The sequence below is a fragment of the Camellia sinensis genome, chromosome 4 (genome assembly GCF_055761805.1).
Source record: "Camellia sinensis isolate YWXY chromosome 4, ASM5576180v1, whole genome shotgun sequence".
NCBI lineage: Eukaryota > Viridiplantae > Streptophyta > Magnoliopsida > Ericales > Theaceae > Camellia > Camellia sinensis.
This window is the reverse complement of record NC_138964.1, coordinates 52180177-52233613: the sequence shown is the minus strand read 5'-3', so window position 1 is coordinate 52233613 and position 53437 is coordinate 52180177. Positions and strand designations below refer to the sequence as shown.

At 35.6% G+C, this 53437-nt stretch overlaps 2 protein-coding genes and 2 pseudogenes across 3 annotated transcripts; 1 reads left to right on the top strand and 3 right to left on the bottom strand.

Moving 5' to 3' along the window:
* Positions 1–2042: 2042 nt before the first annotated feature.
* LOC114311183 (kinesin-like protein KIN-7G) lies at positions 2043–9452 on the bottom strand (annotated as a pseudogene).
* Positions 9453–12654: 3202 nt separating this feature from the next.
* On the bottom strand, positions 12655–25783 carry LOC114287778 (uncharacterized). 2 transcript variants are annotated; one of them, XR_014366463.1, is made up of 10 exons: positions 25236–25783; positions 16331–16581; positions 16006–16209; positions 15837–15926; positions 15527–15631; positions 15052–15453; positions 14891–14971; positions 14757–14811; positions 13821–13875; positions 12655–12953 (listed from the first exon to the last, which is right to left on the bottom strand). XR_014366463.1 is itself a non-coding variant. In XM_082924878.1 (9 exons), the coding sequence occupies exons 3-8, from the start codon at positions 16183–16185 to the stop codon at positions 14761–14763; spliced, it is 909 nt and encodes a 302-aa protein (XP_082781004.1). In that variant the 5' UTR covers positions 16186–16209; positions 16331–16581; positions 25236–25783; the 3' UTR covers positions 12655–12953; positions 14757–14760. The 2 variants fall into 2 exon arrangements, 1 of the variants encoding a protein (XP_082781004.1); XM_082924878.1 differs by lacking the exon at positions 13821–13875.
* LOC145824632 (uncharacterized) lies at positions 19263–22363 on the bottom strand. Its single transcript, XM_082924877.1, has 2 exons — positions 19947–22363; positions 19263–19862 (listed from the first exon to the last, which is right to left on the bottom strand). The coding sequence occupies exons 1-2, from the start codon at positions 22223–22225 to the stop codon at positions 19571–19573; spliced, it is 2571 nt and encodes an 856-aa protein (XP_082781003.1). The 5' UTR covers positions 22226–22363; the 3' UTR covers positions 19263–19570.
* Positions 25784–33990: 8207 nt separating the features above from the next.
* LOC145823753 (BTB/POZ domain-containing protein At2g24240 pseudogene) lies at positions 33991–37047 on the top strand (annotated as a pseudogene).
* Positions 37048–53437: the final 16390 nt, after the last annotated feature.

Here is a 53437-nt window from a genome sequence, read left to right as displayed (position 1 = left end):
AGGAGAGTTGGAATCCTACTAGGATTGTGCCAAGCAGAATCTATAAAAGCTCATAGTAGGACCTACGTACAGGTATCATAATTTCTGCTCTCAAAAACACAGAGCTTTTTGTTTATTGTCTATTTGCTGACTTAGGCATCGGAGAGTTATCTGGCACACACCCGCCGGCTAGCTCACGTTTGTGTTTTTAGGTAGCAAAGTGACGACATTTAGAGGAGTGCAAACTTGATCAACAGGATTACACGAGAAGATTATTTTCGTGCTCATACACTACTAGATGAATATAATTTTTATCTCGAAGCAGGCAAGAGAGTCTAACCCTCCTGCTACCTTGAGAAAACATATCCTTGATGAAGGATAGCCTCCTGAGCTCCACTTCCTCATAAATGGAGTCGGTTCGGTCGCCTTTAAATAGCATGATGAAATAGGTTCTGTGGACCAATGACACACCGCAAACATCCCAAAGTTCAATAATTTCCTTTTGGAGACTCTTGAATTCGGAGGGCCAATTCGAAAGACTCTTTGAAGTATCCAAAAATTTAAATATAAAATTGTAAACACATTGCATTTGCATCCGCTGCTAGTATATATATACACACCCATATATATGCAGGTCCTAAAGGGGGAAAAGATAGGAACACACCCATTTACACTTTCAAACACACCCATAGAGAGAGTCATGGGTGTGTGTTTGGAAGTGTAAATGAGTGTGATTGTTACAAAGTTGGGTCCTAAATGACAATTGTCAATTTTAACTAGGGTATGCCACGCATGGCAATTGTCAAAATGTTACCTTGTCCATGGGCCTTTGGGTCAGGCCTATGGTCTAGGTTTTAGGTAGTCCATCGGGCTGGACTTATGGGCCAATCCATGGGCCTTACCCTTTTGTCCAAGCCCAGCTCATATTTTAGGACTAGGCCAAGGACCAGCTCGGGCTGGACTGTGGGCTATGAACTTTTTGATGAGCATTGTATGCACAAACCAATAAAAAGAGTACATTTTTTATATGAAAATATTCAAAATTACCTTTCCATGTACCGTTGTGTCCATGCCCTACACTTTGCCATGTTGGCATTTTCATTTTGTCTCTTACTCAAGTTGTTGATACAAGAAGAAGAACAAAGCCATGAATCTCAGCCACTCGGGCTTAGCTAAATGACTGTCGTAAATCATAAAGTGCATTTATTAAGAATCCCCATAGCATAATAGGTGTTGACTATTCTCACTATGCTTAATTAATAATGATGTCATATATAACTGATAAATGAAAAGAACACATAAAAGTTTCTCTAGCACTTGTTAACAAATTCTTGCTTTGGCATCAGCATAAACTCTATTGAGCCATAGTTTTTCACAGAAATATTTAAAATAAAAGCCGGAAATAGAAATAAAACTCACTGGATTATTAGCAACTTGCTTCTCTTGCTGAAGCTCAGCCTTTTCCTCCATTCATACATTGCATGTATTAACACTAGTAATATTATCATCAGTTGAAGTTTTGTCTCTGTGTGCTTCAAGATCAATAGCAGTAACACTCCTGATAGAAGATTGAGAACCTTTTCTTGATAGCCTTTCAATGTTGGCAGCATAGTTCAATTCATAAACCATTCTTCGGATATCCTCAAGTCTTCCAGTGAATTCTTTCTAGAACCCAGTTGGTGGTGTGTGCTCATTATCATTATTTTCCACCTTCTCAAACCATGGTGAATATGGGCTAGTCATCAGGCTTGCTTTGCAGCTTCTACTTTTAGTTAACTTCAAGCTTTGAGAGCCAGACATGTACTCTGTTAATGGCCATGGAGATGGTTTTTCATGAGAATGAGCAATGAAATGGGGGATATAACTTAACATACTATCTTCCTTTAGTGGCGGTGACACGAACTCCTGATCTATTGTGTCTCCGTTCCCAGCCACCATCGATTTAGAGATTTCAGTGCTTTGTTCAGGAGATGATGATCTATTCGATTCTTCTGCCTCTATGCATTAAACTTCCTTGCATAAATCCTCCGAAGTCCCATGTCCCAACTCCGTCTAGAATTGCTTCAGATGAACATAGAAAGACCAACCAACAGCTGTGGAGAAGTATCATTCGGCACAAAGTTCTCTTCAAATTCAGGAAGAATTTGTATGCAGTGATCATCAGAGCTTCTCCCACTATGTCCATAAGAATAAAGAGATCTCTTGACTGATCTAACACCAATGTCCAAGGAGTGAGGACTTGCCAAAGAGGATGTCTCTGGTACTGGATTTTCAAATTCCGGTGACTTCCGAACTAGCAAGCGTGGGTAGTTATTGAAACCTATCTGGAGAAGTACAAAAGGAAAAAATAAATAAACTCAACTAAACAAGGCACACCTAGATGATATGGATGCTTCGGTACAACAATTTAACTACAGTTACCCGTGTCATTGAATGTCCCTCATCCCCAACCAGTTGTAGCAAATCCTGAACCTGAAATTGAGTTAAGTCTCGTTGAATAGTCAAATCTATCATCTCCTTCTCCGGCTGCACAAGTAGAAAAAGTAAATAAATAAACAGATAACGGCATTCAACGCATGAGCCCATAAGACAAATGCTGCTTCTTGCATAGATGGAAAAATTTGCAGCATGTTTGTGAATCATACTTCAACTGTTAGTAGCTCAAGGTGCACTCTTAACTTTCCCCAAATATGTCATTTGAAATTGAACTTTTTAAGCCTACAGCTATCAAAAAGTCAAATAAGCAGACATTAGAAGGATTTCCATATATGATGCCATGGTTCTTCAGATTTTTAAGCCTACTTCTTCCTTCTGCAATGATCTTGTGTTTTTTTTATCAAATCAAGGCACATTAGCAAAGTACATAATTTAACAATTGAGTTAAAACTGAAGTAAAATGACATTAAAACCATAGATCCTAAAATGACATAGTTTTGCTTAACTTTAAACATAGGCCATTGGATTACTACAAGAAGTCTAGAATTCGTTGTAGAGAATCTTGACCCGGTCAATGATGGTCCACCAAATTAATTACCATTTTCTTTTAGGTTAAGTTGTTAAAGATATCCCTTACGGTGAAGTAAAAGTCAAATGAAGTATCTAAACCGCATCCTTGCAATGTTATTAAACTAAATGGTTCATGAACAGATCTCATATTTTCAAATTGGTATTGTTCTTGAGGTGGGATTTTGTTGACATTTCAACTGGTCCTCTCTTGTAATAATCTAAGAGTTACAAAATTATTCTGCTTTTAGAACACAAAAGTCCTAAAAATCCAACCAAAATTAAAATGAGATTGTCAAAGGATTAGAAGCAAGACAAGGAATAAAGATTAGAAATGAGTAAATAGACCAAGAAAATTCTTTTTGCATGTTTCGTGCAGAACAAGAAATATACAAAAGGCTTAATATGAAAAACAGACAGTGAAAAGGAATGAAAGTCACGCAACCTAAAAGAAAAAATGGGATTAATTATAAATGATGGCGAAGGATGCACACAGAAATAAGGGTTTAACAGCAAAGATTACACTTACGTTTGCCAAACTAACTCACTCTAGTGGATGTGATCATGTGACATAATTTAGGGAAAATTTCACTCTACCCTCCAATGTGGTTTAATCTATGTGTGGATTACTCCCTATCATTTGGAATAATCACATAATCCCCTTGTAGTTTGTGGACTGAAGTGCACCATCAGCATTATGTCCAAGTTAACAAGTGCGAAACACATGCCAAGACATAGAGGGGTTATGCACTCATTTTCAAATGTCAGAGGGATAAATTGCACATGGAGTAAAACAAAGACGGTTAAAGTAAATTTTGTCTCCCAAAAAAATGAAAAAAATGTTTGTGGTTTGCATAATCAAGTTACTTATGTACAAGGGTTTCTTAGTCCACAAACTAGAGGGGGTTATGTGCTTATTTCCAAATGACAAGGGGTTATGTGCACATAGGCCAAACCACAAGGGGGTGAAGTGAAATTTTCCCTATAATTTTTAATTTAAGATTCAGTAGTACCACATTGTGGTTTTAAAGAATCTTGAAATTTATATTCCTCATGCAACAATTACACAGAAATTTATGAACTGTTTGATATTGAAGAGGTATTGCAATTTGATAATGAAAGCCCAATCATTACCTTTTCAATCTGAAGGCCTTTCTCTCTCAGTAATGCCAAATAATGTGATGCAACAAAGGTGGGCCCTTGACTTCTCACTTCACTCTCCAACCTAGCTAATTGTCTCTGCAGATGCTTTACTAATGCTTTATCTTATATGACTACATTAACTTGAGTGTTAGTTGTTACTTCTTTCGCACAACTTGCAAACAATAGCGTATTTCTTGATTGCTCAACATTACTTCTTGCGGGGCTCATGGTACGGATGATGGTAGTTCTAGCATTGCCTCCCAACGAGGATTGCAATATGCGAGTTAGCTTAGAATCTCTGAAAGGAACATGCTCATTTATTCCCTTGCTGCACCCAATGATAGGACAACACAAAGGATAACAAAACTTGCAATTAACAAATGGTAATGTTTAGGATGAAACATCATACAATCAAACCAAACAAAACACAGACAAGAAAAAGAAAAGGCAGGTAAAAGGATTAAAGGCACAAAATTCTTGAGAATTTAATCATTTTGGTTGATTTAAAAAGACCACAACAACAAATCTTTGACGTAATAAGATCATCATTATTACCCAAAGGAGTGTACTAGCCAAAAGTGATGATAGTAATCTGAGAGAATGTAGAGTAAAGCAGCACGACCAAGTGATTAGTCGTATGATCCTGACAACTGCATTGTCTTAATAAAATAAACAACTAACCATTACCAGCACCTGGTTGATATAAGTGATTACCAATCAACGAATTTGAAAATCATGGGCTAAATGATGATGGTCAGAATCAAGTTTGAGTTAATCTGATGAAGATAATTCAAGTAGTCCTTGGTTTTTTGCTTTAAAACAATTGATTTGGCTCTTGCTCCTATTAAGACCATCAACAGGAAAAAAAAGAGCAAAAAGTCCATGGTTCAGTGAAAGGAGTGTTTAGCTTTGCGTCAGTTCTCTTTGTTGTTCAAGCCAAGCAATAAGGCAACTCACAGTTTTCACGACATAGATGAATGCAATCCTTGACAACTAGATAATGATTTTTCCTAAGTATCATTGGATTGAATTATCGTCTCTTTACCCCTTATTGTTATAGAGGGAGGTTTGAACTTTCACAATCCTTCCATGTGCTAGCTTTGAGCATCAAGTTGTGGAGACAACATCAATGTAATATGTGACTGGGGGCAAATTTCTTAATAGCTAAATATTGTCATGGAATTCATCCTCATTCTTGCGCTCTCCATTCATTTTCATTATCATATTTGGAGGAGGCTTTTTAGAAGCTAAACCTTTCATAGAAGAAATACCACGTACCTTCTTAATATATGTTGTGTATACTTCTTCAGGGTAGTTGGCTCGGAGATGGTGCTAGTATTGACAACAAAAGTACATAATTTACCAGGTGCTGAACCATAGTAAACGATCATGAATGATGGAACTTAAATTTAGTGGAAAATCTCCTATCTTCTGAGGATCTGATTATTTTGAGTTGGTCCAAATAATGGGCATTCTTAATTGACTCTGCTCATGAGGGTGTTTATTCTCAAGGTTCCACCACATAGTACATTTGTAACTAATTGTAGAAGGAAATTCCTATTAAAATATATTCATGTGGAAATTATTTCATTACATCATTGCATTTAACTTAGTGGTTGCCAAATGTTGGAGTGTCAACCTTTACATGTAAATGTGGATTAGACAGGACATTGGAGTTTATGAAGCATTGGTATTCTATTGACAATCTTGTTTCACAGATTGTGATGCACTCAGTGAACTTACTTGGTCTTAATTTTTCCCATCATATTGATATTATTCATCAAATTAGTTTCTGCTCGTCCAAATGCTCTGAATCTGATCATTAGCCCATTGAGCTCATCAAGGTGTCACTAACTTTTTCCCATTTGGTGGGGAAATTTGAAAAGGACGAAATAAATAAATAACTCAGAACTGGATTGCAAATACTTTATTGGTTTTTATTATTTGCAGGCCTTCTACAGATTTTGATAATATTGCTTTTGTTTAGGGGTGCAACTTGGGTGGGTTCAGTCAGGTTGAGAGGTTATTTAGGCCAAACCCAAATTGTGTTGAGAGTTGCCCAAACCCAACCTCCAACCCGATCTTGTCTGCCCAAGCCTGTCCCGAGCTTAATAAATTGAACTTGGCTAAGCCCAAATTGCCCACAAATTTATAATAGAATAGCATGGATGTAATTTTTATCGAAAAAGCCATATGGTCAAAGTGTAGAATAAAATACCGTTGTGTTATTTCTTGTGCTGTGTTTTGGACAGGAAATGGCATTATGCTATTTTAGCATTATGGTCAAAGTGAGTGTTTTTGCTGAACTGTGCTAGTTCAACAATGCCACACCTTAAAACTTCACCGCTGGAGCTCTAAAGCTCTTCACAGCTTTCTAAATTTGTGTAGAATTTAGTTCTCATATATATAGGCTATAGCACTAGTAACTTTTCAAGCAATGACTTCAAGTTAGTTTCATTATCAAAATGATTAAAAAAATTGAAAAACAAAGCTTGCAGATAACAGTTCCCAGGGTCAGTAAACTACGATTTATGTGGCAACCCTCCTTTAGCATGGTGCCAGCTAATAATGACTGAGATGCACGCTCACTTCCTGGAAGATCAACCAAATTCTACACAGAATGTATCAAAAAAAATATTAATATAGCGCAACATGGCATATATTAACATCTTAATAACCATTCAAATTAATCTAACAAAAACTTGACGATCCATACCACAGCAGCTGTAAGGGTGCTTAAGTAATCCTTGACTAAAAATTGCCGAGCAGAACTTTCAATTGTCTGCAAAAACCCATTCGTCAATTGAATGGAAAGAACAATAAGTTATGTTTAGAACAATCATTCAAGAAAACAACATTCTTACCAATCTGATTATTTGATGAGATTTGGAGCTTGTTTCATTCAGGGCAGTTTCCCCTATTTGTCTTTGAGCTTCATGAATGCACCAAGACATTTAGAATATGCAGTCACGATCATCTAGTAAAAGTCAGATGACTAGAGAATATCTTACCTTCGCAGATGGAGAGGAGTTCCATTACATTATTCAAATCCCTGAGAGGTTCCTCTGTGAGTTTCTCAGTAACTGTCCCTCTCTGTGAAATAGCTAAGAATTAAGCATAATGGAAAAATATCAAATACTAATTATTTAGTCGACCAAGAAAGTAATTGACCTTGGGATCATCTAGGAGTCTAAGTGGAGAACTATCTGTGTTGAGGAGGTCCCTGACAGATTCATTGTAAATCTCCATAGCAGAGAACTTCAAAAGAAATTCTCTTTCATTGTGCTGCAAATAAAACAAACATGTAAACAACGAACAGTTGAAGCCTAAGAAGCATAGGCACAAACATGCAACATGACACAGATACACGCCGACGCTGAAAATTTTCAAAAAAGCAAGACAACACTTGTGTGACACATGCAAAATATATAGTTTTATATGTTTGTATATGTCATTTATTATATATATGAATATTTTATCAAAAATAATAATTAAGAAAATGAAGCATAATATTAATTCCTAAAGTTTCACTAATAGGCATAAAACTATATTGTTTTTCTTTTAAACTTATAATGTGTTTCATGTGTGTCTAAGAGGTGGATATGTGTGTCCTTCAAGTATCCAAGGCATGTCAGGTCCAACACGCATTGGGAAGTGTCAAATGAGTGTCAGTGTCCGACATAGACACGCCATCTTCTTAGAAGTGTTGGTGCTTCTTAGGTGAAAGCCCAAGGAACATAGTACTATAATAGAATGCAAGAACATCTAGTAGTGAGAAACAGTGAATATTAGTAGTTTCTTAATTACCTTCTCTATATAATCATAAATATCTGCTATGGCATACTCAGTAATTCCCGTCATCGTGAATGTCTTCCCACTGCATGTTTGTTCGTATGCAAAACAGTAGCTGAAATTTATGCCCATTATTTGACATAAAGAAAATTGTCATTGGAATTCAAGTGAAATTCAATATTAGGAAAATGGAGAAGCAAAGAGAGATTATACTCACAGTTAATACCACTGACAACTGAAAGAGCAACGCCCTTGGCTCCTTTCTCATACACCTCCGTTGTGGAGCAGTCACTCCTAAATACTCTGTCTAATGGGGGGGGGGGGAACAAAAAAAAAAAGAAAAAGGAAGATCAAGTGGAGTATCCAAGCCATGACAACAATGCTGATATGAAATTGTAACAACAATTCTTCGTAAGTTGCATTCAAACTTCTTTCTCAAATCTAACATACTGAACCACATGCAAAGGGAACTTCACAACTTGACTGTGGCAATAGATTATGTAAAATTGATACCCAGACAGACCTGAATTTGAAGGCCTTCAGCACTTTTACAGTTCTTTTATTCAAAATTAAACAAATAGTGTATGGACAAACTATATTCTCAAACTACAGTAAAACATGATTAGAAATCATACTTTTTTAAAAATGTGATTGTTGATTACGTTTTTTACTTGACACATACCACTATCTGAACTACCTTTTCACATTATATAAAAAATGTGGTAAGCAATATTTAGTTTTTGGGTGCAAGTTGCTAACCATGTTCTAACATAATTTGGGAATAAAGTCTGTTCTACACTATTAATTTAATTTTAAATAAATAAATACTAATGTAAAAGAATTAAAGAGCCTAAATTTGAACCCTCCTGGAAGGAACAATTTTACAAGGAAAACTCCAATAGAATCGGCTAAATGAAGAAAGAACAAAAATGGTTTCCTATTTTCAAACATTTCAGGTTTGAATCATCAACCACAGCAAATGTTGCAGATTTTAGCTCAAATAATGGCTCAAATTCTCTCCCACAAAAAAAAAAAAAAAAAAAAAAACGCACAGAGTTTAACACAAACTTCTAGTCTTGGATCTTAATTTGGATAGAGAATTATGAAGCAAAGAGAAAATAGAATGAAAATGTAAAAAATAAAATAAATTAATTTATACTTCATTCATTCACATTTCACCATCATTTCCTTCTCACTCCACACATTACTACCCAAATCAAATCAAACCAAAGATTCCAACACTGTCTTAAATTTAAACACTCAAAAACAACACAAACACATAAAAAATTCACGCAAAAAATGAAGAGAAAAGTAAATTAGCATACCAAAAGTTAGGCAGTTGGATACATGGAGCAATCTGGAAGTGGAAGATTACAGTTCTTGAAAATGATGGTATCTTCATTGATGCATTCCCAATCACGCACATCGTTCCTTGCAATCTCCTTCTCATTCAAAGGCCTCAACCTCACCGACACAAATATCTTCTCCTCACAGCCTCCATGAGTAGTCCCCATTCCTCCACCACCACCACACATCGACTCTGTTCTCACCAAAAACCCATCTCCAAACAAAATGCAAATGCAATCATAATAAGTAGGACTAAAAAAGATCAAAGAATGGAAGATTTTACCCAAAAAGCTACACACATTCACTCACTCATCTTCGAATTGAGACCATAATAATAATAATTGATGAGGACAATGTCTCACATCGCCTGGAAGGGACTCCTACTTCCACCTTATAAGCACACTGGCCCTCTCCACCTATTACGAGGCCTTTTTCCCCAGAGGAAAAACAAAGCCGTGAGGGCTGACCCCTAGAGGGCTGCCCAAAGCGAACAATATCGTGGCAGGACGCAAGAGGACAGACATCGCGACGGTCTTCTCCCCAAGGAGGAACAAAACCATAAAGGGGGGTGGGACGACAAGATCTGTCCCTCAACCCCAAATTCGCAACGTTTGTCCTCTCATGCCCTGCCACAATATTATCCACTTTGGGCAGCCCTCTGGGGATCGGCCCTCACGGCTTTGTTTTTCCTCAGGAGAAAAGGCCTCGTCATAGGTGGAGGGGGCCAGTGAGCTTATGAGGTGGAAGTGGGAGTCCCTCCCAGGCGATGTGGGACATTGTCCTCATCATAACCCCCTAGCGTACTGGACTACAATAGCGGGAGAGTTTGCAGGACGGCCCTCCTTCTAGTGCCAAATTCGCGACGTTTGTCCTCTCGCATCGTGCCACGATATTGTTTGCTTGGGTAGCCCTCTGGGGGTCGGCCCTCACGACTTTGTTTTTCCTCTGGGGAAAAGGCCTCGTAAAAGGTAGAGGGAGCCAGTGTGCTTATAAGGTGGAAGTGCGAGTCCCTTCCAGGCGATGTGGAACATTATTCTCAAAAGGGTTCTAAGAAAACCTAGAGCTTGGACTCAATCTTGATCAATTACCTCTCCCTCAGAGGGGTAGCTTTTGAGTTTCCATATAAAGCACTCACCCATAGCTTTCAAAAGAGAATGAGAATTCACTTAGATAACTCTTCATAATTCTTAGTTCTTGAGAGAGTGAAAGTGGGAGATTATATGGGAGCTATGCCATTATTCTCTCTCTAATCTCTGTCTTCTTCTTCACCCAACCTCTTATCCTCCGTTATCTTCTTCTATTGAGTTCTTATATGGCTACCATTGAATAATCTAAGACTCTCGTTCTATTTCTAGAGAGTTGTAAGTAGCGTTTGGTTTAGTTTTAGAATCATGATTTGAGAATGGAGCTGTATTTTGAGTTTATGAGTTGTTGAATCATGATTTGAAAAGAGAAAATTTATTTAGTTATGAGTTTTGAATTAAGTTTTGAAATTAGAAAAGTTGTTTGGTTATGTTTTCAAAACTCAATTCAAAAGCTTATAACTTATAACCAAAAACACAACTCAAATTCTATTCAAAACTCATAACCAAACTCTTTTTAAAATTCAATTTTTAAAAATAATTATTGAAAAAAATAAATTTTTTATTTAAAAAATTCCAAAAATTGAAAAAATATTTTTTATTTAAAATATTTAAAATATATATTATTTTTTGTTAAAAAAAATATTCAGCTAGTGTTTTAAAATTACTTTTGATTGTATATTTGATTGAATATTTTTTTTAATTTGTTTAAAAATGTTATTTTATTTTTTAAAAATTACTGTGACAAATTAATTTTTATTTTAAACTTTTTTTGTTAATTTTAAATAAATGGCCAAATAATTTGTCATTTTGGTCTAAAAAAAATAATTTCTATATTTAAAAAATATCAAAAACAAGTATAATTTTTTTTTTTTCCAAATAACAGGTGGCAATTGCCACCAAAAAAAAAAACCGTTCCAGTCAACTGGCTGGACGTTCGAGTGGACGACCAGGTAGACCCAAAAATTCAAAAACTCTCTAGTTACCAAACATGTTTTCAAATATATTTTGAAATGTGATTTGGAATTATATTTTGAAAACTATAATCAAACAAAGGGTTGGAATATGAGAGTGGAATCGTGATTCCAGAACGGAACCAAACAGAGCCGTAGAGTTTTCCGGTGACCTTCAAGTTTTCCGGTGAGTCTTCAAAGTTTCCAGCGAGCCTTCATGTTTTCTAGCGACTTTTCCTAACCCCCACGTACAGATACAAAAGTGACGATTTTAGGTATCATACTATGGGATGTTGTGCGGCCATTTGAGCCCAATTCAGATCTTATTTTGATAATTCAAATAATTTACTTTTTACGATACATCGAGTGTAGTATATTTGTAAATTATCAAACTGATCAGATATCGATAACTCTTCCATCAAATCACATTTGTATCTGAAAGAATGAATGGTAAATATAATTTTAAAAATAAAACTAAATATAAATGTTATTTGATGAAAGGGCTACTCATATTTGATCAACTTGAATTTTTATAAGGATGTTATACTTAATATACCTTAAAAACTTCTTAAAATATATCAAAATAGAACCCAAATTGAACTCAAGCAACTACACAACAATGACTATTGTACAAACTGCACAACAACCACCCGACACTGCTGGAAATTGGACTTTTAGTGGCGTTTAAAAAACGCCGCTATATCTATCAAAAACGCCGCTAATTCCTTTAGTGGCGTTTAGTACCAAACGTCGAAGCTGCGGCCGTCGCTGTATCTTTGCGACGTTTTAAAAACGCCGTGATATTAGTATAGGAGGCGTTTTAATAAACGCCGCCAAATGTCCCACTATACACTTGCTGATGTCACCAACAATATTTAGCGACGTTGTTGAAACGCCGTGGTATCTGTTTTCAAAAAATATTGGCAGTTTAGAAGGCGTTTGTAGAAACGCCGTCATATCCCCTTTTTTTTTTTTTGTTGAAAATTGTACTAATTTTTATTTGATTGAATTAAAAAAATACCTGTAGTAATACTGACATATAAAATATTAACTCTCATTCAAATAACAAAAATGAAACATTAATTCAGTTTCTTATTCAATTAATATCCAACTTCCATTCAAATACCTGTAATAAATATAAAATAACTAACATATAAAATAATAACTCCCATTAAAATAATAAATGAAGCATAAAATAATCCCTTGACAAAAAAGAAAAAGCTCAAAAACGGTTTTAGCATTATAAACCAAACAATGAGTTTGGTCCATTTACATCCGAACTTCCAATACAATGCTATCATGGATACAATAGTAGGTAACACCAAGTATAGAAGAGTTTTCAGATAAACACCCAGTTTCTTAAGACTTGGCTTTCATTTCTTGGAAGATGGTTTAATAAACTTCAGAATAATAATCCAAGCATCTGCAATGTATAGTCTATAATGGAAAGTACACGGATATTACTCCAGATTTGAACTACATATATAGTAAATGATAACAGGAAAAAAGTAACATGTTGACAAATTGTGTCTAGTGGGCAAAATAACCTCTGGCAGCTGTATTCAATTCTGTTATACAGAGATTTCCCATCTAAATTGTCAATCAATGGTTTTGCAAGTAATCAAAACTCAGGCTGCTGACAGTAGTAAGGGGCCTGCATGACAGTCAAATTAATTGGAATTCATTAGATTTAGATACAGAAGTTGCACGAGGAAACAACGAGGAAACAGGTGGAATAGAATTTAACTTCCATATACAAGATATGAAATTACTGATATAGAATTTAAAATTTGAACTCATAATACACCATTTGAATATATCAATCCTCTATTTATTTTCTGGATCAATTTCTTGGTATCCAGTTCTAATACTTAGACTTTCCCTAACTGGGATGTAGAGTTTGATTTATTAAAATAAAAGTAAAACATAATAGAATGGTTATTCTTTGTTCTTTTATAAAATAATTATTCTCTTAAAAAGGTAAATAATTATTTTAAATTCTAGGTTTGTAGTGTGATTGCTCCAGTAAACAAAACTAGCTTGGGGCAACTCATCCCAGACAAGATCACTAATGTGTCAGTAATACAATATAGTAAGAGAACCTATGTCAACATTAGTGTGTCCTTTGGCATAGACCCCCACAAACTTCCACTTGGCCATATGATAAGCATTTATACCATTTGGTTCATGCTCTGCCCCTGACTTGACTTCATTCAATCCTAATTCTCACACATTCCACCTTCCCCAAATTAGAGCTGTCAAACTGAGTTAAATAGTGGATTCTTTAAACTCAATTTAAAAACCTAACAAACATTTTGAACCAATCTCAAATAAGTACAACTGAACATGATTCCAACACAGAGGAAGTTGGTTTGTTTGCATGCCTGCCCCAAATAAATAAAAATCAACATTAAAAATTATTCAACATTCTATCCAAACCAGGCCTTTTCTGTTACAGCAGGGCAGGTAGAGCAGGGGCAGGTGGGGAAGGCAAAAGGCAAAAAAGAGAAAAGATGCTGACCAAAAAGTATGTGGAGGCAAAAAGTGACATCACGCAAGCTGGCTCTTGTCCAAATCTGACAAGTGAACATCAACCTAATTTTCAGATTGCAAAGTTAATCCAGTAATTGCAAAAACACCACACAAGCTAACAATAGTCATCTCATTAAAATTGTTCAATAACATTTCACAAAAATGGCTGTTTGACTTTTGTGGTTCCCATTTTACCCATCAACCACACATTGGGTTTTATTAGTAGTTAGGGGCTGTTTAGGATTGGAGCTTCTGCTCAAGCACTAAGAGAATCTTTGCACCCGATATTGAGGCAAAAACTGGTATACTGTTCGATGGTTTGGTGTCATTTTTTGTTTTGTCGCCACAACCTCTTCTTTTTTCCTACAAATAGGATGGGGAAAAAAAATGGAGAAAGAAAAATAAAGGGCAAGATAAAAGAAAAGAAAATAGAAAACTTGGCTTCTTCTAGACTTTATTATTAGTCAGTGTTTTCTAGTTACTCTTGGTGTCTAATAACTGTTACATGAACTACAGGAACTTTGGGAAGAAAACTTGAGTATGTTTCTCAACTAATTGTACCCACATAATTTATCTAGTTCTTTATAGCATTGAGTATGTTTTCCACCTAGGAAAATTTAGTATATAATTATCTAGCAAATTGAGGACTACATAGATAAACTAAGATGCAATAAGTACCATGTTTGCTAATGTGTGTTGGACATTCTCACAACACCGTTTCTTTTTCTTAGACACTTTCCAAACACAATGTAGGAGAAGAAGAATAAACCATACTTGTGAAAACCACTTGATACTTAAAAACAATGTATATGATTTATGAATAACATCATTCTCAACTCAAAAAAGCATTTGCCTAACATGGCTTTAACACTATTGATTTATGAATATTATTATCAGCTTAAACTAGTGATGTTAGTACTTTTACCTTGTTAGTTCTTCTTCTTCTTCTTCTTCTTCTTCTCTTTCTTTGAAAGGTGAACCTATATTTAATCATAACAAGTATTTTAATTAATAAGATATTGTATTGTCAAAAAAAACTTTGATTAAATGATTGCTCACCTCTTGGGATGAAAATGCATGAGATTGTTGTTGATGTGACATTGGCCGTACAGCGGGATGACTACTAAGTGAATCAACAACCTATCATTCAATAAGAGGCTTAAGTTGTATAGTAGCTCTGGGCAATTTAAACTAATAACTAGTAAAAATAATGAAAATACCTGCTGCCTATGTAATGGGTTCGAGGGTGCAACAGCTGGTGCAACGGGCACGCCCGCAGCTTGCAATTGAGATTCCAAAATCTCAATTCGTGACTGAAAATCTGCGCGTATAGCTTGAATTTGTTTCTCCATTACGTCATTCATCTTCGACTCTAACTGCATTTGATACCGTTGAAGTTGCTCTTCAACTTGTTCTTGAACTCGAGTTTGGAAGATATGATTCTGCTCTTGTGACTGCCTATATCTACCTCCAAAAACATCGGTGGGGGATGGTCCCAATCCAAACGTCCGAACACGACCAGGTCGCTCCGGCCCCATAACTTGTGTGAAAATCTGTTCATTTAATGCAGCAGGGTCCGAAGAAGATCCCTCCATGTGCTCCGTTAGCTCATTCATTTGAGTCTGCAATTTTGAATTCAATAATTAGCATCCAATATAAATCATATTAAAAGTCTAATAAAGTAGTATCACATACCATAACTTCATTAACTGAATCACTATTGGAAGTACCATCTTTCATGTATGCGGCCATCCACACCTGTGGCCGACTAGCAGGAACCCCATTGTTTTTCTTTGTCTCCTGTAAATAAAAGATAGATAAAACAAAACATGTAAGACAAAGATGAGAAGATGAATTTTAAAGATAATAAATTTCAATCTTCAATCTTATACATACTAAACTTAATTTAGTTTAGTTATAAGTTGAGCTAGCTAAGTTATAAGTTGTTTAACTTAAAAACTTAACAAATTTCAAAATATGTCCAAGATGTAATGTCTAATTATACCTCCACTCGAACTATTGAGAAAGGCTTTCGGCCTGTTCGATGATGCAGTGTCTTCTTCTTCCGAATTTTTCTATTCTTCTTACTTGATTTCTGTTAAATATGAAATTCATTTGAGATATTATCAAAAATTATCATATATAAACATTTTTTCACATAAATAAAATTGTACCGATGCACTCTGAGTGCCCCAGTGGTAGACCAAGGCCCGCCACTGATCCTCATGTACTCTATCCGGTCGATGAGCCAACCTTTCTGCATCATTCTTGAAGGGTGTGTATCCCATATTTTTCACACGACTTTTCCAATCTCTCCATTTCTTCCCAAATGAAGTCATTATTGTTCTCTTCATGGAATCATCTGCATTCGTATGAGCCTGCATTACAATTATACACACTTGTAATATGCAATGTCAACTACACTTGTAATATGCATTTCATATGGAATCCAATTGTAATATGCATTTCAACTTATTTCATATTAAATATCTGGATTACCTTTATCTCCCTCCATATGTTATCTTTATTTTGCTGTGGGACATAATGCCAAGTCGTAAAAGTGAGTGGTGCAAGACTCCCATCTCGTGCCAGAACGCCCAAATGTGAAGCAAGGGGTGTGTATCCTTCAACTACTTGATTCAACTCATTTGAAACAAGTTTTAAAATGCCATCATCTGAAGTACCCCATTGACCATGTACATATGTGGGACCCCTTGTCTGCTTTTGTGTGGCTTGACTTGAGCTAGGACCTATAAAAAAACAGCAAGAAAATGTAAATTATCAATCTGATAAATATCATTGTAAATTATCAATCTGATAAATTATCAATCTGATAAATATCATTGAGCTACCCAGCATTGTTGATTGTCAAGCATCCTCATGGGAGAATGAGAAAATATTGTGGGGCTATTCTGAGGACTAGAATTTGGGAGCAAAATCAACCCCCCAAGAAGCAACCCCCAAATGAGGCCCTTAGAGTAAGTGGGTATTTGCTGTTGAAATCATAAAAGGGGTGAAAGTTATAAAAACACAAAGGACAACAGTCATGTATTTCCACTTCAGATATAGCTGCTCTCCATGTGTGTGACATTTATGCCAAGTGAGAGACCCACCCCCCATCAGCCCATCAAATGCCTACGCCAATTGTCATGTGTGTATGTATGTTGTAAGAAACGCAGTCCCTAAAACTTGATTTCATGAGAATCTAACAAACATATATAGATCCTCATTCTGCCATCTGAGAGTGGCGTGAGGTAGCTAGGTTAATTTTATAACCTTAAGAATGGGGGAGTATAATGGGGCATGAAGAGTAAAACCAGTTCCCACCCCAATTCCTTATCAAGGCAAGAAAAACCGGTCTGGGGCAGAGAGAAATTGCCATCCCTTTCTTTGAGAAAAAATAGAACCCCAACCAAAGGAAACACCAACTTTTGCTCTTTAAGCCATCCAATCTCCTACTTCATTCGCATGGCTATAAAACTAAAATGGAGAGTTGATAGCTTAAATCTTTAAATTTCTGTTGGATACTTGTACTAGAACACTGCAGAATATGCAACAAGGTAATAAAGAAAACAAACCCTTTTCCACTCCCATCTCAAGATTCTCTACTGTTACCTGACGAGCAATCAAATGGTCCCTCCAATGGGCACAAAAACATGTCTGTCAGTATCATCATATTAAATCTTTGGATCATACAGCACACAGACCGATATCAAAATTGTAATGATGATGCATGTTCCAGACCAACAATGACAAAGAAAGCGGAGCCTACGTGTCACACAGTAATCTTATTCTATCAAGCAATGGTTGATAACAGTAAGTAGGCATTGAAAAGGCAATCAGTTGTAAGATCCTGCAATCAGTTGTAAGATCCTTCAATCTTCAAGAGAATTCTGTCTTTAGAATTTCTCATTAACCATTTGTGACATAATCAAAATTGCAGTTTCTTCAATTCTCATTACTTGTTTTGAACCACAGAATGATGCCTGAAAGTGATTGTTGAAGCTGAGAAACAAACAAGTTGTCCAGTGGAAAGAGTTCACTATATTTGCGCATCCCCACTCCAGGAGAATGATGGAAGGTGCTGTAAGGTAATGGAGACAAAGCTGATTAACTAAGATTGGTGTTGCAAGGTAATGGAGACAGCTGATTAACTAAGATTGCACACTTCATTCTCACTGAGAGAGAGAGAGAGAAAATAGAGCAAGCCTTATAGTTTTGTAAATTGAAGAATATCCATACAGCATTATTTCAAATTAGCAAACATTATTTTTAGATCTTTAGAGAAAACAAGCACAATTAAAAATATCTATACATACCAGCTGAAATTGAGCCATGTGATGTACTACCGCTACGTGATGTGGTAGGAAGACTGCCTGGTGGATGCCATGATGCCGGTGGATCGGGTATGACTCTCATCTTAAGTGTGGCATGAGTCTCATCTGAACTAGAACTATTAGAGCTTGATTGCTCACTCTCACTAGAAGAACTCTCGGAGCTAGAACTCATAAATAATCTATAAAGAAACTTCAAACATAAAAGTAAGGACATGATAATCTATAAAGAAACTGCATTCAAAACAGAATAAGAGTACATGAAAGGTAAAAATGGCCATTTAAAGAAAACTACAAAGGTATAAAAGCAAAGATTTTATTAACATGAATATCCGTACAGAAAACACAAATGTAAAAGTGAATATGCAACCAATTACAATATCATATCATTTCTTCGTCATCTTCAAATGGTGCCTCTGTCGATGCATCAAGAGATCCAATAGTTTCATCAACAGTTGTTCCATCAAAACCTTGCCTAACCCAATCCATGTCCTCCTCACAAGTGAAGGAAGCTACATCTAACTCTTGATCACCAAATCCTTCCACTTCGTTGTGATGTAGTCCTTCATCAATAGTTGGTTGTTCTCCACACACCTCATACAAGTCTCTAGGTTTCATCTTGAGTACAACATTCCAATCTTCATCAACAGAATCATTAACATAAAAGACTTGTTGTGCTTGAGATGCTAGGATGAATGGCTCATCACTGTCCTGTTTCTTCGCATATAACAAGTGATTGAAATTAACAAGTGTAAAACCAAAATCATCCCGCTTGAGTCCCTTATTGTTGTCAATCCAGTTGCACATGAATAACATGTATCTATGGTCATGTGAGTAATACAATTCAATAATATCTGTCACATATCCATAGTACACTACATCACCTTCCACTGGATTAATGTCTTTCGCACTTGCATAGCTAGAAGTCTTTGCCTTCACCATAACCCCACTATTCTGAGTTTTTCTTCTCAACTCACGACTCCTAGTATGATACCTAGTACCATTAATTATATACCCATTAAATCTAGTGGCCTTTTGGCTAGGTCCCAAAGCCAAAATTTTGATCTCATCTGACAACGCTACATTTTCAGTAGCTAACAGCTCCGCAACCTATTTTTAAAAGAAAGTTATCGATATTAAACATCAATTAACAACTTCAAAAATATAGAAACACGTGTATACAAACATATAAAAGACTTGTTGTGCTTGACATGCACTTACATGAGAATTGAACCATTTGGGAAACTCATCATTGTGACGACGATCCACATCATAATCTCTGAGACGACGATGTGACCGCTTAATAAATTCACGATGTTCCCTACACAATTAAACTACTTGTAAAATGCAAGATAATTATAGTTGGTATAAATACATTCACGATGAGACAAAGGTTGTGTCTATCTTACTCTCGATATGGGACAACCGCAGCAATGTTAAATAACACATACCGATGAGCCTGTACCCATGTTGTGTTATCAAGCACAAACCCTTTTCCTTTTCCTAAAGCCCGCCCCATTAATATCTCAGGATTGTCGCTAACATCACAATTCCTTAACGGTCGATGCAATTTCGACTCAACATCATGCAAGTACCTTGAGCAAAATATCATACATTCTTCGACTAAGTATCCCTGTGCAATTGAACCTTCAGGATGACTTCGATTACGCATGTATGATTTAAGCGTCATAAGGTACCTATAATCAAAAAGATGCATACATGACTTCCAAGTATTAACAAACAAATATATACAAAATGGACATTAGAGTAGAATTACACACCTTTCTACAAAGTACATCCATCGATATTGCACCGGACCGGCAATCTTTGCTTCCTCAGCTAGGTGAATGGGTAAGTGCTCCATTATATCGAAAAATGATGGAGGAAAAATTCTCTCAAGATGGCAAAGTGTAACAGCAATTTGGGATTGAAGACGATTTAGACCATCCACCTCTAGGGTTTTGAAACACAACTGCCTGAAGAAATTGCTTAACTCAATTAATGGTTCAACCACTTTCTTCGGTAACAAATTTCTCACTGCTATTGGAAGTATTTGTTGCATGAGTATATGATTATCATGACTTTTCAGTCCAGATATGCTACGCTGTTTGAGGTTAACCCGACGAGAGATATTAGATGCGTAACCATCTGGAACTTTGATATTCTTTAGAAGTGTGCAGAATAGACTTTTCTCTCTATTGTTCATGGCAAAACATGCAGGAGGCAAATAATACTTGTTCCCAACCCTTTTCTGAGGATGTAGTGCCTTTCGAATTCCCATATCTTGCAAATCTCGGCGAGTATTTAAATTGTCCTTCCCTTTCCCATCAACATTTAATATCGTCCACAATACATTATCACACACGTTCTTTTCAATGTGCATCACATCAAGATTGTGGCGAATCAAATTATGCTTCCAATATGGCAACTCGAAGAAAATACTCTTCTTCTTCCAATTATGACCTGAGTCCTCATTTTCCTCCTTTTCTTTCCCCTTTCGATTCCGTTTGCTAGATTGTTGACGCTTAGAATTCAATTTGAACTTAGGGCCTAGTTGTTGTAGCACATTAGCCCCTGATAACCGAGTTGGACATGGTTCGAATTCACGAGTGCCATCAAAAGACGCACTAGCTTTCCGAAATTTGTGACCCTCATTCAACCAGCGACGATGCCCCATGTAACATAATTTCCTTCCGTTCTTCAAATATCGAGAACGAGTATGTGTATTACAACAAGGACAAGCTAAAGCGCCTTTCGTGCTCCATCCAGACAAAATTGCATAGGCAGGAAAATCATTTATAGTCCACAATAACACAGCATGCATTCGGAACATCTGATTAGTTTCCGCATCATACGTGTCAACACCGTTTTCCCACAATTCTTTCAATTCATCCACTACAAGGCGTAAGTAGACGTCAATGTTATTTCCAGGTGAAGAAGGACCATCGATGAGCAATGTCATCATCATATGAGGCTGCTTCATGCACAACCATGGTGGCAAATTGTATGGCATCATAATAACTGGCCAACTGCTATGAGAGACATTCATTGCCTTGAATGGATTGAATCCATCCGCTGCTAAACCCAGTCTGACATTGCGAGGCTCACTCGCAAACTTGGGATACAAATTATCAAAATTTTTCCAGACTGGAGAGTCAGCGGGATGTCTCATTTTGCCGTCATCAATTCGGCCCTCTGCATGCCATCTCATTAAAGAAGATGTTTTGGATGACATAAACAATCTTTGCAGCCTTGGAATCAATGGAAAGTATCTAACAATCTTCTGTGGAATTCTTTGTTGCTTCTTCTTAACATCATTCTCCTCCCCCTCAAACTGTTTGTATCTAGGCATATGACACACTATGCAATCATCCATACTAGCTGTTTCCTTCCAATATAGTGAACAATCCCTTGGGCATGCATGTACCTTATGATAATCGAGGCCCAAGTCCCTAAGGAGTTTCCTAGTTGCATAAAATGACTTTGGCAAAGTTTCACCCTTTGGGAACGAATCCTTCAAAAGCTCAAGCAACATCGTGAAAGACTTGTCACTCCATCCACTAAGGCACTTGATGTGCAATAACCGAACAATAAATGAGAGCGTTGAAAACTTCTGACACTCAGGATACAACTCTCTTTCGGCCTCTTTCAATAAATTGAAGAATTTTTCGGTTTTCTCATCTGGACCTTGTTGAATACCAGAACTTGCTGCCTCATGAATAAAGCTTGGTGGAGGAAGTCCAAATCCTTCATATAGCATTTCATAAGTTTCATCACCATCGTTCAACTCAGTTTGCCCGACATTCACATTGTGTGGCACAGGCGACGACAAATTCTCCCCATGAAAAATCCAACTGATGTAACTTGGAAGAAACCCATTGATCATTAAATGTTCCCCTAACTGGCCTTTCTCCACCAATTTGACATTACGACACCGTTTACATGGGCATGTGACTTCATTCAACAATGGCTTATTTTCGCATGCAAATTTAATAAATTCCTTAACCCCTTGTATATATTCCGGGTGCAACCTATGCTGATTTATCCAACTTTTATCCATCTGACTCTGTCTTACACTACAAATGTCACTGCCAAATCAACAAAGTTCAAAATTACCGTTCCATTTTAATTAATCTTAACCTCAATTCAGTACCTTATAATGCATGCGACATGACATTATTCACCTCTAACTGGTCTCTAATATGTTGGTTCATCTTACTTTCCCATTCAGGAATGCACGGTCTATATTGTAAAAAGCAGTTCATACCGCTCTGTTCATCTCTAACGAAATTTCGGCAGCATCTCCCCATGGTTCTCCAAATACACGACATAGACTAGGTGTACTGCTACACCTTGTCTAGTATGCACTCGGAGAACACGAGGAGTTGCTACACGAAATCTCTACGAGATGGACTATAAGCAGTAGAACTACTAATTACAATACAGACTTGTGCTCCTGAACTGTCCAAACTGGACAATCCAAGAAGAGCTTCATCAAAGATGACTAGGTATCTCTAATGAAGATTCTTGGACGGGTCTAAGGCTATTTATGCATGCATGCACCATTAATGATTGCATCCCGGTGGTGCAATCTAAATTAGTACTATCAAGCATACTAGAAGCATATCTAGTATGAAGCATATTAATGAAGAAACCAAAAGTTTCTACAATGCTCTTGATCGATTATGATAGATTCAAGAAATACATTGCTCTCTCAAATCCATCAATAATATAATAATTTTGGCAGGAACTCATGGATGTGGGAAGTTCAAACCCACTACCCAAACCAATAAGTGTACCAAAGCTCGAATACTTCTGATGATGATGATGATTCAAAAAATACCAAAGAGCAGCCACCATATGAGGAATCACATTCACAATCACAATCATATTAGTTGAGGAATCAGAATCACAATCACAATCACAATCACAATCATAGTTATCCACGTTAATAACTAGAATCACAAAAATATAAGACTCATGTGAGAAGATTGTCTAGCTCTCTGATTAATATAAGACTCATGTGAGAAGATTGTCTAGCACTCGAGTCAAAAGGGTTTATAATTAGTAGAAATAAAACTGAATATATGGAATGTAAAGAAATAATGGAGCTGCACCTTATGGGGACTTGCACTCGAGCTTGCATCACCTTCTTTGTTTGCTTGTCTACTAAAAACATATAAGGTTAAAAGGAAAAAGTTCCCTAAATTGACAATGAGGTGTAATTCTTCTACGTAGTTCATTTAATTAAACTTTGAATTGAGTCAAATAAAATGAAACATGAATATTGAATAGATGTATATACAATTGCCTGGTTTTCATGCTATTGATGTGTGTTTAAAAAGGAACATTAAAAATCTATTATAGTCACAGCTCAGTGCAGCTATCAAATAATTTAGTTGTTAGACTCCAATGTGATTTTTTTATCTATTTGGACTATTATCAGTATACATGCACATATTAGCTATATGGTTGTTAACTTTTGAACAACCTTTGGATATATTATTTTCTGCATCACTTTTTTTTTTTAAAACTTATTTAGGATGCTTTACTTTCCAGCCTACCTCGCCTATCAGATCTGAAATTGAAGTTAAGCTTGGGGGTACTCAGTGCAACATCATAATGAGCAGACTAAAGCCATGGATGCACCTGCAGTCCTCAAAAAAGAAGAAAATGGTGCTTCAAGATGGAAATTCTAACCCTGAAAGGCTGCGGTCAACCGAATCCAAAGCCATCATGTGGACTTGTACAGTTTCAGCGCCAGAGATGACTATTGTGCTTTATAGTCTTAGCGGTTCAGATGGAAATTCTAACCCTGAAAGGCTGCGGTCAACCTTTAACTAGTACGTATGTGGAAGGCTCTATTTCAGATCCCATATCTCAGAGATTGAAAATAAGTAATTAATAGTTCTCTAGCTAATGGTAGCTCAATTTTTCACTGCCAAAATGTAAACTTCCGTGCAGGCAGCAGTAGCTCCTGCCTCCAATATTCCAATGTACTGATTTTTTGTTGCATGCTGATGGATTCAGACTTGCTGCTATCAGAAAATGAAAATTCTGATTGATTATCGCTTATAATGAATACTCTGGGATCAAGATAAACTTTTTCTCATCCTACTTACTCACAGACATTGGGCCTGTTCAGTAAGCTGTAAATTAAAAAGCATAAGTTAAAAACACATCTCTCCCTCCCAATAATCATATTTTTTCAACTTATTTAAGTTATTTTTACTTCTTGTAAGCAAAAATTGTGCCAAACATTTTGACACATAATTTCAAAAAAAAAAATAAAAAATTGCTATAAGTAGCTCCATAACCTGAACAAAATAGCCTTGTCTGTGAGAATTATAAAAATTGATCATTAAACTGTAGCAATGTTTAATATATAGCAAAAGTTGATCATATTGAATCCATAATTCAAGATAACTACAACAAACAGTGCATGGCAATGCCACTGGACAGAAGCCATGTACAGTTTACAGTGTCAAATATCGACAACTCTGCCAACAGATGCTGCTCTGATTCACAATATTTTATGTACAACAACAATGGGGGGAACAAGAGAATGAAAACAGGAAGAACATAAAACAAAGTTTTAAGCTTTTATGGAAATTAATTAAGTCGAGCCAAGACACAACTTGACAGGCGGAAATACATCCTAATTTTGTTTCACTGATAATTTATTTAGTAACATGATCACCTCAATGTACTGATTTTTTGTTGCATGCTGATGGATTCAGACTTGCTGCTATCAGAAAATGAAAATTCTGATTGATTATCGCTTATAATGAATACTCTGAGATTTCTTATTATAAATTTTCTTATAAATTCTGATTGATTATCCCTTTCCAGAAGTTTTATATCATCATTTCCCCGACTCTGCTTATTACAAAATTGTCATTGCTACTGGTATTATTTAACATTGCTATTCATATATTTGGTAGTATTATATCATCACAATAGAATTGACTAAAAAAAGTAATGAAATAACTAGTGCCTGATGCCAATACAGTAATTCTTCATTTTTCCCAAAGATCACAAATAGAGCGAGACAGAGAGAGAGAGAGTACCGATTGCAGTTCAGAAACAAAGTAGACTATTCAATGGAGGTTGAAATGCGAGTAATCGAGGGGACGACAGAGTTCAGATCTGAATCTTCGAAATCGCAGGCATGGAGCTTCGAAATCGCGTCGATGGAGCTTCGATCCGAATCTTCAATGGAGCTTCGAAATCGCTTCGATGGAGCTTCGCTCTGAATCTTTGATGGAGCTTAGCGAGGGTTGAGAGAGAGGCTCTGATTCAAAATAAGGGTTGAGAAAGAGAGAGAGAGAGAGAGGCTCTGATTCAAAATAAGGGTTGAGAAATGCTCTGATTCAAAATAAGGGTTGAGAGGCCCGTGTTCTTTTTCAACCAAAAAAAAAAAGAAAAAAAAGAAAAACAGTGGCGCGTGTGGCTACCGCATTCGGAGGCGTTTTTAAACGCCTCCCATTCTAAAACGGTGTCGTTTTGTGTAATAGAATACGTGGCGTTTTATAAAACGCCGTTAAATAATAAAAACAGTGACGTTCACAGAACCGTCGTTAAAAAAACGCCACCAAATCCACTTTTTCCTGTAGTGCGAGTGGCAAATAAATGTTGATAGATTCAACGAAAATGATGTAAAGTTGAGGAGAAAATGCCTTTTCACAATCCCAAACAACAAGAAGCACATAACCAACAACCACGACAACAACCGAATAATATTGCAGAAACACACAGCACCCACGGCCACTACCACTACAACAATCTAAAAGGAAACCCACTCACAAACAATAATAAAAAAGAACAGATCAGAACTCAACCTCTCTCGCAACAAATCTGTTTCGATCGTCGATCAACCTCATCAAAATATAAAACTATTGCTAATGCCTTGCTAGATGAGGTGCAAAAGGTCTAGATCGAACTAGAGGAGGAAGTGAGAGAAAGAAATACCTGCTCAACAAATGTAAGAAAGATCAAAAACAGGGGTGAGAGGAAAAAAATTGAGGGAGGTTGAATTGACACCCCCTCTACCCTTGGAAGACAATAGTCGAAAAGGGATGATGAAAATAACAGATTATAAATCTGGCCAGAGTCTCACCACACATATGTCGTAACATTGGCCGGTAGAGGTCACTTATGATAACATACAAACACTACTAAAAAAATAATATTCATTTAGTACATATTAATGTGTGATTGGAAGAAAAAAAATAAGGTAAGTATTTAACTTTTGGTATAGTGTATAAAATGGTTGTCCAAATATTTGAATCCACTAACACTATGTTTGGAAATTTAGAATTTTAGTAAAAAAAATTAATATAAAAACAATTTTATTTGTTTTGTTTTTTTTTTACATATTTTTATATATATAATTATTAAAAAATCATTCTCAATTGGAACAATATATTAAATGGTTGTATTGTTGTACATTTTAACCTTTGGGAGTATAGTCTATTTCCTTTTGATAGGTCTCTTACACTCCAAATATTAGAAGGAATTTTTACGGGCCAGTCCTATTTTCAAGGGTTATTACCCAACAGGTCCTTAATGAAGAATCTTTTGCTTATAGGTCCTGAACATTTTTTGTTTACTTCATTTTTGCCCTCATGTTTTATATCCAGATCTGTGAAATGAAAGATGAAAAAAAAAAGAAGCTATGTCTCTACACATTCCTCCATCAATGACCGTTACCATCTTTACCATTGCCGACCACCGCCGCCTCCACTGTCGTCATTGTCGGCGACCTCAACCGGTATCTTCTTTCACTTTCACCGTTGCTTCCACCTCCACCGACGTCTTTGCCTTCACCTCCACCGTCGTTGCCGACCACTGCCGCCTCCACCTCCATAGTCGTCGCCTCCACCTCTAGATCTAGGATCTAGCCTCTTTGCCGCCGGGTCTTCTCTCTCTCTCTCTCTCTCTCTCTCTCTTTGTGTGTATATTGAGGGAAGATCCTAGTAATAAATCTATTTAAACCAGTGATAAATTTGTTTAAACTAGTGATAAATCAGTGACAAATTTGTTTAAACCAGTGATAAGTTTATTTTTGTGAATTTATCAGTGTTTAAACCAGTGATAAGTTTGTTTTTGTGAATTTATCACTGTTTAAATAAGTTTGTTTTTGTGAATTTATCACTATTTCAATAAGTTTGTTTTTATGAATTTATCACTAAAATTTTTGAGTTACAGTGTTGAGTGTAGGAGTAAAAGTAGAAAACACTGTTTGAACCAGTGATAAATTTATCACTATTGATTTTTTTGTAAATTAGTGAGTGTGTATGTATATGTGTATGAAATTTATCATTGATAAGATTTTTTCAGTGATAAATTTATCACTCCTAAATTATTGTGAATTAGTAAGTGTGTGGATGTGGTTTTGTGAATTAATGAGTGAGTGTGTATGTATGTGAGTATGAGAGAACAAAAAGAACAATATATAAGAAACAAAAGAAAGACAACATACAGGGGAGAGCTCATAATCACACCACATGGGTAAAATTGAAAACGGAAATAAGACAGGACTTGGCTGGTATTAATTTACTTTTATGGGACTGGCTGGTAACTCCCCCATATTAAAATTACTTGATGACAAAATACATTGTCTTATTCCTTTTGACCCAATAGTACATATGATTGATAGAACGAATCTTTCAAACTTAAGTGAATTGTACCCAGTGTCAAAAATGTAGATTTAAATACTTGTGTGAGTATGCAACTTACCGTTATATGATTGAATAGTCCTACTATATAGCACCACTTAAGGGTGACATCTGGGGTCTCGGCTCTTGAGGCTTCGTTTGATTAGAAAGAAAATTTGATAGAAAGTGAAAGTAAAAGAAAATAAATAGAAAAGAAAATATATTTTCTTGCAAACATTTGACTAAGATTGAAAATTTTGTAAGAAAAAGATAGAAAATTTTAAAAGTTTAGATATAGATAACTCACACATTCGCTGATTTGGCATCACTTACAAAAGTAAAAAAGTCACTAAAAAAGAAAAAAAGTTCATACGGTTTACCTTGTTTGAGCGGAAAAAATAAAAAATAAAAAAATAAGACAAGTTGACTTAGATGCACGGAAAGCAGCAATGTGGCTCAGTGGGGTGCAAAAAGAAATTAAAAAAAAAAAAAATAGTGCAGCTCAGTGCAATGACGTGGCACAATGTAAGCCACGACTTCAGAAATAAGTACAAGTTGACTGACATGCATGGAAAGCAACTCTCAAATAAGAAGGGTAGCAATGCAATTTTGCTATTTGGTACAATATTTTAATATATATTTTTCGTAAAAAGTCAAAAAATTATCTCAAACATACATATTTTTTTCCTCTATTTTTTTAGTAAAAAAGTCAAAAAGTGCATTTATATAGATCATCCCAAACAACCTCAATTTTATTGTGTTGTGTTTTTTTTTTAAGAAATAAAAATTAGTTGCAATGCTAATATGGGTTGTACAAAAAAATTAATTTTCTTATACTTTCCCCTATTTTCAAGCTAAACAAACTTGTAAAAGTTAATTTTTTTCTCTTTCTTTTACTTTTTACCAATTTCTTTGGGTGAATATTTTTTACCAATTTTATTCTAAACAAACCGAGCTTTAGGGTCTAACCCAAAGATCACCTCTATGTGGTTAGGCGTTTTATTCCTTTTGTACTGACCTATTCCTTGCTAGTATGTAGCACTCTGTGAATTAAAAACAAAAAAAAATTTAAAAAAATTACTCGTTAAATTCTTTTATACGGAGTTTAAAAAAAGAAATTTGAAATTCATTGAAAGACAACTTTGTCAAATGGTATGTAAATCATGTTAGAAAAAATTTTAAAAAAAAAAAATCCATTGTTAAATAGGGAGTGTTTTTTCATTGGGTTTTTTTTTGGTTCTTTATTGAACTTTTTATGAAAAAATTCAAAAACAATTTACACTTTTAAATTGTACTCAACTAGATGAACTAAAAAAGTAATAAATAAATAATTTAAGAAAATTCTTCAAAGATAAAAAAAAAAAAACAAAATCCAAGGCACATTCGATTTTTGTTGTTGTTGTAGTTGTTGTTTTTTTTTTTTTTTTTTTGGTATTTGGTAAACTTTTTAAAAGAAATTTAAGTCCATGTCTGGTTTGTGTTTCAAAAAAAAAAAAAAATTAAGAAATTTGTTTGAAAAAGTATAAACTAATTTGATAAAAAAATATTAAAAATATAATTTCAAATTTTTTAAATTATTTTTGACCTCTCAAAAGATAAAATTATATAAAAAAGTTACATATTTTTTATTTTTTTGTTTCTTTCAACAAATTCATTTTTTGTTTTTTAGCAAAAAAATTTTTTTAATAAAATTTAAAAAATCAAACCAAACATGGCATACTTTTTCTTACCTTTTTAAAATTATTCTTCACTAGACCAACTAGAAAAGTTATAAAAAAAATAAAAATAAATAAATAATTAAAACAAATTTAAAAATATCACTAAAAAGAAAAAAAAAATTAAAATACGTATATAACTTTTTTAACTAATGCCAAACGAAACCTAAATAAATTGCAACCAAATGGCTAGAATGTTTGGTAAAACATTTAATGAATTCATATAAAACATTTGGTAAAACATTTGATAGATTATTAAAATAAGTATATTTAATGAATAAATGTTTAAAATAAGTATATTTACCAAACATTCTAACCATTTGCTTTACCAAAATAAATGTTTTACCAAAATCCTTTAATAAAATAAGTATATTTAATGAATTCTTAACAAGTGCCTACGACGCTTGATAACAAAAACCAATTTTAAAAGTCGGGGCTAATTGTATTTTCTAATTTATCCTTTTATTTTTATTTAATTCTACCGAAATTAAGAAGATCCCCCAATAATTGTGAACGCTTTTTGGTGAGAAACCGTATAAGGAAACACAGATGAAGTGTTTGAAACAGGAATTCAAAAAGATAGTAAAATTTAGAAGGAATTAGCTTCTCTATCATACTTGAGGACATTGTTTGATTGTTGTGGGTTTTGATTCAGGCCCATCTTAATAATCTAAACCATTCAATCTGTAAAACTCATCGAGTATATCATCTTTGCAAAAAAATCAAGTTGATTGGATATCGATAAACATTTTATTAGATCACATTTCCGGCAATGGCATAATTTTCAAAATAAATTGTGATAGAAATGTGATCTGATCAAGTAGCTATCAATATCCGATCACCATAATTTTTTGCATGGGTGATGTACTCGATGGGATCTACACATTCAACGGTTTGGATGATCGAGATTGGCCTGAATTAGAGCCCAAAATAGCCCAACACTATCCTTCAGTCCAATAACGGATTGAAGAGGAGCCAACTAACCTAATCAAATGAAGTGTTTAGGCTTGATACAAGAATTCGAAAGGACAAACTAAAATATATCAATTCAATGCCTAGCCTATTTTCAATCCCATATGGGTCTACCCAATTTTTTTCTTATGTCAACAATGGCAATTCACATTCCCATCTGGGTCTACCCAATTTTTTTCTTGTTTCAACAATGGTAATTCACAAAAAGACTAAAATTCAATGTTGGTGGCAAAATATTCGAGACCACAACCACCACCCTCACCAACGGTGGCTGTAATTCCTTCTTCGCAGCCATGTTTGACAACATTTGGAACATCCAAACCCATAATTATGTTGCTAATGATGATGGTGATTACTTCATTGATTGAAACCCATATTGTTTCGTAGTACTCCTCGACCTCCTCAGAACAAGGGAGCTCTATATCCCTTCCAACATCCTTGAAAATCTCTTTCACAGAGAAGCCCTGTTCTACGGCCTCCTCGACAACATTTGTGTTGGGGATCCGAGATCCCACCCAAGTTCCAAAAATCATACAAAGCAGAAAAACAACACACACACCCAAAGGAGAAACAATATTTAACATGATTCGACTCAACGCCTATGTCCACAGCAAAGTAACCGGAGATTCATTATAAATAGAGATTATAAAGAGATTACAATGGAGGATGAGGGAATCCACATCTTCACTCTACTCTCACTAGGCTCCCCTCTCACATACTCTCTTTGCCTCACTCTCTCATGATAGTCACACGCCTCCCTCTCTCACATAGAAGGAGACTCAACTCACTCACACAGAACTCTCTCAACAGTTTTCCATCCTCAAACTGAGTTCATTCCTCAACTTCTCTATTTATACACCAAAGAAAAAGAAGGCTGGCCGACATTATCCCGTAAATCACTCCAAATTTGTTGTACCAAATCCAACACCTCTAACAACTGTCTGTGTCATTCCTAACTTCTTCATCCAAACTCGAACTTGGTTTTACATGAGTAGAAAAGAAAGAAGACCACCCCTCACATGGGGTGATATCCAACGAATCACTCTCTCAACCTATGTGAGGTGAGCCGCAGCAAAAACTACTGCTAATCCTGTCACGCCCAAAATCCAACATAGTTTGCGTCTCCTCACTGAGACGCCTGCAACCCCTACAAGTAGCAATAATACACTGGGGAAAATACATAGATATAAGAGGATGAGGGAATCTTACATCCTCAACTCAAGTCACACCACTCATTGATTCTCTTTTAGAGAGCCTTTGCTCATATCTCCTACAAATCTCTTCCACGCTTCTTTGTCTCGGATGTTTTCACCTGCAATGCTTGAACTTGCGTAACCAAGATATCTGGCACTCCCTAATTGGATGCCCTGCACCCCCTGCTTGGGATGTCCATTGCCATGCGTCGCCTTGCATAGCCAACACTGGAGCAAAATAAAACACCCTTCATGTTCCAAACAACGCACTTTACCCGGTCAATTTCCTCTGTCTTCTTTGCTCGGAGTTTTTACCAGTGAACTTTCAACAACTTGTTGCTGCATACTCTTCTCGCAGCTCTATACGATACTCTAACGTACTATTACACCGTTGCACGTCTGCATTTATGCTCTTGCATTTAGTAAGCTTCTTTACAACTATTGTTTTACACGTCTACATACTACTAGTAGTACTCGTATTCTGTTTGACAATAGCTCCAATTGTCACAACATTCCCTTGAGCCTGTACTGGTTGCCAAATCATCTGTCCGTCGATGAAGTGGACTTCCTCTCTAATTAAACCAGATCTTCCGATCGATTCTGAGATAATCATCTACAATCCTCTAACCGCCCACGACCAATCATGATATCCCTTGATCCGCCACTTGATCAAGCCTGATCTCCTTTGATCTATCTCTCGATCTGCATATGGTTGTCCAATCCGATCATAATCTACCTATTCTAACATCTTCAATGAATTTGCAACGTTCCACAACATCAGATAACTTTCCTCCGACTATTACAAATGACAAACTCCCATGTTTTGGAAATCTTCAAAAAACCCTTCAGAATCTCACAATTTTGACCTAGCGGTTGCGTCTGGAACGGTTGGTTCAGCTAGAACCAACCTTCGCTGGACTTTCGGGGCCCTCACTGAAAAACTTCTCGAAAGTTGGGTCACACCACAAATTTCTAAAAATTTGGAACTCTCTGCAATTTCCAGAAACTCAGGGAATATTCCATTTATACAAAGGAATATTTCGTTCACCCGTCAGCCACCATCTACCTACGTCAACGCTAATGCCACCACTACGTCATCCTCCACTCAAAAATATTAATTTTTAGGGCGCAACAGGGGGGCTTTGAACCCCTGACCAAATACAAACTACAGCACCTTATCCACTCAGCCAAACACATACCTTGTATTTATTATCCCTCAAATAATATTTAAACACTTCGGCTTTGATGAAAGTTGCTCATCTTCACTCTTTAGATGATCGTGTGGTACGTGTCCAAGAGTGGTCCTCACTCGCTAATTTCAGAGGGCGCGTAAGCTCCACCCCAGTCTTCGTTTGGGCTCATTTTTCTGGGTCTGGACTCCTCTTTTCAAGACCTTCCTCCTGGTATGCATAAAACTCAATTTCGAGCAACTTGATTTCTAGGCCATTTCTAAAAAACACTATGTTTTCATCCACATCGCTAATCAATTTGTTTGGTTTTGGTTTCTAGAAAACACTTTTCAGAAAATTCAATTTTTTTTTTTATTTTCCGTATTTTTTTTTTTGTTTTCAATGAATTTTTTAAAATATTTTAAGCAATTTTTTTTAAAAAAAAAAAATTTGACACATTTAATATAAATACACTTAAAAAAGTATAATATTTGTGAAAAAAATAATCTTTAAAAAATTCACTAAACATGAAAAAAAAAAACGAAAATTAGTACATTTTTCATATTTTTGTGTATTTATTAATTTTTTAAAATATTTTTTTACAAATATTTTACTATTTAAATATATCTAAGTAAGGTGTATCTAAAAAAGTAAAAAAAAAAATACTTAAAATTTTAAAAATATTCATTAAAAAAATAAAAAATAAAAAATGAAAAATAAAAAATAAAAAACTCAATTTTCAGAAAACTGAATTCAGAAAATTGAAACCAAACACACTTAATTGTATTTTCTAATTTATCCTTTTATTTTTATTTTATTTTATTTTACTGAAATCAAGAAGAAGTTCAATTTGTGCCATAACTTGTCAATGTATAGTATGGGGTAATGATCCCTCAATAATTGTAAAGGCTTTTGGTGGAAACTGTATAAGGAAACGCAGATGAAGTATTTGAAACAGGTATTCAAAAAGACAGTAAAATTTAGAATCCCATATGGGGAAGCTAAGTGTTGAAGCTTGATACAAGAATTCGCAAGGATAAACTAAAATATATATTTAATGCCGAGCCTGTTTTCAAATTCCCATCTGGGTCTGCCCAATTTTTTTCTTGTTTTAACAATGGCAATTCACAATAACATACTAGTAAAATTCAACGTTGGTGGCAAAATATTCGAAACCACCACCTCCACCCTCGCCAACGCTGGCCATAATTCCTTCGTCGGGAAAATGTTCGACAAGAATTGGAACCTCCAAACATATAATTCTGCTGATGGTGATGGTAATTACTTCATCGATTGGAACCCAGATTGTTTCGCAGTACTCCTCGACCTCCTCAGAACAGGGGAGCTCTATATCCCCTCCAACATTCCCGAAAAAATCCTTCACAGAGAAGCCCTGTTCTACGGCCTCCTTGACAACGTCCGCTCTGCCAAATGGGGCCAATTCGATGGCAACAGACTCCCATTTTCACACTCCGTGACGGACCAAGCACCCGGCGATGGCACCGCCATTCGCGGTAGCCCTGACGGTGGCTGTTGTGTAGTGCATGATAGTATGGTACACGTCTATGATTGGATGCTTGAAGAACACCCACCAATCAATCTCGATTACCAGAGAGTTTACGACGTCGGTTGGGTCGATTTAGAGGACATCGTTGTCAGCGCTGGCGGTGGTGGGATGGGTCTATTCAGTGTAGCATCAGGGGAGCTCAGGCACATGTTCCAGGTCACTAATGAGGATCATCAAGTGAAGAGCTACACTGCTGGTGCTTTAAGTTTTAACTCAAGACTACAAGTTTTTTTCTAGTTGTAAAGGTAAGAACAACAATGAGTATGGGATTGGTGTTTGGGATCAATTAACTGGCAAGCAGATTGAGTTTTACTATGACCAATATGGGTGGTCACTTGGTGACGCAAACAGGCTGCAATGGTTACATGGTACCAATTGTTTGATGGTTGCTACTCTGTCACTTAGGAAGCAGAGCTCCTCTTTCAATAATTTGTTGGATTTTAGAGTTAAAAACATGATCGAGCTCTGGTCTCATTGGCCGAAAAATGAAGACGATGAAGATGATTATCCGACAACCCAGTGGCAGTTTAGAGATGCCATAGCTATGGAGGAGACTAATTCTATATGCCTAGTGAATGAATGTGGGGATTTTGGGTTCTTGGATTTGAGGAGTATTGACATGAGTGTGAGGTGGTGCTTAAACAACTCCACAGTGAAGTTCAAGATGAAGGAACCATGTTACCCAAAATTGGTATTTCATAACGGGCAGCTCTTCTTGTCTATGAATCATAGTATTTGAGTGTATTGTGGTCGAGGTTGGGTGCTGACATCCAGGCTTGGCAGAAGCAATGGATGTAAAATCCAAGTTTTGTGCATAATTATTTTTGGATAGATTAGTAATTAAATCAATTTATATGGGTCATTTATTAATATCAAATAATTAGTTATGAGATGGCATTATATTTTCTATTACTTAGATGGGTAATTTTGTAACTTTGAGAAATTAGGTTAATAAGCCCACTTGTTGTGGCTTTAGGTCTTGGGAAACAAACACAATAGAGGTTGGGAATTGCTCCATAGGCGGCAAGGGTTTGAGAAGGTAAAAGAAAAAAGAAGAAAAGAAAAAGAGAAGAGAGGTTCAAGTGAGGCTGCAATAGGGATTGGAGGCAGCACTTTGGGTGATTTTGGGACACCCATTGGTTGAGGTAAAATCTGTCTTTACTATTGATTATTACGTTTATGCTGAAGAATTAAACAATCAATGCATTAAGGGGATTTGGAAGATCTATAGGTGCCTACTTAGGTTTTGAGAATTGGGTGCAATGTGTAAGTGTAACTTTGGGTGGAAAATAAAAACAATGGAGTTTTGTATCATGGGCAAGGGTGTGTTTGGCTTTAAGTTGGGTTGAATGGTTTGATCACTTGGTTATTAAAGCAATGCATTAATCTAATATGGAGGGGTTTTTGTGGGTGTATGTAATACGTAAAAATATTAATTTATTTGAGGTTTTATTTATTAGGTTTGTGTGATTGAAGTGGTGGAGCTGGGTGTTTGGAGTTTGTGTTGGAATATTATTTCCAAGCGTTTGAGGTAAGTAACCCTCTATCACTGTTGGTTCATTTTTATTCCTTCTGAATCGTTTAAAATTATAAGTATTTATTTATAGCCTTCATGTTCTCTTAAAATAAAATATGGGTCACGTATAAAATAACATCGAATATTATTATGAAAATTATTTGAATCTTTTGTGAAACTATTCTAAAAATTGTACCAAATGTTTATTATGAAAATATCGAATTTTTATTTAAAAGTTATGTATTGTTTGAATTCTGAACATCACTCTAGTCTGACTATGATTTGGACCCTAGCCAATGGGGGTTATTTATTGGCACAGAAACTAGTTTCTTTTAGGGCTTTACTACCGGCCTATGTGTAGTTCTGGGCCTTGTCACGGGCTAAGTGACCGTAGTCACCAAGACTTGGGTTTTGTGAATCAAACCATTGAACCATCTGAATATCGAACCATCGATTTGAACAACGAATTACTTTGAATTATCTTGTTGGCTTTTCATTTAAAATGTATTGTACATTGTTTATTTTTTGCTATGAAACCATCTTACAAATAATTGTTCATTTATTGAACTGTAGAAAAAATTATATTTATTGGTTATCGATTTATTTATTTATTTTTTGTATACTTGATCCAGCTAGCAGTGATGGTTGGTTATTTACTGTATTGTCTAGCTTACCCTTATTTTATTTTATTTTTTTTTAGATTTTGACGAGTAGAGCTACGCGGGGTTTTTACTTGTGGGGGTGCTGAGAGTAGGACTATGATTTAAGTACTTGGATTATTATTTTGTTAGTGGATTATATTAGTGGACTTGGTGGACAATTTCATATGATAAGAATTATTTATTTTTATGGATTTTAGTATTATGATAATTAAGGATTTAATTTGAGTATTATACATTGTGGGTTATGTGATTGGACTCTTAGCCCTGCTTGCTCACTTAAATGAGTGTGCGGCGTTGTCACGAAACTTGAGGCGTGACAATGGAGGTTCAATCTGTGATTTTTCAGTTGGTGGTGATAGGCTTTTTGCTCTTCACTATGAGCAGAATATGTTTGATATATGGGAAAAGCCACAAAAGTCAATCTGCTAGTTGTTTGCTTAGGCTTTGTTTGGGAAGTGATGCTTTTAGTTTTCTCGCTATAATATGAGGTGAAAAAAAATTGAAATGTTTAGGAATGATTTTTGATTTTTTTTACCAAAAGAGAATGGGAAGGAACCTTTATGTTTTTTTTTTTTTTTTTTTTTGTAAACTTTTGTTAGTAACTTATTTTGACTAATTTAAGTAGGTTCTCAAACATACCTCAGTGGTGTTCTAGTTTGCAACTGGGTGTCTTTCATTTTGATCTAACTCGTTTTCAGTTTGTTTTTTAAAATTTGTAGAAGCTGAAGTTGCATATGATGCGTGCAACAGGTTAAAAGGTGTTTTTGTGTAGAATTATTATTTATTTATTTATTTTTTGACTCATTTGTGTGTTTGAATATTAAAAACAGTGCATAATTAATATAAAGAAATTCTCAAAAAAAGAAGCCCAACAAACATGGATCATGCTCAACATGTTGAAATGGAAATCTGGCTGATGGCGGGGGCAGGGCGGAGGCAAGTTAATTTTAGGAATATTTACACATGTTCTATAGCGATCCCGGGTTTACCCTTGTTGTACAGTGATCTGGACATGTGTCCGTGGATGTTGGTAGTTGTTTATTATCTTGTTTGCATCCTCTTTGCTTCATATTTGAGTTATAGGATGTGTTGGGCAGGTTTGTTACAGGTTGGTTGTGTTTGGGAGCCTAGTGTTGCTGCCCAGATTTTTGGACCTTCGCTCGAGCTAGGAGTTGGTCGCTCGAGCGAGCGTTGAGTTCGTGTCTGATGGATCGAGCCAGAGTGGATTCGCTCGAGCGAGCGATTGCGTCTGGTTCTGGACCTGAGAGTTGCATTTCTTGGCTCGAGCGGTCTGGTTTGTTCTTCGCTCGAGCGAGAAGTCCGTCGCTCGAGCGTGCTGGTTGCAGACCTGAGGGTTTGAATTGTTGGCTCGAGCGAGCATTATTTCGCTCAAGCGCACTTTTGAGTTTTTGGCTCGAGCGAGAACTTCTTTGCTCGAGCGAGAGTTTTCTGTGTCTGGTCGCTCGAGCGACAAAGGCTTCGCTCGAGCGAGAGTGTTTTATATCAGCGGACAGTAGCGTTTTTGAACATCACTTTTTCACTTTTTTTTTTTCTTTCAAACCCTTGATCCGAGACACTCTCTCTCTAAACTTACATTCTCTCTAAGAATTGATCTCCCTAGAGTGTGAATCTAGCCTAGAGCCTTTGTTAAAAAGATAGAGGGCGTTGAGAGCGTTGATTTAATCTGAAAAAGTTTGGATTTGGAGCACGTTGATCTTCGAGTCTTCATCTCCTTTTTGGCTCAAACTTCGAGGTAGGGATATCCTACTCCTCTTTATGGGTTTTGTCTTTAAATTTTGGCATTTTGAGATGTTGGGGTTGGTTGGGTAATTTTGTGAAAGTTTGGGGCTTTTGTGCAATTTTACAAAAGTTGAAGGTTTTATTCATAATAAACCTAGATGCATGTTTGACATAGAGAAATGGAATAGAAGTTGAATCATTGGTGAAAATGGAACCTAAGGGTTGAAATGTTAATTATGGGAAGTGACCTAATTACATTGTTTGATTAATTGAGATAATTAATTGCGAGAAATGAGAACATGTAATGGAATTGTTGAGATTGGGAATATATGGGGTTAAAGGGTGTAGGTGAACTATTTGTCACTCACCGAAATGAAATGTGATTGAATATCCATTGTGCATTTATTTTCTGTTTAGAAATAACTGCTTTGGGCTATCGGTGGAGGATAGTCGTGATTGTTGTAGACAATACATGATGATTAGGCAAACGGAAACTAATCAATGGAATGTGTCATGGAATTGACGGTTGATAGAATACATTAATTGTATGTATTGAGATTGTATATAGAACCAATGTGTTTGTATACGTTATGTGTAGAGGAGGAGATGGGGGATGTACTCCGCGGTTTAGGGGAAGATGGGGGATGTACCTCTAAACCGGATAGTGTTGGGAGAAGATAGGGGATGAACTCCGTAGATACAGCTCATATTCTTGTCTAGTAAAGTGAAGATAGAGCTCATATGCTTATCTTTGTGAAGTGTGGATATAGCTTATATGCTTATCTGTGGATATTGTGGTTATACATATCTGTTGTAGAATGTGGATATAGCTTATATGCTTATCTGTGAATGTGGATATTGTTGTTATACATATCTGTTGAGAATGTGGATAGAGTTTATATGCCTATCTGTTGAAAAAGGGAAAATGAAAGGTAACTTGGACTCATAAGTCGTATGACATAAATATGTGATTTATGTGAATGTATCAGTGTTGGCCATCTATCAATTGCTAATCTTTTAGTCATTGTTCATGGTTGGTTTAGTATATTTCTACTGGGCTGTGGCTCACCCTTTATGGGAATATCATTTTCAGGTACAGGTAGCATGCCACCTCCAAGGACATAGCTTGGGAGGCTAGAGGCGGACATACATTTGTCGTTTTACTTTTTGATGTATTACATGTAAATTCAGGCCAATGGCTTAATGTGTATGAGTTAGTACTCTTTTGTTGTAACCAAGTGTTAACTTGGAAAGCTGTAAGCCCTTAGGGCATTTGCTTTTGTTGTTAACATGTAATACTTATGTAATGGAATTCTGTTAAATGGAAGAATGTGGAACCTTTACATATCAATGCATGTCTTTTTTGTTGGGATTAATGTTATTATTTTGAGGGTGTTACATGTTCTAATTTATGGACTTATACTTTATTGAGTCCTAACTAAGATTTTTTGGATCATCAAATCCCATTCAATTTTTAAATTTTTATGATTATCTATAAAGGAATATGAAGATTTAACATTTATTTTGATTTTCAAAACTTTAAAACATCAACTTTCAAACAAAAAAAACTAAAAAAAAAAAAAAATATTGTGTGTAAAAAAAAAAAAAAAAACTAATGTTTTTTAAAAAAAAAAATTTAAAAAAATAGATTTTATTTTTGTGCAAAATTTGAAATTTGTTGTCTATAAAGGAGCACGATGATGGAACATTGATGTGCAAAACTTTTAAAAAAAAATGATAATGTTCTCTGTTTTAAAACTGAAAAAAAACTATTAATGTTGTCAGTTTTATTAGATTGTTGAATCAAACCAATAAATAGAAGGGCAAAAACGTTTAATATCATACTCTGTTTTTTTCATCAATTAGTGAAACAATTATCTAGAACATTACTATGCAAAATTGATAATGTTTTTAGTTTTAAAATTTTATTCTCAATTTTATTAAAAATGACTTATTGGTTCAGAAAATCTTAAATAGGACTTGAATTACCATAACATTTGTAAATAGGACTTTTAGGTATTAACTCTTAATTTTATAATTTAAAAATTAAAATATTAATAAAAATGATAGATAATATAATATGTTATGGATAGTGATTTATAAATAATAAAACTTAATATGTAAGATGAAAAATAAATGAGTAAAATTGAATACTAGGTAAAATATTTTAAGTTTTGATTTTATCATATTATAAAAAATTAAGTAATATATATATAGGGAAAATTACAAAAAAAAAAAAAAATCTCAAGATTTTACATGTTTTTCAATTTAAATTTGAGGATTTCAATTGTAACAATTAAAACCCTGATGTTATTTCTATGTCACAATTTAGCCCCTCCTCCGTCCATCTCCGTCTGATTGAACTAACGGAAATCTAAACAAAATTTTAGATTCAAGCCCACATGTTCAAGCCTTTGTATCTCCCTCATTAAAACTTTGTTTCACCTCATTTTCGCATCATTGGACCCCTCATACGCCTTATTCCACCTCTTTTTGCGTGTCGTCAGAGCTCAAAAAGTTGGCAAAAAAAAAGATTTTCTCTCCATTTTTTTTCCCATTCAAACCCACATGTTCAAATTCTTGTATCTCCCTTGTTGTAGCTCTGTTTCGTCTCATTTTTGCATCGTTGGACTCATCTCCTGGCCTAGTTTTCATTCCATCATTCATACCCTTGTTCTATCTCTTTTTGTATGCCATCGGAGCTCCGAAATTTGGCGACAAAAAAAAAGAAGAGAAAAATCTTATTTTTGGCCAATTTTCAAAGCTAAGACGACACGTAAAAAGAGGTAGGATAAGGCGTATGAGGGGTGAAACGAAAACTAGGTCATGAGGTAAATCCAATGACTTGAAAATGAGGCAAAACGGAGTTACAACGAGGAAGATATAAGGGCATGAACATGTAAGTTTGAAATCGGAAAAAAGAAAGAAAAATCTTATTTTTGGCTAACTTTCGGAGCTTCAATGACACGTAAAAAGAGATGGAACAAGGCGTATGAGGGGTGGAATAAAAACTAGACCATAAGGTGAATCTAACGAAGTGACAATAAGGCAAAACAGAGTTTTGACGAGGGGGATATAAGGGCTTGAACATGTGAGTTTGAATCTAAAAAAAAAAAATTAGAAAAATCATATTTGTGGCCAACTTTTGGAGCTCCAACGACTTGCAAAAAGAGGTGGAACAATTGGAATGAAAACTAGGCCATGAGGTGAATCCGACAACGCAAAAATGAGACGAAATGGAGTTATGACGAGGAAGATACAAAGGTGTGAATATTAAAAAAAAGAAGAGAAAAATCTTATTTTTGGCCAACTTTCGGAGCTCCGATGACATGCAAAAAGAGATGGAACAAGTGGAATCAAAACTAGGCCATGAGGTAAATCTAACGACGCAAAAATGAAGTGAAATGGAGTTATGACGAGAGAGATACAAGGGTTTGAACATGTGGGTTTGAATTTAAAAATTTTGCCCAGATTTTTGTTAGTTCAATCAAACGGAAATGGATCGAGAGGCTAAATTGTGACATAGAAGTAAAATCTATAGCGACCCCGGTCTTTTCCCTTTAGATTATTGTATCCGGACTTAGGTTTCGTGGATCCTGTCATTATATATTGGTTGTTGTTGTCCTTTAATCTCTTTGTATTTTGAGTTATAGGATGTGTTGGGCGGGTCTGTTACAGGTCGGTTGAGTTTAGATGCCAAAACTAGTTGCCCAGATTTTGACCTGTCCGCTCGAGCGGGGAGTTTGACGCTCGAGCGGGGATTCTTTTGTTGCTTGTCCGCTCGAGCGAGGGTTTTGGTGCTCGAGCGGGATTATCACCCATCCAGTATTTCCTGTGCAGTATTGGACGCTCGAGCGTGGGATTGGACACTCGAGCGGAATTGTGTGAGTGCCGCTCGAACGGGGAGTTAGACGCTCGAGTGAGGACCTGGTTCTGCAAAAGTACTGGGAGTGCGTATTCGACGCTCGAGCGGGAGTTTGGACGCTCGAGCGAGGAGTCGACTACATCAGTCCGAGATTTCACTTTTTGGATCACTTTTTAACCTACTTTTTCTTTCTTAACTTTTAAAAACCGCCCCTTGAGAGTTTTTTTTTCTCTCTCTCTCTCTCTAAACTTGTCTTCTCTCTAAGAATTGATCTACCTAGGGTGAGTATCTAAACTTGGTCCTTTATTAAAAAGTTAGAGTGGGTTGAGGGCTTCGTTTTAATCTGAGAAACTTGGGATTTGGAGCACGTTGGTCTTTGGTCATCATCTCCATTTGAGTTCCTCACTTCGAGGTAGGGATTTCCTACTCCATATTATAGGTTTTGTTCTAAGTTTTGGTATTTTGATATGTTGGGGGTTGTTTGGTAATTTTGGGAAAAACCCTAGTTGTTGTAATAAATTAATTTATATAATTAATTTAGGGAAAATTGGGGAATTTAGTTGAATTCATGGAATTGATGAATTTATTGATTAAGTGGTGTAGTTGGTAGTTTAATCACTCACCTATGAAAATGTTGGAATTATGTTAGTTGATACATTTATTTCCTGTTTAGAAATAACTGTTTTGGGCTATCGGTGGAGGATAGTCGTGATTGTTGTAGACATTGCATGTGGATTAGGGAAAACTGAAACTAATCGCATTGGTTAAGTCAGTGATTTAGACTGTTGAATTAATACAGAAAATACATGTATTGATTGTGTGTTGTATATGACAAGTGTTTAATACATTGTATAAGCATTTTTGTTTGGGAGGAGATAGGGGATGTACTCCACGGTTTAGGGGAAGATAGGGGATGGACCTCTAAACCGGATTTTGTTTGGGAGGAGATAGGGGATGGACTCCATTAGCATCACTATTATGTGTGCTTATTGATATTGAAGTGTTTTTACATGTTATTGATACAGCACTAAAATGTGTATCAAACGAGAAGTATGAAGTGTTTTGATATGAGCCTGGGTCTCATTTATTTTGTTGATATTGAAAGTAATGTGAATATGATATATAGTTCACTGTTGTAAGTTTGGCCAGGTTCTGAGCCATGTTGATAATAATGGAAAGTGAAATGTGTCTTAGACATTAGTGTCATGAGACTGTATAATGATAAAATTGATTATCTTGGTTAACCATCTATTGAATGCTATTGCTTTATTCAATGCTTATATTTGGTTTAGTATATTTCTACTGGGCTGTGGCTCACCCTATATGGGAACATCATTTTCAGGTTCAGGTGATAAGCTACCTCCAAGGACTTAGCTTGGAAGGATTTGACTTTTGGATTTTGAAGACTATCTTCAGTTAGTTGTTTTTATTTGATAGTACATGTAAACATTCAAGCCTAGGGCTTTACTTGTATTTGAGTTAGAACTCATATTTTTGTGTCCAAGTGTTGGCTTGGAAAGATGTAAGCCCGTAGGGCATTTAATTTGATGTTACATGTAATGCTTTTATTTAGTAATACTCTGATAAATGAGATAATGAATTGTTTTCTTTAAATGTTGCATGTCAATGATAAATATATAATGGGCTTATTTTGAGGACGTGACAACATCAGTGGGGTTTAAATATGTATATATATATATATATATTTGTAATTTGCCCATTTATATATATATATATTAGATACATATAAATATATTTATTTAGTAAATATAAACAAGGCAAGGATGGGTTAGAACAAGGTGGGGAAGCAAAACTTGTCCCCTGCCCTACTTCTTCATTGGGGCAAGGTAGGCAAGGGATGTGGGGGTGGGGGGAAATAGCCATCCTTACATGGAATAAGACCTATATGCAAGTGGGAGAAATTTGAACTATTTTTGCTCAAACAAATTACTCAAGTTGCTTTTGTATTCAATTAGTTAGCATGTATCAGATTGTTTTTAAATTTGAAGAAAAAAAGTAGTTATGTTATGGTATCAGTTGTTTCAAATTGGTTGTACTACAGTGACCTTTTTTGTTACATTGGGAAAGGTGGATCTGCAATTTTATTGAGATAGTTCACAATGGGATTGAATGTGGGGTGACATGCTGCAGCTTACTGCAGAGGCCTATGATGTATTGAAATTAATTGGCAACTTACAAGCTTATTGATTAAGACAACTGTAGATGTATTTTCAATTTCAATTAAAGGATGATAAGGGAGATATGGTATTTGGTGGACAAGGTTTTGGACAAAAATGGCATGATGGGTAAAAATGGACAGTTTAGTAAGCTTTTATTCAAGAAAAATCAATTGGTGGTGTCCTTTTTTTTTTTTTTTGTGGAAAAATTACAAATGAGTTGGACAATTTTAAAATAAAAATGGCATGATGGGTAAATGGACAATTTTATTCCAGTTGATGTCAATTTCGAGGGAAAAATAGAGGCTAAGATTTCTAGTTAAATATTTTGCAAGATATTAAAATCAAATGAATGATGTTGGACTGCTAAATAAGTAGGTTAAGCAAAACTGATAATAGTTACAGAAACACATTGCAACTAAAATATTGAACATGATCAAAACAAACGAAAGATAATTATCAACATCCGGATGAAGAATTCATTGAATCACACTAAAGAGAGCAAACTGTTGCATTTTAAACAAATCTTAAAATAGTGCCAAAATAATAGGTGTAATTATTCAATAAACCTAAAGAATCATGTGGTATTGTCCACATTGTGCTCCTAACTAATGACATTACGGAAAACCTAACGAATGGGACAATGTTGGCCTACCTTGTCATGTAGAACACCTTAAGAAAAGAGAAGAGAGAGAAGCAAAGGAAAAAGAAGAACAAGGCTACATCCTTAACAAAACCATATTACAAACCCAAACTTAACTATTCAAAAATTATCTATAATTATTATCTTGTGGTTCATATTTATTTTACATATAGACACTACACTACACAAATTTAATCTTCATCAAAAAATTCTTGATGGATATGTGTGGGTTCCCAGAGCTTATTGATTAAGACAACTGTAGATGTATTTTCAACTTCAATTAAAGGATGATAAGGGAGATATGGTATTTGGTGGACAAGGTTTTGGACAAAAATGGCATGATGGGTAAAAATGGACAGTTTAGTAAGCTTTTATTCAAGAAAAATCAATTGGTGGTGTCCTTTTTTTTTTTTTTTTTTTTTTTTTGTGGAAAAATTACAAATGAGTTGGACAATTTTAAAATAAAAATGGCATGATGGGTAAATGGACAATTTTATTCCAGTTGATGTCGATTTCGAGGGAAAAATAGAGGCTAAGATTTCTAGTTAAATATTTTGCAAGATATTAAAATCAAATGAATGATGTTGGGCTGCTAAATAAGTAGGTTAAGCAAAACTGATAATAGTTATAGAAACACATTGGAACTAAAATATTGAACATGATCAAAACAAACGAAAGATAATTATCAACATCCGGATGAAGAATTCATTGAATCACACTAAAGAGAGCAAACTGTTGCATTTTAAACAAATCTTAAAATAGTGCCAAAATAATAGGTGTAATTATTCAATAAACCTAAAGAATCATGTGGTATTGTCCACATTGTGCTCCTAACCAATGACATTACAGAAAACCTAACGAATGGGACAATGTTGGCCTACCTTGTCATGTAGAACACCTTAAGAAAGAGAAGAGAGAGAAGCAGAGGAAAAAGAAGAACAAGGCTACATCCTTAACAAAACCATATTACAAACCCAAACTTAACTATTCAAAAATTATCTATAATTATTATCTTGTGGTTCATATTTATTTTACATATAGACACTACACTACACAAATTTAATCTTCATCAGAAAATTCTAGATGGATATGTGTGGGTTCCCAGACTTTTCCTGTAACGCCCTCAAAATAACAACATTGAACCCATCAAATAAGACATCCATTGACATATGAAATAACCACATTCTTTTATTTATCAGAGTTTCATTACAAAAGTATTACATGTTAACAACAAAAGCAAATGCCCTATGGGCTTACAGTTTTCCAAGTTAACACTTGGTTACAACAAAAGAGTACTAACTCATTTACACATTAAGCCCTTGGCTTGGAATTACATGTAATACATCAAAAGAAAACGACAAAAAAATATGTCCGCCTCTTGCCTCCCAAGCTATGTCCTTGGAGGTGGCATGCTACCTGTACCTGAAAATGATATTCCCATATAGGGTGGGCCACAGCCCAGTAGAAATACACTAAACCAACCATGAACAATGACTAAAATATTAGCAATTGATAGATGGCCAACACTGATACATTCACATAAATCACATATTTATGTCATACAACTTATGAGTCCAAGTTACCTTTCATTTTCCCTTTTTCAACGGATAGGCATATAAGCACTACCCACATTCTCAACAGATATGTATAACAACAATATCCACATTCTCAGATAAGCATATAAGCTATATCCACATTCTACAACAGATATGTATAACAACAATATCCACAGATAAGCATATAAGCTATATCCACACTTCACAAAGATAAGCATATAAGCTCTATCTTCACTTCTCTAGACAAGCATATGAGCTGTATCTACGGAGTTCATCCCCTATCTTCTCCCAACACTATCTGGTTTAGAGGTACATCCCCTATCTTCCCCTAAACCGCGGAGTACATCCCTCATCTCCTCCTCTACACATAACGTATACAAACACATTGGTTCTATATACAATCACTCAATACATATAATTAATGTATTCTATCAACCGTCAAATTCCATGACACATTCCATTGATTAGTTTCCGTTTGCCTAATCATCATGCATTGTCCACAACAATCACGACTATCCTCCACCGATAGCCCAAAACAATTATTTCTAAACAGAAAATAAATGCACAAATGGATATTCAATCAACATTTCAATTCGGTGTGTGATAAACAATTCAACTACACCCTTTAACCCCATACATTCCCAATCTCAACAATTCCATTTCATTTCCTCATTTCTCACAATTAATTATCTCAATTAATCAACAATGTAATTAGGTCATTTTTCATAATTACCATTTCAACCCTTAGGTCCCATTTTCATCAATGATTCAACATTTATTCCATTTCTCTATACCAAACATACACCTAGGTTTATTATAAATAAAACCCCGACTTTTGTAAAATAACACAAAGCCCCAAACTTTCACAAAATTACCAAACCAACCCCAACATCTCAAAATACCAAAATTTAAAGACAAAATCCATAGAGAGGAGTAGGATATCCCTACCTCAAATTCGGAGCTCCAAGGGAGAAGAAGGCAAAACCCAACGTGCTCCAAATCTCGAAATTTTCAGATTAAAAAGAAGCCCTCGACGATCAACAACTTTTTTGTAAAGGCCAAAGGTGAGCAAATCACTCCTACTAGATCAAAACCTAGAGAGAAGGTAGAGTCTAGAGTGAGAGGCTCAACAATGGTGATTTTAGAAAAGTAAGAGAGAGAAGAGAAAGTGAAAAAGTGATTTGAAAAGTCACAATTCGGGACTAAACCCAGTCGCATCGCTCGAGCGTAAAACACCCCGCTCGAGCGTCACTCACAGACTCTCGCTCGAGCGGCCAAACTTCCGCTCGAGCGCCGGATGCACTCTCCCAGCACTTATACAGAACCAGGCCTCCGCTCGAGCTTCCAACTCCCCGCTCGAGCGGAACTCACACAACCCCGCTCGAGCGGCCAATCCCACGCTCGAGCGTACAACGCTGCACAGGAAAATACTGGATTGGTGTAATCTACGCTCGAGCGCCAAAACCCCCGCTCGAGCGGACAGGCCAAAAATCTGGGCAACTAGTTTTGGTTTCTAAACTCAACCAACCTGTAACAAACCTGCCCAACACATCCTATAACTCAATTATGAAGTAAAAAGGGATGTAAACAAGATAATAATCAACTACCAACATCCACGGACACATGTCCGGATCACTGTACAACAAGGGTAAACCCGGGATCGCTATATTTCCAAACAAAAACAGCCACAACTTAATACTCAATATCAATAATTCAAAGTTAACGATTACAATGCAAAGACCTAATATTTATAGGCTAGAAACACTAATTCACAGTGGGAAACTAAATCATAAAATTATTTTGTAATTAGAATCCCTAGAGTAAGAAACTAAATATACTAAAATTCTTATCAAACTATAAATTAAAATAAATAAATAAAATTATAAAATTTCTATAAATATCCATGAAAGATCTACATCTCCTTGATTAGGTAGTTGGGAGACAAAGAATGACCCACCTTAGCGTGTTTTAGGATTTCTTATTTATCGGGAGCACCACGTTGATAATGTCACGTTGTAAAATCTTCATTGATTTTTAAAAATGAAGTCAATATAAAGCTTATATTTCCTTTCCCACAAATTGATTTGGCTAAAATTCAATCTTGATCCTTCCCCTAAGTCAATTTCATTCCTTAGCAAAATATTTTGTTTTCTAATTCATATAAATTAAAAAGACTCGTTCACTTTAATTATTAGCAAACCAAATCAAATCTTGAATGTTGAAACTGAGAGTTGGTTTCTATAACAAACTTTTAATTGCTCATTTGTTTTTTCCTTCATTCAGTTCTTTGTTCTTTCCATCATTTTGGGAGAGAAGTTTTGGAACATGTCCAAAATAAATTACAAAAGATACCCCTGTCTCATGTACATGCTAGTTTTCAAACGCAAAGTTGATCAGTATTTAGTTTTTGTGGCTTTCTAAAGTCTTTTTTCTGCTTAAAATTTGTTTAAAGTGTTTGAGATTGATGATGTCAAAGCATGGAAGTCTTTTTTAATATCTGCCACTTCTTAATGTCTTGGGGCTTTCCATGATCTCCAAAGCCCCATGGTTTCTACTACCTCTAGCTTGGGCATGGACGGGAACTGCAATTGTCACCGCATTGCTTTCCATGAGTAATATGTCCTTCTGTACATCCAGCCAAATCTCTAATTTTTTTTTTCTTCTCTCCATTGTTAAGTTCGTTGTTATAGGCCATGATTGTGCACACAAATCATTCTTGAAAATGTGGATGAAAGCAGGATTTAATCAAGAAGTTATAGTAGCTAAGCAAAGGCGTTGGTTGTTATTCTCTTTCCCTGAAATGATTGTGTTTGGAACCATACATTTACTTGCACATCAATGTGTATAATCCATACAGTCCATGTGCACATTTATGCATGTATCCTTTATTCATCTTCACTTCTACATTTTGTAAATTCACATTTGTATCCCTTATCATTCTATGTTGTTTGAAGTTACAGCTTGGCAACTTGTATGGACAGAGGAGTTTGATTCATCTCCAGTTTTACAGAAGGCCATTATATGTGGCTATGTCCCATTTCGGCCTTGGATGTCTATAGCTCACTGTCAAAGCAAATGAATGAAGCATTATGATATTACTAGAATTGCAACTTGTCTCCTAGTGTATTATTATTGATTTTTTTAAGCAATCCAATTTCATGATATGTTTACATTAACATTACTAAGCATGTTAATAAGCTGACATGGCACTTCAATACAAAAACAAAGTTCAGGCCAAATGAAGTTAAGAGGATGAAGATAATCTTGGCTTGTGTTTTTGCATTCATCACCATTGGATCGCTATTGATTGTCTATCAGATGGGGATCATATGATGAATCTAGTTCTGGATAATGCCATGGTTGGGTTTTCACTTTTGGGTGGGTAAAAATCTACTTCCTTGTCTATTTTGAATGCTTCTATACGCATTTGTGTCAATTTTAAATTCGTCAAATTTTTTATTTGTTTGATATTTCGACACGAATGAATCTCTTGAAATTCTTTCTCAAAATACAGCTCTATGCCTGAATATTATGTTACATTTCCATTTCTTTATTTCATGTTTGAACTTGCTCCTTTTTATTTCTGTTAACATTAAAAAGCACATTCCATCCTTTGAATGAATCATGAAGCACTCCCTTCTCCATACACAAATGCGCGCATGCACAAAAAATAAATGATTACAATGGTGTCCATAAGTTCCCTAATGATGCTGACAAACTTGTTCTTTTCATCTATTAGGTTTATCTAGTCACCAACGGTATCTGAACGAGCCTACTTGGAATTGGCGTCTAATGAAGACCATATTGACGATATGCCACGCTTACAAGGAGCAAATTACATCGCCTTACAACGAACTTGCCTTCGAGCAAAATTACATTGCCTGATTATGCTTGATTCGTTGATGGGTCTCATGTTGTCCATTAATTCTTTCTTATCTGCTGTTCTTCTCCTTTCTGGTTCAAATTAATTGCATGCTTCAAAAAAAAAAAAAAAAGATGCATTGTAGCAAGCTTTGTGTTGTGATTCGGGCACAACTTCTGAATTTTGCACGTTGAGCGTGGATTATTTGTTGAATTAACAAAACTTTCTCTCGACATTATCGGTAAATGTTGGATTTTAATATTGTTTTCTGCAGAGATTGATCTGGTGTCAGAACTCTCAGCTTATGAATTTATATATATATACAAAATGTAAGATACATTGTTTGGAACCATTTGCTATGAGACAATGATTTCTCCTTCCAGAGTTATTTTTTTTGATTAAAATATTCATGCTGTTGACTTGTATATAGGTGCAATGCTAACAAATCTTTTGACTTGAACTAAGCCAATCATATTTTAGCATAATTTATTATCAACATTAATGATAGAAATTTTTAAAAATTCACTAGAGTTGGCTTGTTTTTCTATTATTTAGTTGAAAAACTACTGGCCTTTGAGAGAGTCAATGCAAAATGAGTTTTATATTTCTTCGTGGGGCTCTAATTAAATTGGGATTTGTTCCTTTTGTAGGAGTTCAAACATAATTTAATCTTCTGCAGTTTGATGAATATTTCAAAATTTCACAAGGATAGAGGGAGCCCTATTAGTTTTAATTTTTAATTTTTAAATATAACAAAAGGACAACTTGACCCAACAATAAGACTTGTTGTTAACGTCACTCATAACGTGGGTTTGAGTCCCAGAAATAACACAGTTTCTCCAAAATTAGAAGTACCATTGTGTACATATTATATTTCTCAAATCTCATTATAGTATAAGTCTCGTGCACTAAGTAATTTACGTAATAGTAAGACTCAAATTTGGACATCACACTTGATAAGAGAGCACACTTGATAAGAGAGCACTTCATCTATTAGGTCAACCCTTAGTGATGTGGTCAATCTCCACTATGAGCATCACAGCTAATAAGGGAGCGTTTTTTCGACTAGGCCAACCCTAAGTGATAGTCCTCTTAGTTTTGTGTCATAAAAAATTGATAAAAGCAAAGGGACCCTTGAACAAAGGATCGCCTGAATGGTAAAGAAATTAAAAAGAAAGTAGTCATGATTTGTTGATATGGTTGTGATCATATGCAGATTTGGTGCCCCCAAAACGCTTAAGAGAAAGATTCAATGTATATATGATCTTGCATATAGTTCACAAACTGACACATCAAACTGGAATGAAAGCAAAGCAAACCCTACCAACTTTTTTCCAAGTGAGCTACCTCAAAATCTGTTCACCACCCAAGCAGTTGAACCACTCTCTCTCTTTCTCTCTCTCTCTCTCTCTCTCTCTCTGGGGAATAAGAAGAGGAATCAACTTTGTAAAAGCTAGGGGTCAAAAGAAAATAAGGTCCAAAAGAGAATGAGAGTGCCTTGTACTACAAAAAAAAAAAAGGAAAAAAAAGAAGCAAAATAAAGAAGAAAAATGCATGACAATAAATGCAACTGTGCAAGTAGATCCTTAACCTGATGGAATAAAGAGTGACCACACCATAAATTTGGTGTGACTCACTTCACTCAATCTTCTCTCTCTTGCAATGTAAAGAACCTTCCCGCAGGAATGTTTAATCTATCTGTTAGTTAGTTAGTAGCTTGAATTTCAAACATCAATAGACACAACTCTGTGAAGCTTGGTGACTGTTGGTGTATTATACCTATTCTCAAAAGTCACCTATTTGTATATAAATAGTGACAGCAGGTTTGGAATGAAATAGTGATCTATGAATTAGAAGTTTACCATTTTAATAACTTTCGGATAAATTGACATTCTCGCGTGATAAACACCCTCATGGGTATTTCGATCAATTGCCATTGTTAGTTTATCTTTCAGTGGTATCAGAGCAAGGATATACATTATCGCAGATGTCGAATTTTAGTCCGGAAAAAAGACAAGTTTCCGAACTTTTTTTTGCCTAAAATTCAGAAAATTATTGATCAACAATCTTCGGCATTGGTGAATTCCGTTTGTTTATATAATTATCACCAACGTGTCGTATTCCCAGAATACTATCCGAAGAAAATAACTGTTGGTGGTGCTGTTGTTCCGAACCTTGCCGAAAGTGAAGCCGAATTGCACCGTTGGAAGAAATTTTATAAAATATTTTTCGGATCAAATTGGGTTTCCAAATTTGCTCCATCTTGTTCTTCACAGAATTTTGATCACAACGGTGTAATTCGCTGTGAAAAATGGAAAAAATTTGATCCCCAAAATTCGAGTTTCAGTGTGTGGTCGCCGACTCCCGTTATCGGAGAAGACAACCTGTGCATTAATTCCATTGCAAATTCTATTATGGAAATTCAAAACTTTGGGCCAAAAATAAAACCAACTAGAAGGGGCCCAAAAATAAAGATAACAGCTAGGATGTCTGTACCATTGGGCCTAAAAATTAAGAAGAATTTCTTCAGCCCAAAAGTCCAACCACAGCCCAGCAGCCCAGCGGCCCAGAATCACAGCCAGCCCAGTGCACAGACCAGCCCAGGTCCGCGACCTAGCCAGCCCAGTGCGCAGCCCAGCCAAGTAGCCCAACGCTGCAGCCCAGCGCGCGTCAACCTTCGCGTGCCGCCCCAGCGCCCCGTGCACCGCGCCCGGACCCGCGTCCTGCTCCGCGCGTTGACCGGTGCGTTGACCAGCGGTTCAAGCCGGTTCAGCCACAACATTGAACCGGCAGATTGGTTCAAGGGGTTTTTCGGCTCGTTCTCGCTCATTTCAAGGCCGTTTTAAGTCGTTCAAAAGCCAAAATTTCCAGAATTTTGCTCAGAATTTTTCTGTGGGTACTTGTTCTAAATTTTCTGAAAACAAAATTCAAGGAGGAGGCTATCCAAGGGTGTTACCAAGGATAACATCCAAAGAA

Excerpts from the sequence above, each read along its gene's own strand:
- LOC114287778 (XM_082924878.1), bottom strand. The coding sequence starts at position 16,185 with ATGAAGAGAACAATAATGACTTCATTTGGGAAGAAATGGAGAGATTGG. Across the intron at positions 15,927-16,005 it reads GGGGCACTCAGAGTGCATCG|AAATCAAGTAAGAAGAATAG; the intron begins GTACAATTTTAT and ends CATATTTAACAG. Across the intron at positions 14,972-15,051 it reads ACCCATTACATAGGCAGCAG|GTTGTTGATTCACTTAGTAG; the intron begins GTATTTTCATTA and ends ATTGAATGATAG.
- LOC145824632 (XM_082924877.1), bottom strand. The coding sequence starts at position 22,225 with ATGGATAAAAGTTGGATAAATCAGCATAGGTTGCACCCGGAATATATA. Across the intron at positions 19,863-19,946 it reads TGGATGTACTTTGTAGAAAG|GTACCTTATGACGCTTAAAT; the intron begins GTGTGTAATTCT and ends TTTTGATTATAG.